At 49.3% G+C, this 69,655-nt stretch overlaps 2 protein-coding genes and 1 long non-coding RNA gene across 6 annotated transcripts; all 3 read left to right on the top strand.

Moving 5' to 3' along the window:
* Positions 1–16,846: 16,846 nt before the first annotated feature.
* On the top strand, positions 16,847–19,870 carry Eif4e1b (eukaryotic translation initiation factor 4E family member 1B). The gene is made up of 7 exons (XM_059262429.1): positions 16,847–16,864; positions 17,166–17,356; positions 17,800–17,895; positions 18,449–18,512; positions 19,098–19,211; positions 19,324–19,463; positions 19,756–19,870. Exons 1-7 carry the CDS (start codon positions 16,847–16,849, stop codon positions 19,868–19,870), a joined length of 738 nt encoding a protein of 245 aa, XP_059118412.1.
* Positions 19,871–21,729: 1,859 nt separating this feature from the next.
* On the top strand, positions 21,730–30,412 carry Tspan17 (tetraspanin 17). 3 transcript variants are annotated; one of them, XM_059262893.1, is made up of 9 exons: positions 21,730–21,929; positions 24,619–24,669; positions 24,742–24,888; positions 25,285–25,419; positions 27,322–27,447; positions 27,678–27,725; positions 28,260–28,376; positions 28,450–28,511; positions 29,001–30,412. In XM_059262893.1, the coding sequence occupies exons 1-9, from the start codon at positions 21,843–21,845 to the stop codon at positions 29,191–29,193; spliced, it is 966 nt and encodes a 321-aa protein (XP_059118876.1). In that variant the 5' UTR covers positions 21,730–21,842; the 3' UTR covers positions 29,194–30,412. The 3 variants fall into 3 exon arrangements, with proteins under 3 accessions (XP_059118876.1, XP_059118875.1, XP_059118877.1); XM_059262892.1 differs by having other exon boundaries at positions 25,249–25,419; XM_059262894.1 differs by lacking the exon at positions 28,260–28,376 and having other exon boundaries at positions 25,249–25,419.
* A 27,939-nt stretch (positions 30,413–58,351) lies between these two features.
* LOC131910294 (uncharacterized) lies at positions 58,352–67,056 on the top strand. Of its 2 annotated transcripts, none has more exons than XR_009379088.1 (3): positions 58,352–58,932; positions 63,378–63,550; positions 66,701–67,056. It is a non-coding gene; the product is annotated as an uncharacterized LOC131910294 (long non-coding RNA). The 2 variants fall into 2 exon arrangements; XR_009379089.1 differs by lacking the exon at positions 58,352–58,932 and adding an exon at positions 59,584–59,780.
* The last annotated feature ends 2,599 nt before the right edge of the window (positions 67,057–69,655 follow it).

The raw sequence follows: 69,655 nt of genomic DNA, 5'->3' as shown, positions 1-69,655 counted from the left end.
CCGCAGATGAAAAGGACCCCGCCACTTCAGGGAGTCGGGGAAAGAAGTAAGGAGGAGGTGGCACTTAATGTAGGTGAGACTTTCCCTTGGGAACAAGCTCGGAAGGGTGTTGTAAGCTGTGGATATAACACGGGCAAAGGCAGTGGGGACAGAAGCAGGGGTGTTGGAGAAGAACGGTGAGGTAAGGTGTGCCAGCAGCAGACAGCAAGGCATGGGCAAGAGACGCTCACGGCCATGGCAGGGCTGTAAGTTGGCAAAGGCTGTTTGGAGGCCGGTTTGGCAGCGTTTCTCAGCAGTATGAACGCACACTTCTTTTGGATCAACAGCTCCCCTTTCAGGAACTCACTCCATGGATCCCTACTCATGTGTGTGCTCATTGACATGTGTGCAGGGATGGTCATTGTGTAACACAGCTGACAATGTTCTAAAGTCCTCTTAGAGGTCTGGTTTCTTCCTTACAGCACATCCGCCCAGTGGCACACTGTGATGTGGCTAGGAGCCATGAGCCAGACCCCCATGTACCAACACACTAATGAAACAAGACATGGTGTTAGTGAGAAGCAGGGTGCAAAACTCGTAGGTGTTGAACAAGCTTATTTTGATACATAGAAAACTATATTACACACTTACATATTTAATAAGTTATATGTAAGAACAGTTTTCTATATTTCAGCATGTATTGATTATATACAAATATTAGCATATATCAATATACAAGTATATATATACACATATTATATGCATTTATCACATACTATATGTATTAAATACAGACATGTTCCATACAAATACACATACAGTTGACCTTCCCTACAAAGAGTTCTGCATCCATAGTGTCAACCAACAACTGATCAAGAAGACCAGCTGGAGAGACGGCTCAGTGATTGAGTGTATTGCTCTTCCAGAAGACCAGAGTTCAATTCCCAGCACCCACATAAGGCCACTCACCCTCATTTGTAATTTCAGCTTCAGGAGATCTTCTGGTCTCTACAGGCAGTGTGCTTATGTGTGCAACCCACACATATATGCATAATAATTTTTTTTTCGAGACAGGGTTTCTCTGTGTAGCTTTGTGCCTTTCCTGGAACTCACTTGGTAGCCCAGGCTGGCCTCAAACTCACAGAGATCCGCCTGGCTCTGCCTCCCGAGTGCAATTTTTTTAAATCAAATGTTAAATAAGAAGAAAATTTGTGAAAATAAATGATATCTATGCTGAACATATACAATTTTCTTGCCATTATATTTTAAGCGATAGTTACCTAGCACTGCACTGTATCAGGTCTTAGAAGTCCCCCAGGATGATAAGCCTGGGAAAGGTGGGATGAAGCCTGGATGCAGCGCCACACCATTGTACATGAGGTCCTGAGCATCCGCTGACTTCGGTACCTCTAGTGGGCCCTGGAATCAATCTCTGATACCGAGGGTTGTTTGTGTACATTCGTAGCCAGAGAAACATAGGACTCTATGATGATAGCCACAAAACTACTAACTGAATTGCCCCTGGGAAGTGGGGGTACAAAGGGAGCAGGCTCAGGGACAGGGGCTTTTGTTTCGTGTGTGTGTGTGTGTGTGTGTGTGTGTGTGTGTGTGTGTGTGTGTGCTGTTTGGTTATTTTCCCTATCTTGGAAGACTTTGTCCAGATTTCTGGTGTCTGGAAAGCCCTTATAGCCTGCTCAGTAGTGGGTTCAGCATCACTCCAGGCTGCACGGTCACCTTCCCAGTGACGGAGCTGTCTGGTGTTTAGTCATAGGTGACTTAGATGCTTACTTAGATGAGCTGCAGGATTTCTGTGGCCTGCACTCAGAATTCTGAATGTCAGTAAGATGAAGAGTAAGAAAGGGTGGGCCAAGAGGGAGAAGAAAAGAAGAAGAAGAAGAAGAAGAAGAAGAAGAAGAAGAAGAAGAAGAAGAAGAAGAAGAAGAAGGGAGACAGAGATGAGCAGTTTATACCTTACACTGCAGGAAACAGGAAGACATGGAACAATTTGTTTATAGCTAGGCTGGATCAGACTTGCAGAGATTCACCTGCTTCTGCCTCATGAGTGCTGGGATGCACTACCATGCCTGACTAAAATTCTACTTTTTTTTTTTTTTTTTTTTTTTTTTTTTTTTTTTTTTTTTGGTTTTTCGAGACAGGGTTTCTCTGTGTAGCTTTGCGCCTTTTCCTGGAACTCACTTGGTAGCCCAGGCTGGCCTCAAACTCACAGAGATCTGCCTGGCTCTGCCTCCTGAGTGCTGGGATTATAGGCGTGCGCCACCACCGCCCGGCTGAGATTCTACTTTTTAAGTTAATTTAAGCGTACAGTCCATCATGGTGGGAAGGCATGGCGATGGGACTTGAAGCAGCCGGTCACACTGTGTCCACAGCAAAGAGATGAATGTTGGTGCTCAGCTCTCTTTTTTTTAATCCAGTCCAGGACACCAGCCCATCAAATGGTGCTGCCTACATTTAAGGTATGTCTTTCTACCTCAATGAACCAAGTCTAGAAACTTCCTCACAGACACGCATGGAGGTTTGTCTCCTAGATCATTCCAGACTCTATTGTTGGTAATATTGCCCACAAAGATGTCACTGGCTTCTCTTCCTTTACCCAGTGTGTCCTGGGTGTCCATGAGCTAGGTACGGGAGCCTCAGCTGAGAACAAGATCAGTGGAGACCCTCCATCCTAGCATGCTAGAAGAGATCACAGCAAGTGAGCAGGGCTGCACATGGGACTGTGACTGTATTGTTCTTGTCAACATCAGCAGTGACAGCCATCTTGCTAAGTCTCAGGTCAACGGCTCCCATCTCGGAGATTTTCCTAGAAGCCAAGCACTCTTCTACTGGAAGAGTGCAGGCACTAAGAAAATTAAATTAACAAAACTGATAGTGCATTGGGGGTACGAACGCTTGTGTGTATGTGAAGAGAAAGAGACAGGACACTGTGGTGGCTGAGGAGTTTGCATCACCCAGGGAGAGATGACTGATCAAGCCTAGGAAGCAATGGGATGGGTCTGCGATGGGAAGCCTGGGTAGTAGAGAGACTGGCAGACTGTGGGTGGCCCAGCTGCAGGCCAGCATGGCTGGCACATAGCCAGAGAGGACCGACTAGAAGAGGGAGACCAGAAGGTGCTGGGACCACTGTGACGAACGCAGGAGACAGGAGCTCTTTTTCTCCTCTCTTCTTTTGTCCTTTTCTCCTCTGTAGATGTAACCAACCGTCTTATTAAATAAGAAACACAGAGCCGATTCAGAGAAGAAAGCCAAGAGGTCAGAACTAAGAGCCTTACCCTTCCTGCTTCAGCTATCCTGCTTCAGCCAAGAGAGCTCTCCGAAAAAGAGGCCTACTTCCTGTGTGTATGTCTTTAAATAGTCTAGATGTTCTGCCTTCTCATTGGTTGTAAACTAAACACGTGACTGCCTTGTCATTGCCTGTATGTACCGCCCTCCAGGTCCTTAAAGGCGTGCGCCACCACCACCACGCACTTGCTATGGCTCTATAACTCTGACCCCCAGGCAACTTTATTTATTAACATACAATTAAAATCACATTTCAGTACAAGTAAAATACCACCACATTTCCCCTTTTCTGTTTTAATAAAAAGGAAAAAAAAGAAAAAGGTTATAACTAACAAAAGAAAAACTATATACAAAAGTACAATAACTATATACAATATATACAAATAATAAATGTCTAAACAATGTCTAGTCCATTTGTATTTGACAAATTCAGAGATGATAATTTCATTATCCTATTTTGTTAAGTCCAAAATGTATCTAATTCACTTTCTATCCTAATTAATCTTCAACTAACTAACCTTCAACTATAACTAACTAATCTTCAACTCCCTCAGAGACCCAAGAAGGAAATAATATTAGCTAACAAAAATAAAAACAGAAAGTGCATGCAAGCAACTTCCAAAAAATTTGTGAGTTGACAGAAACAGCCAACTGCCTGGACAGTCACCTGAGGTTTCTCCGCAATGCTGGGGCATCATCTTCAGCCTATATAGGCTTAGCATATCTGACAGACTCATTTGTGAAGTAGGATGTACACAAGGTCAACAGTTCAACCTCACATTGGGTGAGAGCAGTCCATGCACCAGAAACACCTGAATTCCACTAATGTCATGTCATGATTCAGGATTTTAAATTCTGGAAAATGTTGATGGTTTTTTTAGTTCAGCTCTCCATTCTTCTTGGCTGTGTACATATGGCTTCATCTCAGCATCCCGTTCTTCTCCACATCTCTCTATCAAATGCCAGTCTACTATTGAGAGGCGTGAGCTTAGTTACTCTTCAAGAATAACTGTTTCAGCTGCTGTTCCACAGCACATCAGAAGCCATCGGCCCACTGCCTGTTCAGCTGCCTTCGAAGAAAAGGGCACTGTACCTTTTCCGAGTTGCGAAGGCCACGTCAGGGATGGTGCCATATTGTCCTGGCCTCAGAAGATGCCTTTTGATAAAGCCATAACCACGCTTGTTTAGGCAAGAATCAGTAGTCCTTTGTTTCATGTCCTGTCTGTCCATTTTGTCATCAGTTGATTCGAGGATACTTTGTTGTCCAGTGGCTAACTTTTGCCACAATGAAAGCTAACTCCATACGCAGTTTCTTCAATGCCCATATTTTCTCTGAAGTAGATTGGTACTGCCAGGAGCCGACATGTCTCATAGTCATAACAAAAAAGAAAAATTTTCTAAGTTATTAAAACATTTTAAATGCCATATTCTGTAGATCTCTGAAGGGTTTGAAGATGACCTATCTAAAATATATCTGCTCAATTTTTAAAACATATCTAATATGACTACAAGTTCTATTGTAATGTCTAACTACTAACTATCATTTCTTTATATCCTAATGGTAATAATAACATTCAAGGATCAGAAAATTGCATTGTTAAATGAACGATATAAGTACAATTAGAAATATACATATAGCATTTTCTAACAATATCAATTTCAATATATATAATTTGTATACAATATAAAACAATCCAATCCAATGTAAAGTATTTAAAACTAGTAATTGTCTTTTTCTTCTTCTTTCTTTCTCTCTCTCTTTTTTTTAATAAGAACCTTAAATCTAATCTGCTTAGTCTTTTTCCTAACCCTTGACAACAACTTGTAACCAACCCCCCTAAACAATGAAAATTATCCCAGACCCAAAACCCATTAAAAAGACCAAAAAACCACCCACCCCACACCACCTCTTTGGGAATGTGGGTGTCGTATTCTTAAAATTGCTTCCTGCTGGGTATGGGCGAAATTATCTTTATCCTGAAAGAAAAATTTTAGGTTAATTGTCAAATTCTAGGAAAGGTAACTATATCCTTCATTATCCATTCTGTGTATAATGCCAAAGTTTAGGGTTTATCTCAAGTCCTTATTCAAGTAATCTTTGAGACTGGATCATCTCAGCTAGTCATCTCAAAATTGCTCTGAGCACCTTGTAGTTCAAAGCTGATCTGTAGATGATGTTTGTCAGCTTAGTGATGTTATTATTGTAATCTTCTGACCCCCAGGCAACTCTGACCCCCAGGCAACTTTATTTATTAACATACAATTAAAATCACATTTCAGTACAAGTAAAATACCACCACACTCCTCCTCCTGTTTTGAGATGGGATCTTGCTATAGCCCATGCTTTCTTGAATCTAGTAATCCTCCCTCCTATCTGTTCCAAATTCTGGGCTCACAGGTCTGTACGGCTATGTCAGTCTTTGCTTTCATTTTATAATTGTTGTTGTGTTGGGAGAACACGGCTCTTGGGCATAGGTGACAGCTGGGGTCTGGTTCAGAGTCACCAGTAGACACCCAAGGCTTCGTCCCACAGACGGTTGGATATGGATTTTAGGTCAGGGTCAGAGATATCACCGTTTGTGTGGCACTGGTGCCCAGGCCTGGGGGGAAGCTGTGAAGGGATAAATGGAGATCAGCATGGAAAGGGTGCCTGCCTAAGGAACCTTCCAGAGCAAAGAGAGGTTTGAGGCTGTGCTTTCCAGAGAGTCTGCACAGCAGTTAGCACAGAAGAACTGTCACACTGTGGTGTGGGGCACAGTTCTGTTGGCAAGACGCGACCATTGCCATCTCAAAATCAGAGCAGTACTCAGAAGGCCCTCACAGCCTGTGCCTACTAACATTTCCTCATGTATGGGCAGGTGGGCAGGTCATCAGACATAGTCACTCTCTCCCCGCCATGTCCCCTGCTGCAGGTGGTCTCATAGTCTCCAGAGTCCTACGGTAATAGTGGGTGGAAGGTGGATGGGGAGGGGTGTCACCCATGCTAGGGTAGGACTCTTCCGTAATGTTTGGGAGCTCCCCACACTGCTGTTAAGCTAGCCTGATAAGGTCATTAGTTCATGAGCTGGGCTGGGCGGAATTGTTTTGGTCTGTCATTGGTGCTCTGTCTGTCAGGCTCTATTTGGGATGAACAAGTGTGTATTCTATTTGTTGAATTAATAGTTCAATGAGTGGTTCTCAGTGCTAAGAATGATATAAAAAGAGGGGTGAGTTTAAGAGTACCTGGGGACAGCAAGCCTCTTTAGATAGGGTGAGTGAGAAGTGACATTTGAACCCAGCTCTGAAGGACAAAAGGAGAAAATCAATGATCTAAAGAGACCAGGAGTTGGAGGTGTCAGTCAGTGGATAGAGGGCTGGCTTAGCATCCATGGGGTCCTGGGGTTTGTCTCCAGCACCTTATAAACTAGGGGTACACACCCAACATCCCAGCACTCGGGTGGAAGCAGGAAGATCAGAATTTGAGATAGCCTCAGCTGCGTATCAAGTTTGAATCTGAGGCCAGCATGGGCTATGAGACCGGGAGGGAGGGAGAGGGAGATTAGTAACTGCAAACGCAAAGGCTGACACAGGAGTGAACTTGGCCTGCTGGAGGAGCATGTGCACCCGACACTACGAAGCTGGATCATGCCAGCCTCCAGCCTGAACTTTGGATCACGTTCTGGTTGTCCAGGAAGGCCTTAAACAAAGAAGTTAAACTATCAGGTCAACGTTTCAGATGACCTCTCTGAGACACACAAAGAATGTTCTGTAAGGAGGCAGGATTGCAAGCAAGAAGAGTGTTTGGAAAGTCTCAGGCAGTGACCAGGGCAGAGCTGGTGGGGACAGCACGCAGGAGAAGGAGAAGTAGACAGGAAAGCTTCAGAACAGGAAGTGGGGTTCACAGAAGAGCGTCTCTCTGTGAGACCGGAATGAATAAAATAATGCGGACGACCCATCTCCAGAAAGACTATATTCCAGAACTGGCATGCTTTTTGTTTAGAATAGCAGTAAAAACAGAAAAGCATAAAATAAGTGGTGATGGAAGCCCAGATGCAGAGACTTCTTCGGCCTTTTCTGAAGAGGATGAGGCACAAGATGAAGAAAATAAACTGGCATCAGTTGTAAGGGAAAAAACACAGAGAAAGATCCACAAGTCACTTCTTTGGTCCACAGGGAAAAACTATCTGGCTGCAGGGCAGAGGCTACCTTCTGAGAAGACCACTCACATGAACACTAGGGGTGAAGATGAGCACTGGCCTCTTCAGGGAGCAACCAAAGCAGACACAGTCTGTGAGCTGGGCTGGGAGAGGGGGCTGGGGCTCCTGCAGTACCGCCCTGGCACAATGTATGAGGAAGAAAGCAAAGAGGAGGAGTCTTTCTTACTTCAGCGTGGTGCTCATATCAACACCCAAACAAAAGGCCTTCTGGCCTCCTTGGCCTCCTGGTGTTGGGAACAGAGACACCTTGGAACCCCTCCTGATGAATCTGAAGAGCAACCAGCAGAAACTGCATTCAGTATCGTCAGGAGCACAGACATCTTTGGAACTGTTGGAGGCTTGCAAACTCTTCCCTCTGTCTTAACAGTTCTAGTGATTTTCATAAGTTTCCAGGTTTCAGGTCCTCCTCTGTGTGAGGGTAAAATAGTCCCACAGTGCAGAGGCAACTGGGGCACCATGACAGACATCCCATCCGTGCTCATTGCAAAGCTCTTCCAAGTGATTTGTCTGACCTTGATGTCAGAATGTATTTGAGAGTTCTTCAGAATCATCTTTGCTGAGGTTTGTGGAGTTTGTGAACTTTGCCAGATATTTTAAAACTTATTTATACTTCAAAACTTGGAAAAGGGACCATGAATGGTTCACAGGGAAAGGTGCTTACAGCCAAGCCTGATGACTTGAGTTTGATCCTTAGCACCCACATGGTGGAAAGAGCGAGCTGACGGCCACAAAGCTGTCCTCTGACCTCCACACGTGTGTGGTGTGCTCATCCACTTACACTATTCCTCACCATAAATAAATAAATTAATAAAAAATGTAGGGCCAGTAAGATGGCTCAGGGGATAAAGGTGCTTGCTTGCCTGACAACTTGAATTCAGTCTCTGCAATCCACATGGTAGAAAGAACTGATTCCACCAAGTTGTGCTGTGACTGACCTACGCACATGTGTACACACACACACACACACACACACACACACACACACACACACACTGTGGTGGTTTGAATGAGAATGGCCTCCATCAGCTCATATATATTTGAATTGGTGAAATTGTTTGGAAAGGATTAGGAGGTGTGGCCTTGTTGGAGTGGGTGTGGCCTTATGGGAGGAGTTGTGTCACTGAGGGTGGGCTTTGAGGTTTGAAAAGTCCAGGCCATTCCAGTCAGCTCTCTCTCACTTCATGCTTGTGGATTAGGTGTAAGCTCTCAGCTACTGCTCCAGAACCATGCTGCCCTGCTCCCTGCCCCCTGTTATGATTACCATGGACTCACCCTCTGAAAGGATAAGCTCCCATTAAATGTTTCCTTCTATAAGTTGCCTTGGTCATAGTGTCTCTTCTCAGCAATTTAAAAGTAACTAAAACACACACACACAAAAAACAACAATGACAAAGACCAATCAATAAATGGTAAAAGAATTTAAGTAAGTGTAATGCAATGTTTTTGTTTGATTGTTTTTGAGACAGGGTTTTGTAACATGAATTGCTAAATGGTCTTTTACTAAAAAACCCAGAGCCAGATATTGGGGTAAATGCTAAAAGGTCAACGAGACAAAGGAACAAGCTACTGCCACATCTCACCTCACCAACTCCATGAATCCTCTGACTTAATGCCTCTGAGTCTTCAGCTGAAAAGGCTCTAGTTCCTGTTTCCTCACGCCTTATATACCTTTCTCCACCCAGCCATATCACTTCCTTCCTGGTGCTGGGATTAAAGGTGTGTGCCACCACTGCCTGACCTCTATGTTTAATCTAGTGGCTTGTTCTTTATCTTAAGGTAAATTTTATTAGGGTACACAATATATCACCACAGGGTTTCTCTGTGTAGCCCTGGCTTTCTGGAACTCCCTCTGTAGACCAGGCTGCCCTCAAACTCATAGAGATCTGCCTGCCTCTGCCTCCCAAGTGCTGGGATTAAAAGTGTGTCCCCCACCCCCACCCCGGTGTAATGTAATTTTTTAATTAAAAAAGCAGTTAAACATGTTTAAAAACATACTCGACATGTCTTTATAAAAAGATTTCTTTATTTATATCTTATGTTTATGAATGTTTTGCCTGTGTGTTTGTCTGGGCACCACAGTGGTGCCTGTGGAGGCCAGAGGAGGGCACTGGATCCCTTGGTACTGGAGCTACAGGTGGTTGTTTGCTATGTGGGCACTGAGAATCAAACCTGGGTCCTCCGCAAGCGCAGCCAGTGCTCTTACCGTGGAGCCGTCGCTCTAGTCCCTAACCCACCTCCCGTACACACTTCTCACAGTCCTGTAGACTATCCTTTCTCACCTCACAAGGTGCATGACCCTCCTGTGACAAGGGGTCAGTCACCCATCCAGACACACAGGACTGCATCTTGGTCCAGGTCGGGTTTTACCTGTCTCTTCCTGCTGGCTTGTGCACTACCATACAGACTCTTGATTCTAGGACATGCTGTCCCACCCCTGTGCATTGCCATACAGACTCTTGATTCTAGGACATGCTGTCCCACCCCTGTGCACTGCCATACAGACTCTTGATGCTAGGACATGCTGTCCCACCCTGCAAGGTCCTTATTTACAAACCATGACAAAGGCAAACTGACAGGTGATAAGGAACTCTAAGAGAGAGGGGTGGTTACCATAGAGCAGTGGTTCCCACCCTTCCTAGTGCTGTGACCCTTTGACATGGTTCCTCATGGTGTGGGGACCCCCAGCCATAAGATCATTTCGTTGCTACTTCATAGCTCTAATTTTGCTGCTGTTATGAGGGTAATGTAAATATCTGATATAAACCCCAAAGGGGTTGTGACCCACACAGGTTGAGAACTGCTATGACAGAGGGACTAGAATGCCAAATGGCTCAAGCTTTCTTTTCTTTCTTTCTTTCTTTCTTTCTTTCTTTCTTTCTTTCTTTCTTTCTTTCTTTCTTTTTTTTAAAGATTTATTTATTTATTATGTATACAGTGTTCTGTCTGCATGTATCCCTGCAGGCCAGAAGAGGGCACCAGATCTCATTACAGATGGTCGTGAGCCACCATGTGGTTGCTGGGAATTGAACTCAGGACCTCTAGAAGAGCAACCAGTGCTCTTAACCACTGAGCCATCTTTCTACCCCATCTGGCTCAAGCTTTCTAAACAAAAGCAGAAACAAAAAGCCCCATAGTATGGTACTGACTGACCAAATGTGTAGATACAAATAAAGTAAAAGTTTTAAAGAGAAACAAAGAAAAGAAAGATTTCAGAGCAGTGCTGAGATTCAAGAACTCCAGGTTGTCAACCTCACTCAGCTGCTCCCTAAAGATAGGCTGACCTTGGCAAAGAGCCAGCTTCCCAGCAGGCCCAGGGATTGTTTTTAGTGCCTTTCCCTCGACACTACAAGCCCTGAACTCCAGGAGCTGTAGAAGGTGCTGTCATGCTTGGAAGTCACCCTGTGCCAGGGAAGGGCCAGGGCTCTGATATAGCTGAGACCATGCCCACTCCTGGAGAGAGCTGATCCCTTAGTCCATCAGATACAGATCCACAGCATTGTCCCAGCCTGGGCCTCCTCCAGGGCTGCCTGGGCCTAGATCCACAGTGCCCTTGAAGAGCTCATCCCTGCCTTGAATTTTCGTCCTTGCAGTTGAGGGGAACACAGCAGGCCCGGGGGTGAGCCAGGTTTCAGACCTGAACCTGAAGGCTCTGGCAGCGTCTGCTTCCTGTCCTTGGGGATGTTTGCCCTGGGAACCCATGGGAACCAGCCACCACACTGTGAAAGCTGAGCAGCCACAGATAGAGAAGCCACACAGAGCTGAGGTTCCTGTTGACAGCTGCACTAGCTACCTCATGTGAGTGACAGATGCCCTCAGCCCCAAGCTGTGAGTCAGCCTCGCTTATCTTGCTTTGGAGTAGAGTTGAGCTGACCCCACAGGTACCCCGAGCATCTGTAAGCATAGTAAAGATTCTCACGGTTGCAGGTCACTAAGACCGACAGGCAATAGGGATATGGAACTTTGTCCTTCTCTGATCTTCCAATATTTCTAGACATATCACCTCTTCATCTTCTCTGCCACCTCTGCCAAATGGCACACTTCAACATCCTGGTGGGTGTCCTCCCAATTATTTTTATGGTTATAGTCTTGGGCAGTGGTCTGAGAACCTGGCTGTGGTGGTTAATGCCCCCCCCCCCCCCACACCAGACAGGGTTTCTCTGTGTAGCCCTGGCTGTCCTGGAACTCACTCTGTAGACCAGGCTGGCCTCAAACTCAGAGAACCTCCTTCCTTTGTCCAGTGCTGGGACTAAAGGTGTGCACCACCACACCCAGCTTTGTGGTGGTTAATTTTGATTAAAAAGCATTTAAAACATTTAGGCCTAGGGCTTTAGTTAGTTATACCTTCAGGTGTGTCTGTGAAGTCATTTTCAGAGGCCTGGCTGAGAGGGGGCGGCTGACTGGCTGTGGATAGCACCATTTTGTGGGTTAGCCTAGGGTCACAGACTGGAGAAAAAGGGAAAAGAGAGCCAGCTGAGAACCCATGTTCCCTGCCCTCTGCTTCCATGAAAATGTGGGCCATGCCTTCCCAGACACAAAGACGGAACCTGAGACCTGTGAGCCTGAATGAACTGATCAGAAATGCAAATCTTCAGGGTGAACTCAGACCTAAGCAACCAGAAACTTGAGGGCAGGGCCCAATAGTCTTTAAATAAAAGAGTTTTTAAAGTGTGTATGTGTGCACGTGGGTGTGCATGTGTGTACCATCGTGTGGAGATCACAAGACAGCCCAAGGGGGCTGATTTTCTCCTTCTACCATGTAGGCTGCAGGGACTGTCAGTCCTCAGGAGATTGGAGGCAAATGCCTTTACCTGCTGAGCCATGGTGTCAGCCCCCAGCAGCCAATTCTGATCTGTGTATACAAGACCTACAGCACTCTAAGGCCCAGGGCAGATCCTAGACTTTCTCCTCCCAGCCCTTGCTCCTTTCTGGCAGAAGCTTGTGCTGGTGTAGACTGGGGTCTGTGCTCAAGGTCATGGACGAGTCTTGTTCCCACCAGATCCTGGCACAGAGGGTGCAGCACTATTAACAGAAAAATGGTGCTGGGGTTGGAGCCCAGGGCTGTTCAGCTCCACCCACCCATTTGGTGCCATTATGGCATGCCACTGCCAAGCCTTGTGCCCCAAGTACCGTGGTGTGGTTAGAGATGTGGGTTGAGAACGGTGGCTTCTCAGCCTCTGGTTGATCATTCCACCCTGCCCCTTGCGAGAGGAGGTTGAGCAACCTTTTGAGAACATGGAGGCTGCAAAGCTTAGCTTCGTCTCTTCCTCTTCTCTGCCCAGGCGGAGCTTTCACCTGGCACCATCGAGCAGCGGGCCAGGCCTTATTCCCTGAACCTCATGTGCAGGTTCTGAGTCGTATGCTGACCTCCTGATCTGCAAGCTGGGGGCAATGAGGCTCCACGGGTTCAGGAACTTGGATCGGTGGAGGGAAGGACTTAGACACACGCTGGGTGACTGTGGCACTGTGCTTACCAGTGATGTCCAGGTGAAGAACATTCAGATGAGTGTCCTTGGCAGGAGACAAGGAGTGCAGCCCCATAGTGGATGGGGGCCCGACAAGGCAGAGGGCCTCAGGGTGCCAAGCCCTCCAAATTCTCAGGACACATCAGGAGTGTGGCTTTTAATAAAAAGCCTACCAGTCTTTAAACATTAGCAGATGGCTACCCTTTTGTTTTGTTGAGGTGGGCTCTCTTATAACTCAGGCAGCCTCAAACTCCCTCAGTACTTGAGAGACTGGCCTTGAACTCCTGATCCCCTTGCTTCTACCACCCAGGTGATAAGATTACAGGCATGTGCTACCTCCTTCAGTGACTGACTACTGTAGCATGAATCTTAAAAGTTCTTATTAATACAATCAAACCTGAAGCCAGTTATTGGGGTGAACACTGGATGATCAGAGAGACAGAACAAGCCACAGCTATCTCACCTTGCCAATTCCTCAGTTGGTCCTGTTTCCTCAGACTGGAAACTTCTGTGTCCTCATCCCAATGGCTCTTAGCTGAACTGCTGCTTGAAATCCTGAACGCTTAACCAGGCAAATGCTTAACCAGGCAAATGCTTAACCAGGCAAATGCTTAACCAGGCAAATGCTTAACCAGGCAAATGCTTCTAGTTTCTGGTCCTCATGCCTTATAAACCTTTCTGCTTTCTACCACCACTCCCTGGGATTAAAGGCTGCTTTCTGGAATTAAAGGCGTGAGTCACCATGCCTGGCTGTTTCCAATACAGCCTTGAACTCACAAAGATCCAGAGGGATTTCTGTCTCTGGAATGCTAGGATTAAAGGTGTGAGTGCCACCGTTTTCTAGCCTCTGTATCTAGTGGCTGTCTGTTCTCTGACCCCAGATAAGTTTATTAAGGTACACAATATTTTGGGGAACACAATACCACCACATTTCCTCTCTTTTTGTCTAAAATTAAAAAAAGGCTTATAACTAATACAAGAAAAACTATCCAATAAGTATATACAATATATACAGCCAAAAATTACATTAATGATGTCTAGTCCATTAACATTTGACAGATTCAGATAAAAACTCCATTATATAGGGCTGGAGAGATGGCTCAGAGGTTAAGAGCACTGACTGCTCTTCCAGAGGTCCTGAGTTCAATTCCCAGCAACCACATGGTGGCTCACAACCATCTGTAATGGGATCTGGTGCCCTCTTCTGGCCTGTAGTCATACATGCTGTATACATAATAAATAAATAAATCTTAAACAAACAAAAAAAAATTGTGGCATGCTTTAAAAAAAAAAACCTCCATTATATATACATTAACAATGTCCAGTGCAGTAACATCTGATAAACTCAGACCAAAAAATTTTCATTACTTATCTTATTTAAAACAAGTAGTTCCTTTTAAAAAGTAGATTCCATAATCTCCCTTTTTATCTTATCATATCTATATTCTCTCTTTTTTCTTTTCATAATACATTCAGTAGTCTGCTTTTTGTCATTTTTATATCTCCCCCTTTTTCTTCAGTGTAGATTCAGTGATCTACCTATTTATCCTATTATTTCTTTATCTTTTTTCTCAGAGTAGATTCAATGATCTATCTCATATCTTATTCTCTCTCTTTTTTTTTTTTTTTTTTTTTTTTTTTTGCTTTCTAGGGGTGAAGATATCTTTAGGGAATCTTGAGAAGAAAATTTTTGAAATTACTTGTCAAGTCCTGTATCATTTGTCCAGTCACTGATAGTAGGAAAGTTCAGGGCTTGTCACAAGTCCTTGCTCGAGTAGTCTGTCAGGCTGGATCATCTCAGCTAACCATCTTGAAATTGTCCTAAACAATTTGTAGTCCAAAGTCAATCTTTCCTTGGTGTTAACCAGCTTAACAGCTTTACCATAGTCCATGTGGATTGTCATTGCAGGATCCTGTCATCTTTTTGAAGATTTCAAAGTTACTGTTAGGCGTGGTCATGGTTCCCTGCAGACTCTTTTTTTTTTTTTTTTTTTTTTTTTTTGTGCCTCCTCTGTGGTTTGGAGTAAGCACAGTCTGATAAATGTCTGTCTCTCGGAACCATGAACGTTCTTCCCTAGAACAGAAAATCTTCACAGCAATTTCTCCCCATCATTTGTCTTGCCAAACTTTTCCAAACTGACCTTTGTCGATGCTTTCTTGTAACACGATGGTCCTGGCAATTCTTCTCTGAACCAGCAGCAGTAAGCCCTTTGTCCCAGGTAGCAGCATCACCGCAGTCACCAACACGATGAGAAGGAGCTGGCAACGTGGAGCAGTAGCCACTGCTTCCATGGTCCCACCACTGTTTGTGGCTCAGTCCCGGCTGAAGCTTCTCCCAAGCCTCCTAGGCCGGCCTCAAACTCGGGATCCTCCTGCCTCTTCCTCCTTCAGTAAATCCTACCGGCGTGCACCCACAACCGGCTGAGTGTAGCTCGGGCCGGAGCTGGGGCCCACAAGTCCAAAGGCAAGAGGCTTTTTCATGAATTCGTAACACGAACGTTGGGCACCAGATGGAGCATGAGTCTTAAAAGTTCTTATTAATAAAATCAAACCTGAAGCTAGTTATTGGGGTGAACACTGGATGATCAGAGAGACAGAACAAGCCACAGCTATCTCACCTTGCCAATTCCTCAGTTGGTCCTGTTTCCTCAGACTGGAAGCTTCTGTGTCCTCATCCCAATGGCTCTCAGCTGAACTGCTGCTTGAAATCCTGAACGCTTAACTAGGCAAATGCTTAACCAGGCAAATGCTTCTAGTTTCTGGTCCTCATGCCTTATAAACCTTTCTGCTTTCTACCACCACTCCCTGGGATTAAAGGCTGCTTTCTGGAATTAAAGGCGTGAGTCACCATGCCTGGCTGTTTCCAATACAGCCTTGAACTCACAAAGATCCAGAGGGATTTCTGTCTCTGGAATGCTAGGATTAAAGGTGTGAGTGCCACCGTTTTCTAGCCTCTGTATCTAGTGGCTGTCTGTTCTCTGACCCCAGATAAGTTTATTAAGGTACACAATATTTTGGGGAACACAATACCACCACAGACTACTTTAAAAACCTCAGCTGCTTCTGGAGCCAGATAAATGCCACTGGATGAAACTGAAGGTGTACATGGACGGTGTGTGGTGTGGTTGGCCCTGTGCGGTGCCATGGGTTCCACTGTAGAGAGAGCATGGGCAAGCTCAGCAGCCTTGTCATAGATACAAGACCTATGATGCTGTGCATATCAACTTCACGTGTGAAGAGTGGGCTTTGCTGGATCCTACCCAGAAGAGTCTCTACAAAGATGTGACGTGGGAGACCTACAGTAACCTTACTACTATAGGCATAAGAGAAGTCATACTGAAGGCAAACCCTATGAATGTAGTCAATGTGGTAAAGCCTTTTCACATCAGAGTCATCTCTACATTCATAAAAGAATCCATACTGGAGAGAAACCCTATGAATGTAATCAGTGTGGAAAAGCCTTTTCACAATGGAGTCAGCTCCACATTCATAAAAGAACCCACACTGGAGCGAATACTCACTACCGTGTGTGTGTGTGTGTGTGTGTGTGTGTGTGTGTGTGTGTGTGTGTTGCTTCCTCTGTCATCCGTAGAACAACCTGCTTCAAAGTCAGGTTTCCCTCAGTAGGTCTCAAATACCCTAAGAGCAAACCCCAAATGCTGACTCTTACTTTCAATTCTCTGAGTCCTCCCACTGCCTGAGGGTGGGCTTTTCTTGTCACAGCTGTGCAGGGTGATGAGCACTTACCTTCTAACTGAAGGAGTCTGGTAAATCCCTATCCCATCCCACCCCGCCCCCACCCCACAAACTCCTCTGCCCACCTGCTGGCCCAGGTGGGACTGGGTTCTCTGGGGGGTTAAAAGCAAGGCCCTGTGGGCCTCTCCTCTTAGTTGTTGGTGGAGCCTTGTCATGGCCACTGCGGACGCTGTGAGTCTACCTACCTACCTGCCTATCCCAGAGCCTTTGACTAGCTGGGGTGAAGAAAGTGGGGACAGGGGTCAGCTAGAACCAGGGCTTACAGATCACAATTTGTTTTTTGTTTTTGTTTAATTTTCCAGGCAGGGTTTCTCCATGCAGCCCTGGCTGTCCTGGAACTCACTCTGTAGACCAGGCTGTCCTGGAACTCACAGAGGTCCGCCTGTCTCTGCCTCCCAAGTGCTGGGATTAAAGGGGTGTGCCACCGCCGCCGCCCCAGCTCTGGCTCAGTCTTATTCTTTTCTCTGGTCAGACAGTCAAAGCTGAGGGTGGAGAGTACTGGAGGAAGGAGGTGGAGGAAGACAACTCACCAGAAGCGGCTGTGGCGGTCCTGCCGGGAGGAGAAGCCAGAGACCTTCCTGGACCCCTTCAGACTCAGAGGAGGAAGGCTGACGGAGAATGCCCACTCGAGGTCCTGAGAGAGCAGCACCCCCTGCAGTACAGGTAGGAAGGCCACAGTGACACAGCCCTGTATGAGGCCAGTGTCTGTGCCCCTTGAGCTGCCTGAGACCCTTGGATCGTGCCTCCTACTCGGTGGACTTTTAAAAAATGTATATATGTATGTATATGAGTGCTCTATCTTCCTGTATGTCTGCTTGACAGAAGAGGGCATCAGATCCCATTATAGATGGTTGTGAGCCACCATGTGGTTGCTGGGACTTGAGCTCAGGACCTCTGGAAGGGCAGCCAGTGCTCTTAACTACTGAGCCGCCTCTCCAGCTCTCGGTGGACTTAAATACCCTCTCACCCAGCCTGCAGGGATAACTGGCTTCCATACTTTGGGGGCTATGTCTCAAATCTCACCCCCTACTTTATAAGCATGTTAACCAGGTGTGCAGAGGTGTCCGTCATGTGGGTCTTGACCCTCCTCTCTCCTCGTTCCCCAGGTGGGCTCTGTGGTTCTTCAGGAATGACCGAAGCCGGGCCTGGCAGGACAACCTGCAGCTAGTCACCAAGTTGAACACTGTGGAGGACTTCTGGGCGTGAGTGTCTGCCCTCAGGGGCTCTGAGCTGTGGGTCAAAGGCATCATAACCTGCCACCTTCTCAGGGGTTTGTCAACATTTGCTGGGAGCTGGGGGTTGGTAGTTTCTGGTCACCCCCCCCACAACCCTCCCTCTCCTGCAAAGCTCCTCAGGCCAGGGAGAGGCAGGGGCGAACCCCACTACTCTGTGCCTTTGTGACCCTGACCGGGTTCCTTCCTCTCTGGAAAGCTGGCTCAGCCACAGTAAGGATTAGGCTGCTGCTTTAGCATTTATGTGCTAGAGAAGAGAGCTGAGAAAGGCCACACAAACCCAAGAAGGAGGCCCAGCTGGAATGCCCTACTGGTGTGGACTTGATCAGGCTTTCTTAGTTGGGTCAGGTTCTCAGAGAAGGGATTCCAGGCAGCAGGGCCCAGGTGGTGTGTGGAGCGGGTGGGGAGGCCCTGGGAGAAAGGAAGCAGGTGGTGGGAAGGTAGGTCTGGTGAGGATTTGGCAAATCAGGGTCAGGTGAACCACAGGCTGCAAAGCCTTGAACTCTGGGTGGGGTCTTTCCAGGACGTACAGCCACATCAAGTTGGCCAGTAAGCTCTCCTCTGGCTGCGACTACGCTATGTTCAAGGTAGGCTCTGCTCAAGGGACTGATTCCAGGGCTTTCCCCTCATGGATGGCTGGGTTGTGGGCAGCTATGGATGCTTGAGTCTGGAGGGAAGAGGGTCTCAAGGATGGAGCCCAGGCTCTTTTGGCCTGCCTTCTAAACTAGCATGAACATCAAAGTTGTGTGTGCCAGGGGTGTGGGGAGCATTCCTTATCATGTCCAGTCTCATCTTGGAGGTACTACCATCAGCATTTAGAGGTTTCTGGGTGTCTTTTGCCCAGTAAGGTTTGGGGACCACACAGCCAAGCCTGAGATGTCTACCCTAGCCCACAGAAATTCTGACCCAGAGGCACCCTGTTCAGTAAAGGTGACAAGCCCACAGATAAGTTTGCAAAAGGTGGCAGCTGTGAGGCTCAGTGCCTTGTGGGGTTTTGGAAGGGGCCCATGTTGGAGGCTGAGTGATTGGAGGCAGCCCCTGCTTGTGCAGAGGGCATGTAGGTAAGAAGCAGGCCTAGTTAAGGCCTGGGTACAGACAAGGCTGTGTGCAGAGGGGGCTTGGTGCCCACTTCCTTTTAAACCAAGGGAGGCCGTTGATCTGCCACTCCTCAGGATGGCATCCAGCCCATGTGGGAGGACAACAGGAACAAGCGGGGTGGCCGCTGGCTGCTCAGTCTTGCCAAACAACAGCGCCACATTGAACTGGACCGTCTGTGGCTGGAGACGGTGAGCGGCGGGAAAGGTGCAGGTGTGGGCCTTCAGGAGGGGGTGGTCTCCAAGCTGGTGGGGTGGACCCTGCATCCAGGCTGGACCACCTACCGTTCCCCTCTGGGCCCAGTTGCTGTGTCTGCTCGGGGAGAGTTTTGAGGAACACAGCAAGGAGGTGTGTGGGGCTGTGGTCAACATCCGCGCCAAGGGAGACAAGATCGCCGTGTGGACCAGCGAGGCGGAGAACCAGGCGGGAGTGATGCACATCGGGTGAGCCTCTCTGCATGGGTTTTGGGGGCTGGGTGGGTGGTGGCCTGGCCTGCAAGGGAGACCTCCGGAACCCTCCGTGCTGGCTCTCCCTTATTCCTTACCCACTTGGATAAAAGGAGTTGGAATGGAGATTCCAAACCACTTTAAGGAAGTTTTCATTTTCACGGGAGGGTTCTGTGGGTGCTGGTCTTATCTGTGAGTAAGACATGTAAAACAGGTGAGACTGTGGCATCTGAATGAAAGAGCTGGGGCTAGATTACATCTGCCATCTTTCCCCTGTCTCCTACTCCAGGCATGTGTACAAGGAGCGTCTGGGCCTCTCTACGAAGACTATCATTGGGTACCAGGCCCACACAGACACTGCTGCTAAGAGCAATTCCTTAGCCAAGAACAAGTTTGTGGTGTGAGGCAGACTTCAGCCACACTCATGGGACACCCTCTTACTGCTGTTTGGTGCACAGGGAAGACTAAACTGTGGGTCCTGGGCCCACAGCTTGGCTCTTTACCTGTCCTGGAACACACATAAGCACCCTCACCCCTTAGATAAGGTCTCACTATGTTGCCCAGGTTAACTTCGTATTTTTTGCCTTAAGACATCCTCCTGCTCCAGACTAAATAACTGGGATTACAGGAGCTCACCATTGTGTCTGGATTCATAATAAATTCTTCAACATTTGTTGGGCCCAGTCCTTGTGGCAGCTGGCCAATACTTATAAACCACACTCGATCCCTAGCTCTGTGTATGGCCATTTGGCAAAGACAGGGTGAAGCCAAGTCCTGGCTCAACCCCGCCAAATGAGGACAGGAGAATTCCGTGGCCAACACTTCCCTGTGCCTGCCTGGGAAGAGGACTGGGTGGCCCGAGGCAGGCTCTTCTGTCTTGGGAGATGTTAAGAGTAGTTCAGTCCTTTGTAAGCACAAACTTATGGGTTTGTAGTTTGGGTGCCCATCCTAAACCCTGTCCCTTCCCTAGACCAGCTGTGACTTGGTCCTAGAATCGACTGCCCTCCCTACCCACTATACCCCAAGTACTGGAGTAAGTTAGAGGGGAAACATTGAGATTTGTAAAGACAGGTGAGCTCTGGGGACCGAGAAAGCCTGCACAGTCCTATCCAGACAGGATGAGAGTCCAGTGGGTTCTGTGTCTCCTGCCTTAGGGCGGGCTGAAGTACATCAGTGGATACACCATAGCACCATGAAGAAATTACTGATGGTTGTACCTCACCATGATTTTGTTAGAAGGGGGTCTACTTGAGGCTAATGACACTTAGGCCCTTTTTGTATCTGTTCTAAAATACTTTGGAATAAACGTGGAGTCTAAATATTTAAGATCTAGGCTTCCCTAAACCTGGATCTGTCCTGTCCTGCTTCAAAAGGACTCCAGTGAGTCCCAGGTACCAAGGAAACCGGGGAAAGCCCTACTTGCTATGGGAAGGGGCTATGATAGAAATAGGCAAAATGGAACAGGTATGGCATTCCAGCCCCAGGTCTTGATGTGATTATATTCAACTCCACAGTTTTAGATGTTTGGCAATTTCCATTGGTCCCACCATCCCCAACCGCTCATCCCTGGGGATGGACTCCACTGTTCTGAGCCTTAGACTGGAGGTCCAGGGTCTTCACACTTGGCTCACCAGCGCTGATGGCTGGCTCATCTGGAGCCTCTGGAGGAATGGGGGCGCTTGCTGCAATGGCAGGTCGGAGGGAGGTGAAGAGTGAGGGCTCCTCAGAGGTGGGGTTGGTCTGGCTGAAGGTGTAGCCAGAGCTTGGCCCAGAAACGGTCTTGGGGAGGAGTGAGGGGGGCGGGGAGGGGGCGAAGTCTGGGGCGTGGCTCCAAGGAGGAGGAGCGTGGCTCAGAACTGAGGCTGACTAGGGTGGAGCTCCAGAAGGACCGAGGTCGATTGGGGGCGGAGTCTGGGCGGATCAGAGGCGGGACCCGGTTGAGAGGCGGGGCTCAGGGAGAGCAGCCGCTGGCTAGGGGCAGTCTTGGGCGGGGCATGGGCGGGGTTTCGGGAGGACAGTGGCTAGGCCTGGACAGAGCCTGGGAGCTTAAGCCCGGCTGTGGGGGCGGAGTCGTGGGCATGGGCGGGGCTCCGGGAGGACAGACCCTGGCTGGGACGGGGGCGTGGGCGGACTCCGTGGGCGGGCCCGGAACGCGGTGGGGAGGCGGGGTCGGGTGAGGGCTCCGCACTCCGGGTGTGGCGGTCCGAGCGCCGGGGGCGGCGCCACGGCGGGCGGGGCGGCCGGCGCGCTGTGTGGCCTTGGCCATGAAGCCGCAGCCGCCGGGCTAGGCCCGGGGCGGCTCCAGGCCTGGGCGGCCCGCAGAGGGCTGGGCCGGTCCCCAGCTCCGGTTCCCGGGGCGGCGGGTGGCCACTCACCATGCCAGGCAAGCACCAGCATTTCCAGGACCCCGAAGTCGGCTGCTGCGGGAAATATTTCCTGTTTGGCTTCAACATTGTCTTCTGGGTGAGCGCGGGGTCCGCTTCGTGCCCTGCGCTGGGGAGGGGGGCGAGACAGCCTCTGTTTCTGGGCGGGGGGAGTCCCTCCCCAGGAACTTGCGACCAGGGACTGTTTCTGACTCCTTCCACCCCATTCCCAGTCCTTAAGAACTACTCTGAGGGAGCTACTGGGATTACTGGGGGGGCGGGACCCAGTCCCAGCAGGGTAGGTTTGGGAGTCTTGCGTTGCAGCCCCAAGTTTGGGCGAAAAAGGGGGCGGCGTTTGTCGGAAGACTGCAGGGGCGCGGTAGTTGCGGGATGAGCCCCGCCCCACCTCCTGGCCACGCCAGCTCCCGGCATGGTGCGTGAGGATCCTGCAGTTGGGTCCTAGCCCTAGTCTACCCCAAGGAAGAGAAGCTTGTGAGCCAGGAGGGCAGGAAGTGACAAAAGCCTAGGCCTCTGTGGCCCAGGGAGAAAGAGCTCGGGTTGAGAGCAGGGAGCTGTCCCTCGGGAACAGAATTCAGCATTCCATAGCTGACAGAAGAGAGGCTTCCCTCCCAGGGTGGCGTCTGTGTCCTGGCCCTGCCAAGTCATCTTTCTTTTCTTCCTCCCCCATCCTATCGCCAAAGCGGGCTCCACATGCTCCCTTTCATGCCAGGCCTTTCCAACTTGTTCTCAGCAGGATTCAAGGACTCTGTTCTCCACCCACGTGCTGCCGGGGTTGCCTTGTGGTGGGTGCCCTTGGATCTCAGCAGCCTTCTGCTTTGGAGGGTATGGGCAGCTGCAGGGAGCACTGCCCTGGAAGTGTAGCAGGCCTTGTCCGGAGGCTTTTGGGCCAGCTACCTTTACTCTCTGGGCCTCAGCTTTCCAGCCTAGGAGTGGGGGCTATTGGAGTTTGTCCTTCCTGGTTGTTGGATTAAATAATGGTTTTTGTTGTGGAGACAGGGCTACTCTGTAGCCACTCCTGGCTTGGAAGTTGCTGTCTGAGCGTCCTGAGTGCTGGGATTACAGGTGTGAGCCACCACACCGAGTTTCCTATTAAAGGAGTTCTAATGAGGCACATTCTCCCAACTACCTTATTATTATCTATAGTTTACAGATAGGGGACTGAATGAATAGACACCAAGAGATTAAGTCATTTGCTGAGAGTGACAGATGCTTATCAGTGGCTGGAGGTAAGGCAGAGGAGCAAGCTGACGTAACTCAGTGTGTGTTGGGGGTTGGGGGAGGCAGATCTATCTGATAGTCCTGGCTTTGTTCCAGGGTCTGGGCAGGGGTGTGAAGGTGGGCAGAACATTGAGGTCCTGAGTTTGGGCAGCATGGAGCAGTCAGGGCTTCAGAGCAGAACTAGGTCAGCTCTAGCTGGCTGCAGGTATATGGAAGGGTGACAGAGGATCTGGAAGTGGGGAGGGGTCTGGGACCTTGAACTCCTGATGTTCCACCCCCAAGTGTGGGGATTATAGGTCTGTACCACTCTTCCTGGCTCTACCCATGCCATCTGGACAGCCTGTGTTCCCTAAATCACCTCAATCTTGCTCATTATCCTGCCTCAGTTCCTTGCGTGGAGAGCCATGATTGTCAAGGCCAACCACCCTCTCATCCCTGACCCCGGGCAGCTCCCTAGACATGCAGTCTTTGAGGGACACACCATTGGAGTAGAGAGACACTATCCACTTTTTACCTCCACCTACCCTTTCCTTCCCTGGTCCTGGGTTCTCCCTGGAAATGCCTTCCCTGTGCTGGGGATGGGGGCGTGCAACCAAACATCACTTCTCCAGCCCCATCCCATCTGATCTATCTCATCTTTGGACAAGAGACCAGCTAATGTTTTATTTTTCCCAAACCTCTCCTTGTTCAACCCAACCCCATCCCCCCTCTTCCTCCTCCTCCTCCTCCTCCTCCTCCTCCTCCTCCTCCTCCTCTTCCTCCTCTTCCTCCTCCTCCTTTTCTCGCTTTCCCAGCCTCCTGCTCGGACCCCTCTGCCCCGTCTTTGCCCTTCATCCTGGGTTCCAGCCTTAACCTCCTTCCTTTCCACAGTCATTTTCAGCTTGTTAGGACACTGGCATCTCCCTGGCTCCAGACCCTCACATCTCTCCTGTTTCAGACACCTCAGTGTCCCAGGCACACCAGAGAACAGGCCAGACCTACTCTTGGCCCCATATTGCTTATCCATACGTAGAGGAAATACTGAGCAAATGAACAGATATCCAGATGGCTGGAGAGGGTGGTGGGCTTCAGCTGGGGTTTGAGTGGCAAGGAGGCATGAGAGGGAAAGAAGAGTTCTGGGTAGAGCACCCAGAAAAGGCTAAGATCCCATGGTCATCTTCAGCTACATCATGAATTAGAGGCTAGCCAGCCTTGGCTACACTGAGACCCTGTCTTAAACCAAACCAAACCAAACCAAAACAAAGGCAGAAGTATACCTGAGGCCAGATGCTTTCTGAGTCTGGGGGGTCTTTCAGCAGGATTCTGCTCTATATGGAGAGTCCTTGGAGAGTCCAGGAAGGGGCTGATGTCCAGTCTGAGGCATGAGGTGGCTTCAGTTCCTCTAGCTAGCCTAGGGGAAAGACTCCTGAAAGGTATCCTAGGTCGGTGCTCCACCAGGTCCCATTCACAGCCTGGGCCCTTTCCCCCAGCTTCCTAACGGTCTTCAGGGAAGGGGTGTGAGGAAGAGTCTGTGTGCCGGTGTCCAGCTCGGAACTCTTGCCGCTTTGCAGGTGCTGGGAGCCCTGTTCCTGGCCATCGGCTTCTGGGCTTGGGGCGAGAAGGTAAGAGAGTGTTGCCCAGGGGTGAGGTGGGAGCACAGTCACTCCCTCATGCTGTCCACTCCCCTGTTGCAGGGTGTTCTCTCCAACATCTCGGCGCTGACAGATCTAGGAGGTCTAGACCCTGTGTGGCTGTTTGTGGTGGTTGGGGCTGTCATGTCGGTGCTGGGCTTCGCTGGCTGCATTGGTGCCCTCCGGGAAAACACCTTCCTGCTGAAGTTTGTAAGTGTCTCTCTACCCCAGATACACTGGAGACCCCTGACCTCTTTCCAGTCAGTTCTTGCCTAGGTCTGGTGACCAGACAGGGAACAGGTAAAACCACGCTGTCTTTTGTCAACACAAGACAGCATTAAAGAGCAGGGAGCGAGCTCAGTGGTAGAGCACTTGCCTAGCACACACGGGGCTATGGGTTCCATACTGCAGGGCTGGGAGGGGGCAGCACTCAAGTAATAGTGGGTAGACACTGGAGACTGCGGCTCCCTTGGGTCTTGGCAGAGGTAGTGGGAAGCTCTTGCCTGTGGAGCCCCCAGAGCTATGCCTCTCCATTGCCTACCATCTACCATCTGTATGCCTCCAACCCAGTTCTCTGTGTTCCTCGGCCTCATCTTCTTCCTGGAGCTGGCGACAGGGATCCTGGCCTTTGTCTTCAAGGACTGGATTCGAGACCAACTCAATCTCTTCATCAACAGTAATGTCAAAGCCTACCGGGATGATATTGACCTTCAGAACCTTATCGACTTTGCTCAGGAATATGTGAGTGTGATATCCATCGTGGGCCCCATGCAAGCAATCCCCAATGGCACTCGAGAGAAACAGCAAATTTTCTGTGTGCATGCATCACTTCCTCACTCACCCAGGCCAGCAAATGCCAGGGAAGGCACTTAGGAGAGCCCTGTGCCAGGAGAAGCCAGCTCCTGCTTATACCCCAGGCTTCCTTGTGCATAGGGACCCAGGTGTGTGAAGCTGTGGCCAGAGGAGAAAATGGCATGTACAAAGCACATTTCTCTTTCTCCTCAGTCTGGGCCCAGAGTATCTGCAGGGCCTATGTTGCTGATGCCCCAGTACTGTGCCTCAAATTTTGTACAATAGTACAGCTTCCAGCTCAGCCACTTAGGTTTGGTGACAGGCACTCTTTGAGAAATGCATCGCTGGATGATTTTGTCCTTGTGCAGACCATCAGAACAAAATGTAGCAACATAGTTGCTTAGCTTCTTTTTTCAATTTTATTTATTTTGTGTGTATGGGTGTTTTGCCTGCACACAATATGTGTGTCTGGTACCTGAAGAGGCCAGGAGAGGGCATTGGATCCTTGGATCTGGAGTTACAGATAGTTGTGAGCCACCATATTGGTGCTGGGAATTGAACCTGGGTCCTCAAAAAAAGCAGCCAGTGTTCTTAACCAGTGATCTGCCTCTCCAGCTGGAGCATAGTTGCTTATTTTCATCAAGTATTGTGCACTGTCTATAATTAAAAGCTCTGCACTTACAGCCATGAAGCCATTCCCACCTGTACATTCCAATCCTGACAATTCCTTAGGGCCACACCCTGCCACACCCAGTCACCTTATCAAGATTTGACGCTGGGACTCTGCAGTGCTTTGGAGATGCCCAGGGCAGAAGCAGTCATGTAGCCTGAAGTTCCCTGTGCTTTCTTTCTCTCTTCAGTATGGAACTGGGACAGGCCCTGAGCCAGGTGCGGGGAGATTCAGTGTTTTTAAAATGTGCAGGCTGTTCTCTTCGTGATGGCAGTGTCGTGGGGGACGGTGATGCACATACAAAACGGGGATACGGGGGGCGGGGAGACAGGGTAAGCGGGGAGAAGAGAGCACACCGTGGCAAGGGCTGAAATGGAGAACTAGTGAGGGGGAGCCCCTGAACGGTGACCTTGACACCTCCCTGAGGAGGGGAAGGAATCAGTGGGCGGTGTGAAGAACAGGACTGTTCCCCAGCAGGGACAGCAGGTCTTAGCAGGTAATGGGCAGACGCTGGCTCAGTGGTGTCTGAGACCTGCACACAGCGCATGGCCAGGCGTCCTGCCCCTGGCTCTGTCACAGGGCCTGTGTCTGACACCGGAGCCATCGCATGCTCATCCTGGAGCTTCCCCAGCCCTCACAGCCATCTTTTCCGGGGCTGGGATAGTCCGACCAGGGCTCTGCACTGTCACACGTTATGCCCCTTGCACTGTGAACTTGGGCTTGCCATGGCAACATCTGGGAAGGTTAGCAAGGTTATTCTGGGAGGGGCGCTGTGACTTCAGCATGATGCCAGCAGGCATTTGCAGAGTGGATTGGGATGGGAAAGCTGGCCGGGCTCCTCTCCTGTCCCTGCAGTGAAGGTGTTGCAAAATCTGGGCAAGTGTGCAGACACCGTGCAGATATGAGGATCTGCATTGCCTCTGTCCCCTCAGGGTTCGGTCTTGCTCCTGCCCCTCAGTCCACGAGGAGGCCACAGCCTTCAAGCAGTGTCTCCCCTCTCAGTCACCTACCCACTCGGATTCCTGGGGGCTCAGGCCTGTCTGCTGGGAGGGACTGGAGTTGCCCCTTCCAGCCAGCCCGCGCTCTCCTTTGGGTTTGCCCAAACAGGGAGGGTGAGGCTCTAGGTTTAGGCCTGGTTGCCAGCTGTGTACCCCTAAACCGCAGGCTCTTCTCTCCCCCAGTGGTCTTGCTGTGGTGCCCGAGGGCCCAATGACTGGAACCTCAATATCTACTTCAACTGCACTGACTTGAACCCAAGCCGCGAGCGCTGTGGGGTGCCCTTTTCCTGCTGTGTTAGGGACCCTGCGGTAAGTGGGGCCCTGGGAGGAGGCAGGATCCCTAAGCAGTAGGAGGTGCATGTCAGTGTGCTCTGGTGTCCATGAGAGAGCTAAGAAGTCTGGAGTGTTGCTGCAGATGAGTGGGTATGGCAAAACCCAAGCTTCCATTTGCTTTTCTGTGAAAGGAGCATTTTAGTTCAGGATCCAGCGAGACCATGGGTGTTCCCTTAGCATATTGCTAATGGTCTGTCTCCCCTCAGGAAGATGTCCTCAACACCCAGTGTGGCTATGACATCCGACTCAAACTGGTAAGAGGGGCGGGGACAGGGTTGAGGGTACCTTGGATACAGGGGTGGCATGAGGGCCTCTCATAAGCTCCTTTGGTAGGTCTCAGGGCTTCTGTGGGGTGGAACTGGCCCCGGTGGGTCTGAGGTCTTAGATTGTTCATCCCATCTCTGTGCACCTGCTGTGGTTGACATTGCTCAGTTAGCGCTAATGGATTGTCTTGGTGATCCAGTGCTAATGGATTGTTTCTGAACTCAAGGAAAGGAGAGGAAACAGTAAACGTGTAGACACATTAATATGAACAGTTATGAGAACTTGGGAGGTTGATAAGCCAGGGTCTGTGTGCTCAGGGAAAGCCTCTTCAGAGCAGAGAGTCTGGCTAAGACCCTAGGAGAAGGAGCCGTCTGTGCAAAGGCCCTGTGGCAGAATTCCAGGGAACAGACATTGTTGGGGAGGACACTGGAGTGGGGATGGGCTTGGGAAGAGGGAAGAGGTATAGATCTGAGCTGAGGCCCACAGCAGCAGGAAGGCTGAGTCTTGGTCCTGTGTGTCCTCAGGAGCTTGAACAGCAGGGCTCCATCTACACCAAAGGCTGTGTGGGCCAGTTTGAGAAATGGCTGCAGGACAACCTGATTGTGGTGGCCGGGGTCTTGGTGGGCATTGCCCTCCTCCAGGTACAGCCTTGGCTTGCTTGCCCTCCCCTGCCCAGAGCCTTCTGCTCTTCCTTACCCACTCTCTGTCTTCCAGATATTCGGCATCTGCTTGGCCCAGAACCTCGTGAGTGACATCAAGGCAGTGAAGGCCAACTGGTGAGGCTGCCAGGGGTGATGGCCACACATCTGGCCTGATGGGCCTCTGGTGGGGGCCTCTTAGGACGCTCTGCTTCGCTCACAATGGCGAGGTCCATGGGGCATCTGCCATGACCCGAGCCCCGAGGCTTTGTGATAGGGCGTGCGTTGCCCACTGGGGAGCCACAGGACTGTTTGCCACAGAGCTCTGTGTGTGGGGTGTGTGTATGTGTGCGTGCATACTCGTAAGTGCTCCCGGAGTCGCCATCCTGCTGCTGTGAGGTAATGGCCCTTCCAGGGCTCTACAGGAAGATGTAGTAGGGAATGCACCTCTGTCCCCTGGTCTACCGTGGGGTGTATCTGTGTGTGGTTGTGGGGTGGGCTTATGAGCTTGCTGTTTCCCCTCCCCTTAGTCGATGTGACCTTGAGCCTGCCCGGAAGTCTGCCTTGGTCTCAGTGTCACAGCCTCTGAAATGAGTCCAAGAATTTTCTCTCTCCCTTGCCTCTCAGGATCAGTCATGGTGATGGCTACAAGCTACTCAATAAACAGCACTTTGAAAACAGTGGCTTATACTCACCGTCTTCGAAGGTTCTGTTGGCAGCATGGCCTCAGAGCTCTCCAGTGAGGGCCCCGGCCTGCACCCAACCGCCTAACAAGGTCTCACAGGTCTGGGTGACTTACGCACCTGAGGTAGCCTTTTAAGTGGGTGTTTTGCCTTAAAGCCCACATCTCCTGCTTCTCCTGAAGAATGACTGTGTGGCCACACCAGCTTCTCGGTGTCAGCGTCATCTACAGCAGGACATAGAGACACCTCAGCTGGCCTGTTCTGTGTACCTGACCCCCAGCATCTGGGAGTTGACCTTTCCAACCCCTGTGGATTACTCCTGGAAAACACCTCAGGGCTTCTGTGTTTCAGCCTCAAGAAAGGCAAAAGGATCTGAAGAGTGGGGTACTGGAGTTCACCCCTGAGAGGGTGTAGCCTGCTGGATCCTAGTTGTGCTGGGCACTGAGGTGGCTGAGTGGTGGGGGGAGGGCAAGAAGGTCGTGCAGAGGGAGTGCCCGGAAGCCCACGGCTTGGCGTCTATGAGGGTGAAGTGAGTCTATTTTGGGGTCCACCAGCTGTTGGTTTAAAAACCTCCATGACCTGCAGTGGTGCCTTGAGGCCACCAGAGGGCACATCAACACCACAGTCTCTGCATCTGGCTTTCCTCACACCCTCACCATGTACCTACCCTGCTTACACTGAGTGGCTTGCGAACTTCTAAAGAAGAAAACCAGCTCAGGCTTAGGGCGATCTGGCTGCCCAAAGGGCTGGTATGTGTGAAATGACCCTTCTCTCCCCTTTCCCTGTGCTGGTTCAAAGGTCGCAGCTCTGGTGCCCTCTGTTCCCTCGGTGAGTTACAGTGAATGTAACAGAGTAGTGGGACCTGATCTGCCTTGGTCTTGATTAGCACTGGAGACCAGACAGGGAGACGGAGGTTCTGTGATGATGAGATATCTATGTGCAATCTGGATGATGATAATGACCTGCTTGGGAGTACAGGGGAATACAGTGGGCACTGTGTCGAGACAGGTCCTCACCCTCAGGTGCTGACTGCTGTTCAGTTGTAGCAAATTGCTGTGGTGTGGGAATGTAGGGCTGACAGCAGAAATCTCAGAGAAGCTGGGAATCTGCGGCTCTTTAAGATAGCCAGATTTTAACTCAAACCTGCAGGCGTCACTGAGAGCCTGGAGCCCAGCCTCAGCTCCTGTGTCAGCGTCACGCACAGTGGCCCTGACTACTAAGCCCTGTGAGGGTGCTGGGAGCTGCAGCCACGGAGGCTGACCAGGCAGTGTGCCCCTGGTTGCCTTGTCCCCTGGCATGGGCTGCACAGAGCTCTTGATGGCACTGGCTACAGTGGTGTGTACATGGCAATAAATACAGCTCAAAAAGCATTGTTTTTCTCATTTCAGATGGTTTCATTTCTCCCTCAAAGCTCGCAACGCCCTTGTGAATTGCAGTTTCTTTTTCTGATGAGGAAACAGAGGGGAGGGGGGCTGCCTAGAGCCTACAAGGCACCAGATCCTACCGCCCCCTAGTGCCGAAGTTTGGCATTGCATGTGTCTTCTTGATGGGTCTGGTGAGACTTGTACACTGAACTAGCAACCAGTGAAGGGTGTAAAGTTATCTTTATCCCCAAAGGCGAGATCTGAATCTACTTAGGTACTAGTGGCACAGGAGGGGGAGAGGCAAAGTCCCTACCCCGTGCTGCCTCCTCATGGGGGAGACAGACGGTGAGGAGGCAGCATTTTTGTTGGTAATGTGTGCTATGAAGATGAGTGACAGCTGGGGAGCCTGGGTGGAGGGTTGGGAAGGATGCCATCTCTGGGGAACAGTGATCTCGGTTTTGGCGACAGCTTCTATAAGGCCGTGGTGGGCTTGGTGTGAGGGGGCTGGGATGGTAGGAGGTGGGACTGGGTGAAGAGCAGGAGCACAGGCACAGGAAATGAAGGTGCCAGGGTATCTAGAACCAAATTGACGAGATGGTATACAAGTGGGGACCTGGGCCAGACCCAGAGTTCTCCAGAGCTCATCCTGTTACAAGATCTCCAGTTCTCCATCCACTCATCTGGCTATCCATCCTTCCATGCACCCTCCACTGCTTATCCTAAACACACCATCACCCACACAGGAGGCCCTAGCCAGAGACTGGGGCTTCTGCGGCAGAGGCAGGCAGGGAGCAGTCGCTGGCGGTGTGAGGATGTGCTGAGAAGCATGTGATTGTCACTGAGTCAACTTCTTGCTCTGACAAGATGCCTCAGAAAAATCAAAGGAAGAACGGTTTCTTTTGGCTCACAGGTTCAGAGAATCTGGTCCATCGTGGCTTGGTCCCATCCTGTGGGCCTGTGGTGTGGTGGAACATGGTGCTGGGGAGGGCATGGTAGAACAGAGCTGCTCCACCCAGGACAGCCAGAAAGCACAAGGGGAGGGACCTGGGACAAGGCATAACTCCCAAGGACATGCGCCAGGACCCCCTCCCTCCAGCTAGCCCCTCCTATCACCTCTCCTCAGGTTATGAAGCCATCAATGGGTTAATCCATCAATGAAGCCAGAGTTCTCATGAGCCTGTCATTCCCAAAGGTCTTGCCTCTATATACTGCTGTGTAAGAACCAAGCCTTCAAATGCAAGCCTTCAATGCCTTTGGGAGGATATTTCAGATACAAAGCATAAGCCACTTCTCAGTGGATTTTGGGGTTGATTAGAGACCCACTTCCCACTCCCGCAGCAGTTCATGGAAGCAGTTCTCTGTACCAAGTGGTCCTCACCCACAGAGGGGTCTTTCCAGATATGCAGAAAACACAGGAGCAGACAAGGCTCCCATTGTGCATGCCTCTAGATGGGCCCCTGGTCAGTAGGGAGCAAGGCCACCTTCCAACTCTTAGGATGGAGTGCACACTGGTAATGCCAAGCCGGATGTCCTCCAGAGCCCTGGGAGAGGTAGCTGGGATCTCGGATTAGCCAGAGGACTTGCTGTGACTCCCTATTCCCCCAGGGGAGGATGCGCGTGGGGAGCGGCGGCGAGGGACAGCCTAGGCTGACAAGTTCCTGCATTTCTGGTAAGTCGGTCAGATGGGTTTGAAGGAAGGTGTCCTGGGGAACTAAATCATGTTTCTTGGTGACAGCCTCTCCAAATGACCACCAGAGAGCAGCAAAGTGTAACCCACACAGTATAGCCCATCAACCCTGGCCAACAGCAGGTGACAATGATCCCTTAGAATCAGCCAGCTAGGCCACTGTCCCAGAGACAGAGGCCCACCCTACTGGTGCCAAGTTCAGGTCTTGCCACTCTCTTCATTATGTCCTCCAGGGACTTTGAGTAAGTGACACCTCCAGGGATGCCCCTCCTAGTGCTCAAGGAGACTATGTAGTGCCATATGCCAGACAGAGTTGGAGAATGGGATGGTAATGGTGGTGGTGGTGGGGTCATTGTTCACATTCTTTAGGAGGCTGAAGCAACAGGCTCCACATGCACCTCCATTCATTCAGGTAGGTTTGCTAAGCACCTACTGTGTGCTGCCAGTGTTCCCAGTACTTAGAATACAAAAGGGAAGCGATCCCCTACACTCCCATGGAGATGTCCAGACCTCGGGGGGTCAGCGGACTTGGTTTGCAAGGAGCCAAATATTCTGAGCCAGAGCGACATAGCCATGTAGCCACTCAGTTCTGCCTTCATGGCAGAACGCAGCCCGAGACAGGATGTAAACAAGTATCCATGGCCGGGTTCCAGGGACATGATCTGCGGATGCAGAAGCTGGGATGTGATCTAATTTTCAGCTGTCATAAATCTTTGCTTCCTTTTGATTTCTCTGCCATTAAAACATGGAAAAGTTTATCTTTAGCTCTGGAGCTGGGTTAAAACAGGCTACAGATTGGATTTGCCTCACAGGCTGGAGTTTTCTGTCCCCTGGTCCGAGGATGGGGACAAAGCATCACCACCAGAACCAAACTGTGGGGGTTACAGATGCAACTGGTGGGTGGGAGTGTCGGGGCTAGCCTCAGTGTCGAATGGGGTGTTGGGGGAGTGCGGGGCGGGGGGACTAGCCTCAGTGTTGAATGGGGTGTCAGGGGGAGTGTGGGGGCTAGCCTCAGTGCCAAATGAGGTGTCAGGGGAGTGTGTGTGGGGGCTAGCCTCAGTGCCAAATGAGGTGTCAGGGGAGTGTGTGTGGGGGCTAGCCTCAGTGTTGAATGGGGTGTCGGGGAGTGTGGGGGGTTAGCCTCAGTGTTGAATGGGGTGTCAGGGGGAGTGTGGTTGGTGATTAATCAATTGTGCAGCATGCATGAGGCCTTGGGTTTCCTCCCCAGCACCGATAAAGAAACGGAGTGGTCAGAGTGGGCCTCTCTGTGAAGGCAAGGTGTAGCAAAGACTTTTAATTTTAAGGTATTTTTGATTGCACAGGTCAAACAGGACTCATTTTAGCTACAAACAAGCAAACAGATGGAACTAAAGTCTCTTTAGGTCCCCTCTGTTCTCCAACCCCTGAGGCTGTGCAGCCACCCCTCAGTGTCTGCGCAATACCCACGGTGCTCAAGGCCGTGTATATGGCAGTATCTGCACAGAACCTACACATGTCCTCCAGTGCTTTCTCTTCTTTTTAAATGTGTGTGTGTGTGTATGTGTGTGTGTGTGTGTGTGTGTGTGTGTGTGTGTGTGTGTGTGTGTACCATGTGCATTCCTGGTGCCTGCAGAGGCCAGAAGAGTGTGTCAGATTCCCCTGGGACTGGAGTTACAGATGGTTGTGAGCCACCACATGAGTGTTGGGAATTGAACCCAGGGATCCTACAAGAGCAGCCAGATGTTCTTAACTGCTGACCCACCTCTCTAACACAGTTTATTTTAACTAACACGTAAAGGCATAAAATTGCATACATTAGTGGAGTGCTATGTAATATTTAAATTTTTATTAGATTTCTAATTTTATTTTATGTGTGAGTATCTTGCCTGTGTGTATGTATGTACACCATGTGTGTGCTTGGTGCCTGTGTGTATGTATGTACACCATGTGTGTGCTTGGTGCCTGTGGCAGTCAGAAGAGAATGTTTGATCCCCAGGAACTGGAGTTATGGATGGTTGTGAGCCGTCATGTGGGTGCTATGAATCGAACCCAGGTCCTGTGCAAAACCAACAAGTGCTCTTAACCCAGCCATCTCTCCAACACCCACAGTGCATTGATTCATGTGTACACTACATTGAATGTTTGAGGATTGGCATACTTATTTCTTCAAATATTTGCCATTTCTTTGTGGTGAAAAATTTCAAAATCCTTTTTTCTAAGTTTAAAAAAGATTTATTATTTTAATGTGTGTGTGTGTGTGTATTTGTGTGTGCACACATGCCTCTGAGTACCCACAAGGGCCAGAAGAGAGTAGCAGATTCTGTGAAGTTGGAGTTATAGGTGGTGAGCTACCCAGAGTAGAAACTGGGAACTGAACTCAGGTCCTCTGAGCAGAGTCCTAGTGAGGTTTCTGTTGTTGACATAAAACTATGAACAAAACATCTTGGGGGAAGAAAAGGCTTCTTTGGCTTACAAGTTACAGTCCATCGCTGAGGGAAGTCAGGGCAGGAACTCAAGGCAGGAACCTGGAGGCAGAACTGAAGCAGCGACCTCAGAGGAGCGCTGCTTCCTGGCTTCATAGCTGTGGAGTGCTCAGCCTGTTTTCTTCTCTTTCCTTTCCCTCCCTCCTTCCTTTATTCCTTTTCTTTCCTTCTTTCTTTTTTAAGACAGGGTTTCTCTTTGTAGCCCTGGCTGTCCTGGAACTTGCTCTGTAGACCAGGCTGGCTTCTGCCTCCCGAGTTCTGGGATAGCTTTTCTTTTCTTTTCTTTTCTTTTCTTTTCTTTTCTTTTCTTTTCTTTCCTTTTCTTTTCTTTCCTTTTCTCTTTTCTTCTTCTTCTTCTTCTTCTTCTTCTTCTTCTTCTTCTTCTTCTTCTTCTTCTTCTTCTTCTTCTTCTTCTTCTTCTTCTTCTTCTGTAGCTAGAGTTTTCCTGCCTTGCTCACAGTCAGGACAAATCTCTCTCACCCGCCATCCCACTGCCACTCAAACCCAACCAAGTAAACACAGAGACTTATATTGTTTACAAACTGTATGGCCGTGGCAGGCTTCTTGCTAACTGTTCTTATATCTTAAACTAATTCATTTCTATAAATCTGTACCTTGCCACGTGGCTTGTGGCTTACTGGCATCTTCACATGCTGCTTGTCATGATGGCGGCTGGCAGTGTCTCTCTGACTCAGCCTTCCACTTCCCAGAATTCTCTTCTCTGCTTGTCCCACCTATCCTTCCTGCCTGGCTACTGACCAATCAGTGTTTTATTTACTAACCAATCAGAGCAACATATTTGACATACAGAACATCCCACAGCACTCTTCTTCTTCTTCTTCTTCTTCTTCTTCTTCTTCTTCTTCTTCTTCTTCTTCTTCTTCTCCTTCTCCTTCTCCTTCTCCTTCTCCTTCTCCTTCTCCTTCTCCTTCTCCTCTTCCTCTTCCTCCTTCTTTCTGTTTTTTTTGTTTTTGTTTTTTTTTGTTTTTGTTTTTGTTTTTTTTTGAATAGGATTTCTCTGTGTAGCCCTGGCTGTCCTGGAACTCACTCTGAAAACCAGGCTGGCTTTGAACTCACTGAGCTCTGCCTCCTAAGTGCTGGCAGTAGCTTATTTTCTTATACAGCCTAGGACCACCTGTCCAGGGGTGTCATGCCCCACAGTGAGCTGGGCCCTCCCAGATCAATCAATAATCAGGAAAATTCTCCATAGATATGCCCATAGGCCAATCTAATGCAGGCATTTTCTCAGTTGAGGTTCCCTCCTTCCCAAGAATGTTCAGGTTGTGTCAAGATGACAAAAAACTAACTGGCGGGGCTGGAGAGATGGCTCAGAGGTTAAGAGCACCAGCTGCTGTTCCAGAGGTCCTGAGTTCAATTCCCAGCAACCACATGGTGGCTCACAACCATCTAGAATGAGATTTAGTGCCCTCTTCTGGCATGTAGGCATATATGCTGGAACACTGTATATATACATAATAAATAAATCTTTAAAACAAACAAATAAACAAACAAACAAAAACCTAACCAGCATAAACAGCAAGCACTCTAAACCACTGAGCAGTCTCTCTAGCTCCTTCTAAGGCTTTTGAAATGTACATCATCAGCAGCCTCATGACCTTGCTGGGGAGAACTTCCTGCTCCTATGTACCTGTAACTTAATACCATTGATCAGCTTTTCCCATCATCCACTTCTGACTCTCCCAGCCTCTGGGAATCACCTATCCACTCTCAACACCCAGGAAATGAACTTTTTAAATTTCCACATAGGAGTAAGATCGTGTGGTGCTTGTCTTTCTGATTCTAACGTATTTCACTTAACACCCATGTTGCTGCAAACAAAAAGGTTTCATTCTCTTTCCCCCTGCTAGATTGGTAAATAGTCTAAATTTTATTCTTTTAAATGATTTGTTTACTTTTAAAAATATGTATTGGTGTTTTACATGTATGTATGTATGTATGTATGTATGTATGTATGTATGTATGTATGTGCACTGTGTGCATGCAGTGCCCATAGAGGCCAGAAGAGGGCATCAGATTCCCTGGAACTGGAGTTACCCTGTGGGTGCTGGGAATTGAACCTAGGTCCTCTGCAAGAGCAGCAAGTGCTCTTAACAGCTGAGCCATCTCTCCAGTTCCTCTCTTACATTTTAAACTACCATCTCTACATTACTTATGATATAAAATAGATGCAGATGCTACGCAGATGGTTGCTTTGCTTGGGGAATTGTAAGAAGGAAAAAAGTCTGCAAAATGGCTCAGTAGATAAGGGTGCTTGCCATCAAGCCCGATGACCTGAGTTCAATTCCTGGAGCTCACATGGTGAGAGGAGCAAATCAGCTCCCACAGATTGTACTCTGACCTCCACACAAGTGCACACGGCCCCTCTCCCACCCAAATAAATAAACATTTTTAAAAAGAGGAAAGAGTGACTTTAGGGTAGACCCAGCCACCACAGGCCTGATTTTGGATCACATGTTGACAACAGGGTAGTAATCATCCTTCAGCATTTTCACCTTGGTTGGCTGAATCCTTGAATGCAGAACCTAAGGGTACAGGTGCACGGGGCCAGCTGTTGCTCTTGCTGGACCTTTCACATACTTTAAATTTTCCATTCATTCTATGCATCCATAGAGAATGTGTGATATCACTCCCCATGTGTCATGAATGCCAGGACACTGTCCCCAACTCACTGCCACCTGCTTTCTGTCCCAAGCCCTCACCACATGGTGTGTGGCAGGCCGTTGGTGGCTTGTCTGCAGGCTTTGCCTCTCAGCAAATGGCAGCACTGGGCTCTTCCAGCCTGGCCACAGGTTAGTCTGGAGGGAGGTGTGGCCAAACCTTCTCATCTGGGGCCCATGCCTGGAGCAAGTACTGCCTCACTGGGTAGGAGGATAAGGGACAGGGGACAGAGGTGGCCCTAAGTCTTTGCTGATGGCAGAGGTGATTCCGGCAAAGACCAGCTACGGTCTCATTTCTGCTTCTCTCTGACATCTGCCCCCCATTACTAGATCTGCATCCTGAAGAATGTACATAAGCCATACAGTTAACCCAAAGGCCATCGCCACAACAATGTCTCCTGTCTCCTTTGTAGATATACAGAGATGGGGACATCACTACCCTGCGTGCAGAGGGACCTATGCTGTGGCCCATTGTCACTGGTGGCTTCCTTAGGTTCTGGAGGCTTGGGCACATCTGTATGCCTGGGTCTTGCTGCAGCGGTTGTGCTGTGTGGGGATTAGCTGTCCAGGATGACTTGCTGTCTGGAGAAGGCAGCTGACAGTGAGCCCAGCCTTTCCCAGCCCGTGCCAGCACACCCATCTTCCTCCGAGGGAAATGTGCTGGAATTCAGGTGTGGTTCTCGCCACCTTGGGGCTCACAGTCAAGTGGGACACAGACTCATCACCAGTCTTTAGAAGTGATTTATGGTTTACATGTTCAAACAAATGGTGTTCAGGTCACCAAAACCCCAAAACTGCATGGAAAGCACCCCTCTCCCTTCTGTCTCCTAATCTTCCTGTGGTGGGTGGGACTACTGTCCCCCCATCCCCACCCCACCCCCCAAGATGGCATATTTACTAAAAAGCAAACTCAAGAAGTGAAGCAAGGCAGACCCAGACCACCACTGCTGATTTTGCACTGCCCAGCAACTCTGGGAGATAATTGCCCATCAGTACGTGGAGATGTTCCTGATCCCTTCAGCAACAGCACACCGATGACAGAGAACTTGCCTGTACTGTGCACTGGCCGCTCCTCACGGCATTTTCTTTATGATAACTGGCGCACTTGGTGGAACTCAAGAAGATCATTCTGTCGGCCCAGTGTGCAGGCTTCCACAGAACCCGGTTGCCTGCTGGGTTCCTTTAGGTTGCGTGTAAAGGCAGCCATGATCCTTGCACACTCATATGCCTATAGAATGAATGCTTAGAAGTGAATTGCTGGGTTAAAGGGCATGGGTAGCTTTGTTTACATAACATCACTGCCTTGCCCTGTGAAGAAGTCATGGCCATTTACAGTCCCACAGATAATGCAAGGTGACACCTTGCCCTGTCGCTAGTGACCTTATGTCCTTCCCATCTTTGCCAGTGTGATGGGAGAATGCTACCTTTCTTATAGCTTTCCCCCCAATGACTGTGGCTGAGTGTCTTTTGCATTCAGATCCGCGGAATGTGACACAGACACATTCTGCAGTGGACGGCCCCAGGGCAGGGGAGCCCGACCCTGCGGTAGTGTTCCTGCCTAGAGGAAAGTTTAAGAGTGCCGAGGTCCTTGTTGTAGGGGATAGACCAGGGAGGGCGCTGCTGGCAGAGGAAGGGCCTGAGCCAAGGCACACAGGGGTGAGGGATGGGGTGCCGGAACGTGCCTTCTTCCCACGATTTGCTCCTGGGTCCCTGTCACCCAGCTCCAGCCAGGCTGTGTCCTCTGTGCCCCCCACACCTCAGAGAAGGCATCTTGTAGAGGGATCCTACCCCAAAGCCTCCAGTGAGGAAGGCTGCCCGCCCCCCTGACCTTCCTGCCCCGCCCACCCTGCTCTGCCAGCCAGGAGCGTACATCCTCATTAACACGGTTCAGTGGCCAGCCTGGTAATTGATCTCCCTCTGGCCCAGTGTGGACGTCGGCTAATGGGGATGAATGGGGCGGGAGGTGCTGTGAGGGATGATCACTTGGAGGCCCACACAGGGCGCAGAGGCAGGCAGGAGATGGAGATGCTGAGTTGTTGGTCTGAAAGTCTGGTGTCCATGGCTGCCTCTGCCCACCCTGTCCTCACCCTGGCCCTGCAGCAGGACAAGCTGACAGGTGGGCGGAGTGGCCCTGGAATTCAGCTATCGCTGGCCCCAGGGACGGAGGCCGGTCCTGGAAGTGAGACGCGCTGGGGAGACGGTGAGCACTGCAGCCTCGAGGTTAGGCAGGTGATGTCTCCAGTTACTCTCTGTGGGGATCCTCCAGGATAGGGCAGCTATGGAGGCAGACCTGAAACAAGGATTCATGGTACGATTCTTTTGTTTAGTCAGCCAACAAGTATTTATCAGGTGCTTACTGTGAGTCAGGCAGAAGGTTGGGGAGAAAGGTAATAAGGAATATTCAGAAGAACATAGGAGGTTTGGTGCTGGGTACTACTTAAGAAGGGATCCGGCCGGGCGGTGGTGGCGCACGCCTTTAATCCCAGCACTCGGGAGGCAGAGCCAGGCGGATCTCTGTGAGTTCCAGGAAAGGCGCAAAGCTACACAGAGAAACTCTGTCTCGAACAACAACAACAACAACAACAACAACAACAACAACAACAACTAAAAGGAAGGGATCTGAGAGGTGCATGTGCTGAGACCTGAATGATGACCAAGAAAACATTCTGAGCAAAGACGACAGGCCTGAGGTGGTAATGGGCTGGGTACATCTGAGGAAACAAAAGGGGGCACTGCAGCTGAGATTTGGCCCTTGAGGAAGAGATAAGGGCAGAAGTTGGTTGAAATAAAGCAAGGAGATTCATGGTCAAGGCCAAAAGCCCAGTTGCCAGGTCTAAAGGGTCACATCCTTCTGATATGATGCTGGCCAATCACAAAGGCAGAAGAAGATGTCATGGGGTCTGCTGTGCCTGAAAAGCCCAGGGAAGTCAGGCTTAGGTGATAGCCGCTGTGCCAGCAATGATGAAAAAGAGACACGCAGGGTCATTTGGGCTAGCCTCAGACAGCTTTAGCGGTATAAAGGAGTCTTCTCTGCTGCTGCAGGTGGAAGTCATGCACAGCACAGGCTTCCTGCCTTGTCCAGCCTCTGGCTGACGTGTAAGCCTGACTCAGGCAATCCTTCCAACAGCCAGAGTGCTATAAATGTGTGTTAAAGAGGCATCTGAAGGCTCACAGTGGAGCAGGGTGCAGTCAGCCTGGCAGGCAAGCAGGAGCGGTCTAGAATTCTTTCAGGATCTCAGACATTAAACCCACGTATGCTTTTTATGGGCAATTTAAACAATTTTCAAGGGTAATGTTGACTGTTCTCTTGATTTTTGCCATATGTACTGATTTTGCTGTTGAATACCCAAGTTGGATGCTGTTGTCATGGTTCTTGTGGGGCTAAGAGGTTTCGCAGACCTGTTGTGAGCCAATGTTGGAAACCCAGGGGGAGGCCTCATATGAAAGGATCATAGTGACTTCTCCCCTACTCTCACAGTATGCTGGCACCCCCACATCCTTGCTTAGTTTGACCCTTACCCCATGATGCTGCATGACTGACGCTTGGTCAGTCCCTCTTTGTAGGGGAATTGGCAGAGGAAGGGCCTGAGCAAAGGCACACAGAGGTGGGAGATGGGGATGCCGGGATGTGCCTTCTGTCCAGCACTTTCTCCTGGGTCCCTGTTACCCAGCTCCAGCCAGGCTGTGTCCTCTGTGCTGCCCACAGCTAGACTTGTAATGCACTCCCTCCCTTCCTCCTCCCCCTCTCTCCCTCTCTTCTGCCCTTCCTTTCTCCCCTCTCATTTTCTCTCTGAGACATTCTTACTATGTAGCCCAGGCTGGCCCAGAACTTGGGATCCTCTCGCTACAATTACAGGTGTGTGTCACCATGCCCAGCTTACTCTCAAAGGTCCTGGTGTTTGCAGTGCTCTGCTGCTGTAGCAGAGAATCAACCCAGAGGGGTAAATGATGTGGGGTGTCTTTCTGTATGCGGTGAATATGTGATGCTCCCATTGGTTAATAATAAAGCTACTTTGGCCTATGACAGGGGAGGATGGAGCCAGGCAGGAGATCCGAGCAGAGATACAGGGAGAAGAGGTCCTGACAGAGTCGGGGCAGATGCCCATCTAGCTGCCCAAGGAGCAAGATGCCAGCAGACTAGTAATGCCATGGCTATGTGGCAAAAAATAGATTAATAGAAATGGGTTAACTTAAGTTGTAAGAGCTAGTTAGTAATCAGCCTGAACACTAGGCCAAATTTATAAGTAATACCATTTATAAGTAATATTAAGCCTCTGAGTGATTATTTTATAATCGTCTTCAGGACCAGGCAGGGCACAGAAAAGCCAATGACTACATAGTAAAGCTAATTTGGCCCATAGTTTCAGAGATTTCAGGATAAAGTCTCCTGGTTCCATCGTTGCTAGCCTGAGATGAGACAGAATATCTTGATCAGTGGGCACAAGTGATCGAGGAAGCTGTTCACTTCACGGCATCCAGGAAGTAGAGAAGGAGAGGAAGAGTCCAGAGACAAGACATACTCTTCGAAGGCACACCCCTAGTGACCTCCTTCATCCAATGGATTAATCCTTTGATGTGGCCATCACACTCCTGGTCCAAGCAGCTCTAAGTAGTGCCACCAGCTGGGGGTGCCTGTGTGGACATTTTACAACTAGATTGTAACCATCCTACTCAAATGTTCCCTCCTGTCCCTTCCTGACCTTCCTTTAGGATTCTCCATACCCTCATCTAGAGAAAATGACAGTCCAATTGGCCCTCTGTATCGGTGGGCTCTGCAGCTCTTAATTCTACCAGTCATGGCTCAAACATTTTGAAAATTGTCTGTACTGAGCATGGGCAGATTCCCCCTGTCATTATTCTCCAAACAATAGAGTGTAATAACTATCCACATAGTGTTTGTTAAGTATAATAACTAATCTAGAGATGATTTAAAACACATCTCTGGATGTTGTCATTGGAATGTGAAATGCCTCCCACATGCTCCTGTGTGCGAACGCTTGGCCCCCAGCTGGTGGTGCTGAATTGAATTGAATTTTGAGCACCTACCTGATGGGCATAGGTCGCTGAGGCAGCCTTGACTGTGCTATCTACCTCCTGTTCTGGCCTGAGCGTCCTGCTTCCTGGTCTGCTGAGATGGACGGTCTTCTCACACGGTCACCACTCCTGTAGCCATGCCTTCCAATCATCATGGACTGATGCTTGCTGAAATGATGAGCCAGAATACATCTTTTCTACCCTTTAACCATAGCACTTGGGAAGTAGAGGCAGATGGACCAGGAGTTTGAGGCCAGAATTGGCTGCATAGGGAATGCAAGGCCAGCCTGAGCCACATGAAACCCCATTTCAAAAAAAGAAATAGCAATATCAAAAATCCTTCCCCTCCTTAAGGTATATATATATATTTTGTCACAGTGATGGGAAAAGCCATACAATGGAGGTTCTGGACCAACTCCCTAGAGGCACTCAGGGATAAGAGGCATTTTCAGATTTCAGATCTTAGCAGATTTTGATCTAGGAAAAGCATTTGTTAAGTTTCATCAAGTTATGATCTTTAGAAATAATAATTTCTTAGTAATCAAAAATAAAAAGGATGCTTTTAACCTGATGAAAGCCATCTAAGACACATGTGGAAGAGAAATCTGGCACTAAGAAAAAAGGCAACTAATAGACATCTAGAACAAAACTTTATTTACTTATTTATTTTGAGACAGGGTCTCACTATGTAGTTCTGGATGTCTGGGAACTCACTATGTAGACCAGGCTGGCCTCAAACTCACAGAGATCCACCTGCCTCTGCCTCCCGAGTGCTGGGATTAAAGGTGTGCGCCACTCCACCTGGCTAACCTTTATTCTTAACATTGATGCATTAGTAGAGGATGGGGATATTGACTTTAGTTCTTCATTGCCAATGGAATAACACAAGAAAATAAACAAGCATGAAGATTAGAAGGGAGAGACAAGGGCAGGGACCATCCTTCCTTTCATTTCCAACTTAACAGATACTCAATGTTGATTAAATTGAGTAAAAATTCAGCAACTCCATAAAGAACATTCTTTTTATTTATTTTTATTTTTATTTTCATTTTTTTTGGTTTTCCGAGACAGGGTTTCTCTGTGTAATTTTGCGCCTTTCCTGGAACTCGCTTTGGAGACCAGGCTGGACTCAAAGTCACAGAGATCCGCCTGTCTCTGCCTCCCAAGTGCTGGGACTAAAGGCTTGCGCCACCACCGCCTGGCGAATATTCTTTTTAAAGAAAGATTTATTTATTTACTTATTTAATATGCACTGGTGTTTTGCCTGTATATATTCTGTGTGAGGGTGTTGGATCCCCTGGAATTGGAGTTACAGACAGTTGTGGTTGTGAGCTGCCTGCCCTGTGGGTGCTAGGAATTGAACCCAGGTCCTCTGGGAGAACAGCCAGTGCTCTTAACCACTGAGCCATCTCTCCAGCCCCATAAAGAACATTTTAAAGGGCTTAAGGAAACCCTTTACTACCAAGAGCCTGAGAAAGTTCATGTATTTGACAGGTTCAAATGGGTTTGCCAGAGTGATGGGTGACAGTTTCCTTAAGACCAGAAGGGAATCGGTGTTGGTCTAGAAGGCAGATGAGATGTTTCCATCGGTGTGATCTCTGTGAGGGAAGAGATGACACCTGGGCTCCAGACTGGGAGCACAGAGCTGGGGACATGCTAGAAGGTGTGCTCTAGCCAGGAGGAGCCACAGTAGTTAGAGGCTTCAGTTCAAGAGACTTCTTACTCCTTTTCCTGAGTCATACGGAGTCAGAATAGTCTGCTGTTTTCTACAGGGCTCAAAAATAGAGTCAGTTTCCTGTCTCTATCCATTTCCTGCCAGGCTTGGGTTCTGAGGATATCTGTGATACGCTCAGCAAAGTACCAGTGGCTCATGGACGACTGAGTGTCAGGCATCTGCTGTTTCTGCCTGGTACCCACCTCTTCCTCATCATCTGGGTGTTCCTTTGTGGCCATCTCACCAATGTTGTCTCAGGGGAGGATGCACAGAAGCCGGGCTTGCAGCAGCATGTTCCAGTTTTCTGCCCATGGAGAGCAGGCAAATGGCTGTTGCTCCAGGGTCTTTGCTGAGAAACATAAGCTCCTCCTTGAAGCTCCAGATCTACCCATGACTGCTTGTCTGCCCCTGGTCCTCTGCAAGAATGACATAGAGAAACACAAGGTCAGTAAAACATGGCCAACTGTGGCAACCACACTTGGGGCCTAGATCTAGCCATGTCTAGGGCAGAGCTGTTTCTTTCTCTTTTTTCTGTTTTTCTTTCTTTTTTTTTTCTTCTCCTTTCTGGTTTTTGTTTTCTGCCACCTGCAATCAGGTGTCTTGATTAAGGGCCAAGAAGATGGCTCAGAGGGTAAAGGCATTTGCAACCAAGCCTGATGACCAGAGTTTGATTCCCAGAATCTACATGCTGGAAGGAGATAGCCCACGCTGGAACATTATCCTCCAACCTTTATATACGTACTGTAGTAATCCTCCCCCTCCCAATAAATACATACACAAATGTAATAAAAATAAAAAAGAGTCTTGATTGATGAAAATGGGAGATGTCGAGGACTGGCTTGAACCTTTCCTCTCATATGGAGACAGGTGCAAACAGAGCTTCTGAACGGATTCCAAGCTGGCAATCCCTGCCTCTTCCTCTATATCAGAGGAATAAAGACATGGCCAAAGTTTGGACTAAGTGCTAATTTTTGTAAAGTAAGCTTGAGACATGACTCACAAATGATAAAATGTACCGATTTTAAGTATGTATTTCAATGCATTTTATAAATGCATTTGTCTCTCTGTTAGCTACCACCGCAATCAGGATCGAGATCCTCCCATCATCCAGGATAGAGAAGCTCCTGTTACCCAGAAGGTGCCCTGTGGTGCCTCGGCAGAACCCCTGTTCTTCCTCACTTGCCACACGCCATCAGGTTGCTTTTTGTCACCGGGGGTTGATCTTGTTTTCTTTAGAATTTAATATGCAATTGACTCTCTGTATCTGCCAGTTTCTCAACCTCAGATTCAGCCAACTTCTCATCAAAGATGTTTAAAAAATTACACCTATCTTGAACATGTACACACATTTTTCATTGCCATTATTCTCGGAAAGATCCAACTATTTACATAACATGTACATCAACTATTTACATAACATGTACATCAACTATTTACATAACGTGTACATTGTATCAGGGACTGTGAGTCATCTAGAGGTGCCTGAAGCACAGGGGAGGATGTGAGTCAGGTCTATGCAAATCCAGACCATTGTATAGGATGCTAGAGCACCCTCTGATGTTGGTGTCTGTTGTGGGGCAGGGGTTGGAACCAATCTGCCTTGGTGGTGGAGGGTCAACTGCACAATTAATCCTCTGAATTTTGGGGGTTCCACATTTGGGGGTTCCATATTTTCAAATTTGCCTACCAGCAATAGGTATTTGTAACTCCAAATCAGTGTTTGCAGTGCTTCTGTGGTCCTCTGTGGACCTTAGTGGATGACAATGTCAGTTGCCCTCATGTGGATGTGTCCAGCTGTGGTTGAACCACACAATGTTCGACCCCTAAACAACAACTCTAGGAGCTGGGGAGATGGCTCCAGATGGTTAACAGCACTTAAAGCTCTTGCAAAAGACCTGGGTTCAGTTCCCTGCACTCACATCAGATGGGTCACAACCTTCTGTAACTCTCGTTCCAGGGGAGGACAGCCTCTGGTTTCCTGAGGCACCTTGCCTGCATGTGGGACACACAAACTCATGCAAGCAGACCTAGACACATAAATATAAACAAATCTGTAAAAAACAAGGAGTAACTTGCAAGTGAGTGGTGACTTTCCAATGAAACATGAATGCTTAAACAATTCAAACCAATGCTCACACTAAACAAGTGGCTCTTTCACAATTTAAAAATCTTTTTTGTTTTGTTTTGTTTTGTTTTTCAAGACAGGATTTCTCTGTGTAGTTTTGGTGCCTGTCCTGGATCTCGCTCTGTAGACCAGGCTGGCCTCAAACTCACAGAGATCCACCTGGCTCTGCCTCCCGAGTGCTGGGATTAAAGGCGGCTCTTTCACAATTTACTTAGCTTACTTTTGTAGCCATTTGGTACCCTTTCTTGGCATTTTCCTTGTTTTAAATAGCTCAAAATATAAGGCAGAAATGCTGGTAGGAAATCCTAATCACAAGAAGAAGGTTGCTTTGTATCTCACAGAGAAGCATACATGTTAAATAAACCTCATTCAGATGTGACCACAGGTCTTTGGGACACAAGTTCAGTGCTAAGTCTCTCTCTCTCTGTCTCTCTGTCTCTCTGTCTCTCTGTCTGTCTCTCTGTCTCTCTGTCTCTCTCTCTGTCTCTCTGTCTCTCTCTGTCTCTGTCTCTCTCTTTCTCTCACACACACACACCCACACCCACACCCCCCCACACACACATGAAAGTGTTGTACCTTTCAATAGAAAACACACATCACCAAGTTACATGCTGATTAATTGATAAAAGTGTAACCAGAGGCCTGCAGGAGCCTAACCCCATTTTCTGTAGAAGCAATGGATCCGTTGTACCTGCGATTTGGGTCTCCGGGACTTCAAAGGCCATTATTACAAAAAGCGAGACATGACTGTTCATGAATCCACCACCTTTGAGCTTTTGTGTTCTCGTGATGTTTGGAGGTCGGCTCATGCTCCTTGGAGCCCCCGAGGTGTTTTCTCTTTATTGGTAGCAATGGCTCCGTGGCTGCAACGTTGCTTGTTCATCCACCGTTGATGCGGCATTTGGGTTGTTTGAGCAATTACCAAAAGCTGCTATTAACCTTTGTGTACAAATCGTTATGTGGACATATGTTTTCACTTCTAGTCTGTGTATTTTCATATGAGTAAATACGGTATTGGTTTAATCCCTATAACCGGGTGAAGTAGCCTGATACGATGTACAAGATGGAACTCAGAGCTGTGGGGACGTGCAGGATGTCTCACGGCTCACAACTGTTCCTGAGTGTCCTTGTTCAGTCAGCCCTGTAGTGGCAGAGCCTTGGCTATGTCAGTGTGCCTTGGCTGGTACTATGGTTTGAATGTGTCAAAAGTTCTTGTGCTGGGAGCTTGGCTGCCAGCGCCATGGTGTTGAAAAATGGGGCCTTTAAGAGATGATTGGGATATGGCGACTGTCCTTCTGAGTGGATTAGCACATCAGAGACTGGTGGGGTCTCTGCAGAGTGGCTGTTTTAATCAGAGTGAGCTCTGTCCCGCTGTGTGATGCCTCCACTACATTATGTTGGAACAAGGCTCCTGCCAGATGCCCGCGCTGTGCTCCAGCACTTCCGGCTCTCAGAACTGAACTAAATGCTCTTCTTTATGAAACCCCTAGTCTACAGCATTCACTGACGGATAGGACAATTGTCTTTAAGTTCCCCAGATGCAAACTGTGCCATTTCAGTCTCTCTTAAGAACCATTCAGCTGTCCAGGTCTGTGACTCCAGGCCTGCTGCATGCCTGAGCAGGAGGGGCAGGCAGGTTGCACCCACAGCCTCTGGAAGCTGGCTATAGAGTCTCTTCCAATTCATCTCCCCGCCAGGGGTCAGCATGAATGCTCATGCTTACTTTGGGCCCCTCCTCCTCCATCATCCACTGTAGTGGGACTGTCCCTCAAGGCTTCCCAAGGCCCCTTAAAGGACCACATGCCAGTTCTGCTAACTGACACATCTCTGCTGGGGAGCCTTGGGTTCTGAGCTCACAGAGAGTGAAAAATGGCTGGAGCAGGCTCTGAAAGCCCCCCCCCCCCCTTCCCGCCGGCTGTCTTCCCAGGCCTGGAGTCCTAGCAGGCTCTCAGACATTCTGTCAATCAATCTGGAAGTCTCTGTGACTTAGTTAGCTGACTCTCCCAGCACATCCAAAGGTTTCTGTGGCTTGTAGTCGGTTACCCTATACACTGTAGTTTACACTCACTTGTAGTCGGTTACCCTATACACTGTAGTTTACATTCACTTCCCTCATGGACTGGAGTCTTTCTTTAGTGATAGCTTGTCCCGTGGGAATTCCCTCTGACCTCTGCTTCCTGTCTATTTCTTGGCCTCAGGAAACTCTGGGAGAAGAAACGGGGAGCCTGGTACCCGTGCTCAGAATGAGCCCCAGGTATGGGGAACCAGGGTAAGGATCTGGCCTCTGACTTGCCATTAGTTCTCAGAGGTTCACCTTATTCACCTCTAAAATGGGAGCCACTGCCACTGTCTCAGTGACTGCTGCGTGTCCCTGTGCTGGAGAGAAGAGAGAGAGACTGTGAGTGTCTCATTTCAGCAGCTGACAAGAGAAGTCCCAATGCCTTGGGGCCAGCTTGGGTACTATCCATACCTCGGTCAGTCTCTGGCCAGGAACTTGGCCACCTTAATTAAGCAAAGTACCTGGAAGAAAGCTGCAAAAGTTAGGCCAGAATGGGGACTCTAAGTCTGGGACTTGCCTTTAGACCCATTGTAAGTTGAAAATATGGTTAAGCAGAAAACACAGTAACTCCCCCAGACCCGCGGAGCATCATGGCTCACTCCGCCTAGGGTGCTGTCCTCAGAAGCGTTCATTAGCATCATTGGGCAAATCATTAACACGAGCCTATTTAAAATAAAGTGCTGAACATCGCAGGTAATTTATTGAACATCACGCTGAAAGTGAGAAATAGCACGGTTGTCTGCATAGGCTCTCCACCATTGTAAAACTGAAAAATTGTAAGCTAAACCATCGAAATAAAGGACCATCTGCCGTGACAAGTTAAAAGACAGTCTCTTTAGAGTGTTGCCACAAGGGTGAGGAATTCTGCTGAGGACTGAAAGAGCAGAGAGGGTTCAGCCTACTTCCCTGCCAGGGTTAGTACCATCGGGCGGAGGGTGAGGCTGCAGGGTTAACATCAGCCAAAGTGGCCTGCAGCAGGAAAGGGGTCCTGAGGTGTTACTCCCTGATGAGGTGGAGGGAGCTAATGAAAGACAAAAGCCCTAAATGTCCCCTCATTGGTTGAGGGCGGGGGTTGGCATCAGGCAAGCTCACAGGAGGCACCTGAAGCAAATGGGAAGCTGCACTGTAGCCTCTGAGGCAGAAGCAATGGAAGGCTTGGGTATGTCAGGCTCAGAGGGGAGGTGGTCTCGTTCCCACCAGGACCTACTGAGGACAGCTTTGCACCTGTTCGTCTGTGGGTAGGAGGGCTGTATGTCTGCTCTCAAAATGTACATGGATGGACTGAAACAGCATGGGCACCCTGCGTGGCACCAGCCCGCGTGGCACCAGCCCGCCAGGAATTTAGAGTTGAGTGGCCCACATGGAATAAGCACAGGCTATGCCCTATAATGGATAGGGCTTGTGGCACTGCCTAGGTTGGGTCATAGGCCTAGACAGGCAGATAGCCAGGTACTTTCTGAGGAGGCCATTGGGATGGCTGAGACCCTAAGTGACAGGCTGTGACAGAGAGAAGGGTGTTCTCCGTTAACTCTGGCTTTTGATTTGACCCTGTGGACCTTGGAGGGTGCTGGGGGTTGAGCAGATAGGTGTGTGACAGTCCAGTGTCATGCAGTTTCAGGGCAGGAAAGGGAGGGAAGGAGGGGCGCGTGTGAAGAGGGGATTCCTTGTTGGGGGAGGTGGAGACTGGAGGGATGGAGCCGAATGCTGGCCTCTGCGGAGGACACCCCAAGGTTACCTTGGCCTGTGGCTCGCCACCGGAGCTGCTAGCAGTGTGACAACAGCGAACAGCAGCCTCTCCGAGTTTTATTATCATTCAAATGAGGATGTGGAGAGGTATTTCATTTGATTGGTAGAATAATAGGAGCCATTTATCTACCTTCTCTCAACCTTTCATATCTGTTTCACTATTTTATGGGATCACATACATCATAGTAAAGGCAAAAATGTATTTTTTTCCCTTGACTTGGGGGCTGGGGAGGGGTGAGGCGGGGATGGGAAGGAAGCTCTGGCAGTGGCTGGCAGGAGCTGAAGGAAATGAAATCGAAAGAGACTATTACTGCTGACAGACAGCTACATCTGAAAGGGAATAAGAAACTCCCCAGTGTGGCAAGCTTGAGGAGTTTTAAATGGAAGACCTAACAGCCTTCAGCTCTGGGTCCGCAGAGAGGCAGAGGACAGAGGGAGGGCTGGAGGGGGGTGAGAGGGAATGGAGGGGGCAGTGCGGGGCAGCCGGGGGTCCTTGAGAGGGTCAGCAGCTGGAATTCTGTCTTTTGTTTGATTGTGATGAATCACACACGTCATACAAGGATCCACGCTCCTTTTGAAAAAGTTACAACACAGGCGAAGCTCACGGTGCCCATTTGCCCCAGCCCCAGCCCCTCTGCTCCAGCCCAGGGGCAACTTCTTTTTCCTCTTGATTTTACAATCACACAGACACTTTAAAAATGGCAGTCCTGGTTTTGTGGGTTTTCCCCCCTTTCTCATGCTATGCCACTCAATATGTTTCCAAGTTCTTCGTAGGTGCCTGTGGTTCTAGGCTGTTCCCAGAACTGTCGTGCACGGTTCCTGTCTGTGGATATCCTGTCCCCTCAACGCACACTTGGGTCGTTTCCAACCACAACTACAGATGTGATTCAAGGCACATCCTTTGTCCTCCTTCCAGATACAAGGACAGGATTTTCTCCTTAGGGGATGAGTAGTAGACCTGCTGACTTGTGTGTGTGTCTGTGTGAGTGTGTGTGTGTGTGTGCGTGTCTCTGTGTGTGTGTCTGTGTGAGTGTGTGAGTGTGCATGTCTCTGTGTGTGTGTGAGTATGTATGTCTGTGTTTGTGTCTGTGTGAGTGTGTGTCTGTGTGTATGTCCGTGTGTGAGAGTGTGTGTGTATGTGTGTGTGTGTGTGTATGTGTGTGTGTGTGTGTGTGAGAGAGAGAGAGAGAGAGAGAGAGAGAGAGAGACAGAGTGTGTGCTCTACTTGCTCTCACTGACCAAAGTATCTCCCACTGGCCAGTGGAAGCAGTTCTGGAGTATCATGCCTGGGGCCTCGTGGGCAGGAAATGGGTGGCTAAAAGGAAGCCCAAAAGCTGTCAGAACTTCATGGCCTTGAGAACTACTCAGGAGGGGTGAGCCTTTTCCATTCACCTGGGTTGGCTTTATCTCTGATGGATTCTGCTTATTCTAGCAGCTTCCAGCCACCTCCTGATATAACCTTAGGTCTTAGTCCCTCCTGAAAAGCTCTGAACGGCCAAGGTTCTTGACCTTCAGCTGTGAGTCAGTATATTTCTTCTGAGAAAAGACAGTCATGGGGGCTTTGGTCATTTGGAACTGAAACAATGGTTGGCCGATGCCAGTGCTACACCCGAGGCTTTAGACACCGGGAGCCTGCCAGGTGACGGCATAATGAGCCCAGGGTTTGGAATCTGCCAGCCCTTCTTCTGAGGTGAGAGCCCTGTGAGGGACTCCTGCTCTCACTGACAGCCTGGATGCTGCTTCAGCGTTTCGTTCCCTGGGGGTCCGTCCTTCTGATTCCATACTCACCCATCCTTCAGGGACCTGCTCCAAAGGCGGCCCCCACCTCTGCAGCCCCTCCCTTCAGTCTGGGGCTGGGTCACACTCTGACTCTACCCTACCACAGTGGCTAGTCCTTGCTCCCCCCCCCCCCTCCTCCAGCAACCAGAGCTGAGGTTTGAGGTAGAGACTGAGTGGAGAAGCAGAAAAAGCAACACCGTCATGTTCACCAATACCATCACATCCAGTGCCCAGATTCCATCATAGGTGGCAGGTCTGGGTGCGATCTGGCCATTTCTAAACTTGTCACAGAGACTTAAAAAACAGGGTCAAAACTCTGGCAGGAGTGAGAAAGCATGCCGGTGACCAATCGCTCTACTTGGAGCTCTCCCAAGTTACAGGGAGACGGTGGGGTTGGTCACTGTGCACTTTAGGCCCAGTCTCCAGAACTGGGCTTGGGGAGGGTAAGCCCCTCATGTACAGCTGTGGATCTGGTTGAAGCGAATCTCCCTTTGGGGGTAGGGTGAGGGTCCATGTGACCTGATCCTGTGACCTGTACTGTGACAGCTGGTGGCATGGAGGGGGGAGCCTGGTGAGCTTCCCAGCCCCTCAGGCCCTTGGGAGAGCAGCCCAGTTTCCAGGGAGGGCCTTCAGGGGTCTCTAGGTTGTTGCTGAGGTGAGGCCACAGCCAAACTGCCTTGGCCCTTACGGAAACCAGCTGGGTTCACAGATTCCTCATTGGCTGCCAATGCAGAAGGTAGATGGTGTCCGGGAGCCAGCATGTCTTTAGGGAGCCAGTGGGAGACAACACTGACTGACCCATCTGCCACTCCACCTATGTTCTCTGGGGATCTAGGGGCAAAGAGATTGGATAAAAGGATCTTGATCAACCGAATCTAAACCAGAAGTGTTCTGATGACCTTTAAACTGAGTCTCTGCTGCAGGCACACAGGCAGTGAGAAGCTAAGGCTGCCGTGGGCCCAGGCCCGTGTGCATAGCTGGACTCCTCCAGGGATTGGAGCCTCCCGGATCCTCAAGGCTCTTTGCCCCTCCCCCTCCTAGCACTGTGATGGGTGCTGGACACACCCGCCCCGTGCTCCAGCTTCAGGGTCCTTCTCTCTGGTAGCATACTGGTTGAGGACTTGGTGAAATAGAGAGCAAGCTCATTGGTGAGCAGAGTTGTCCTCTTCCTGTGTCCTGGGCCTTCCCTCCTTGGTGAGTGGCAGGGGCAGAAGGATATGGAAGGGAAGGTATTGATGAGGTGAGAGAGAGCCAGGGGACCCAATGGTCACAAGCAGCCGGAGGAAGGGAGGCACTAGGCACACAGCAGCAGGCCCAAGGGGAAATCCGCTCTGGGGGTCCAGGTCAAATGCCTGGGCCTCTGATCCTCACATCAGACAAGATGGGATCCGCTGTGCGCTTTGGTGTTCTCATCTGGGAAAAGCCAAGAGCCAGCTCTACCTCCCAGATTCAGGTTTGGCGCTGTGGTTTAGGTCAGTGTCCACAAAGGTGCCCATGTTAAAGGTAAGGTCCCTAAGATGAACCTTTCAGGAAGAGATCTGTGAGAGGAAGGAAGTGCCTCCTGGGAAGGCTGTCGGTCAGTGGGGTGTTCCCCCAAAGGAGACTGTGGGGCCCTTGGCTGGTCTTCTCTTTGCTTCCTAGCTCACGACGTGTGTGATTTCACACTACAAACCCCTGTCCAGATGAGTTCGCCACACAAGACTCAGGGTTAGACTTGTCCTATCTTGAGCGGAAGCTCCAGAGTTGGGAACTACGCAGCCTTACACACGCATTGCCTCGGGTCTTTGGTTGTAGGGACACTAAAGTGACCAGCACACGTGGCTGTGTGAGGAGGCCCAGCCAACGATGGATTCTTGCACTTTTGTTGGACTCATTGGCCAAGAGAGCTCGCTGGCCCTGCATCGCGGTGGCCGTATGGTGAGCTGGACCCTCTGGGCTTCCTCCTTGCTGCTAACGCCAAACCGAGGCCCACCTCAGGCCCTTTGCACCCACGCCTCCTTCTTCTAGAATGCTTTCTTCTCTGAGCTTTTCCTTCGTCTACGCTTGAGACAGGCCAGTGGTCCCCCATGGAGGGTGTTTCTGGCTCTTCTGAAGCATCCCAAAGTGCTCTCCTGAGCGGCAGGATACTTTTTCTCTATTTTCTCTAGGTTGTTCCCAGGGCCTGAAACATGCTAGGCAAGTGCTCGCTCACTGAGCAACATTCCTCAGACCTTTTTCCACTTTTTATTTTGAGACAGGATCTTGCCTTAGACTGGCCTTGAACTTGCTCTGTAGCTCAAGCAGGCCTAAAACTGTCAAACCTCCCACCCTAGTGTCCAGGATGGCTGGGATTACAGATCCGTACCTCAACTCTGGTTCTTGCCTGTTATTTCTCTCTCTCTCTCTCCCTCCTTTCCTCCCTCCCTTTCCCTTTCTCTCCCTTCCTCCTCTGTGTGTGTGTGTGTGTGTGTGTATATATGTGTGTGTGTGTGTATATGTGTGTGTGTGTGTATGCTAGTGCTCAGGCAGAAGGCCTCTGTCATCCCTCCAATTACAAGTGATCCACCACCACACTTTGTCTTTAAATTAATTAATTAATTTTAAATTTTTATTAGATGTATTTGTTTATGTGTATTTCGTGTATGTATGTGTGCCACGTGCATGCCTGGTGCCTATGAAGTCAGAGGAGGGTGTCGGACCCTCTAGAACTGCAGTTTTAGATCCTTGTGAGCTGCCATGGGGTGCCAGCAGCCAGTGCTCTTAACCACTGAGCCACCTCTCCAGCCCCCATGCCTAGTTATTTTTGGGGAAGCCCTGGTGGTTGAACTCAGGTCCTCAAGCTTAGAAACACTGAGTTCTTTCCCCAGCTCCTCTGGCCTGCGGTTTTCACAGCCCTTACCACCGTCTAAACCAACTTCTAAACATCGAGTCACCTGTCCCCCTCTCCCTCCTCCTCCGTCCATGCCCAAGGGCAGTTGGAGGGGCCAGTCTGCTGACTCTGGGGCCCTCAGTCTCAGGGTCCAGCCAGCACAGACGTTAGGGAGTCTGAGAGTGGGGGGCCTTGGGGCGTCACCTCGAGGTGAGAAGAGTCAGGAAGGTTCACACCTGTAATTCTGGTATCCAGGAGCCTGAGCCAGGAAGGTCACCATGAGGTGGGGGCTAGTCTGGCCTATAATAGTGGGTTCCAGGCCAGCTTGGGTCCAGAGTGAGACTCTCTCACTTCCCTACCCCAAGATGGAAGCACAGGACCAATAGACTCCTGGTTTAGACCCATGGGGCAGTGTGGCCGTCATGCTTCAAGCGTGGCAGCTTGTGCTTGGGTACCAGACCTAGCCCTAGCCCCGCTGCCTTGCGCTTCACTGAAGCTCTGTGAATTTACCTGCTGCTCTGCACTCACGCTTTCCCGGCTCTACACCGCTTCTTCCCAGCTCGCCAGCAGTTTATTAAAGTCGGTAGAGACAGTGTTCCTGGGAGGCCCATTTGCCTTGGCCTCTGGCAGCCCCACAGCAAGCTCACTGGGTCCTGCAGGACCCTCAGACATTCTGCTGGCTCTGGAGCCCCAGGCTGGGATGTCCAAGGGAGATTGCTGTGCCAAGCTGGCTCCAGGGACAGGCCATCTGGTCACAGCATCTCCCATCAAGAGTGACTCCAGCTCCATGTTCTTGGAGGGCTTGAGACTTACCAGAAGCAGAGGGTGCCAGGTTGGGGATGAGGATGGGATTGGGAGGGGGAGGGGTGTGGCCTCCTGGGAGGGTGGAGTCAAAGCACACTGCAAGACAGAGATGCTTTTTAAAAAACAGCAGAGTCAGCGTTAAGAACATTGGCTGCTCTTCCAGAGGACCCAGGTTCAATTCCCAGCATCCACATGGCAGCTCACAACTGTCTGTAACTCCAGTTCCAGGGGATCCAACATCCTCACACAGGCATGCATGCAGGCAAAACACCAATCAATGCTCATAAAAATAAATAAATTATATTTTTAAAAAAGGAACAGAGAAGTGTGTGTGTAGGGGTGGGAGAGGGGAGTAGGGTGGGGGCAGGGTGGGGGGTGACGGTGGCTGGGGACGGGGGTGGGGTGGGCAGTGGGGATAGTGGTTGTAGGGGTCATAGAGACACATGAACTTTTTGGCTTTTGAAGGCTACCTATCTATGCGATGGCATTCTACAAGGCAAACTTGCGCATTAAAAAATGCAAGCCACAGCCTTGTCTATTTCCCCTTTCATCTAAGCGTGCTGGATTCTAGGGAATTTGTGGGGTTGAGACCCTTGCTCTGTGTGCCACAGCGGTGGTGAAGTCTGTGGGTCAGTTGTTCTTCAGGGAGGGATTCTCCTCCTTTTCTCTCTGCATTTGGTCATTGCTTATTGAATGCCGGGCCAGCGCCTGGCACCCAAAGGTGTGAATGTACACCCATCCAACAAATCACCGAATGAATGAATGGTAATGACTGCCCACTGAACTTTGCTTCTGCAGGGAGCTTGAGCTCCAGGCAGGCCCAGGAAGCAGAGGCCAGCATCTGGGAGGTGCTGGAAGTCATCCTGGTGACAGGGAGGGTGGGCTGAGGAGGCAAGGTTGGATCCTGATTGCTGCTGCTATTCAACCACCTACCAGCCTGGGGATCCCGTTCAGCTCCCAGAACCAGACTCCAAAGGGGGCTGGACATCTGAAGAAATGTTCCCCAGGTGATTTTGGAGTTCATATCTGCACCAGCACAGCCCCCTGCCCCCCACTCCCCACTTTTGGGGCCATGCAGCTCTCTAAAGTTACTTATGACCATGGTGGTCAGGCCTGTGGTCTAGCTCAGCCACTCAGCATGTTTCAAGTAAGCTAAGAAAGAAGTGTGGGAAATGACTGTTGGTTTTGCCCAAGCAAAATCCATTTATTAAGCGCGGCACTTGCTTAAGAAAAAACAACGGCTATTGACAAAATATAAGAAAATAAATGAAAGCAGCGACTCCTTAAAAGGACCCTGTCCAATAATTTGATTTTTTTCCCTTTCTTCCCTTAAAGGCCACAGTGACACAATCAATCTTGCTGTTCCATGGGCTTGTTTCATTACAGCTTTTTCCTAAGTGGGAAAAAAGGAAGAAAGGAAAGGAAAGGGGAAACAGGGAAGTTGTGTGCTGTCTGAATGTTGTCACATCCCCTGAGAGCCACCCTGCCCCTGTGTGGCCCACCGCCTCCTCTGGTCAGCTGCTCCCAGCAGCAGTTGCACGGACTGTGCTCCGTGTCTCTGGTCCCAGGCATTCCCCAGATGTGCCCTCTGGATAGGACCACAAGGTCTGGTTCCCTCCGGCCTTCTCCTTCCAACCCTCATGATCTCAGATCCTGCGACCCTATCTTAGGCCCTAGGCACAGCTGGCTAGGTGTTTCAACAGGATTCTTGAAAAACAGTTGATATTCTTCATATAAAAAAAAAAAGTGCAGCAAGGTACATGTGTGCTAAGAGCAGACACACTTTGCACACCCAAGGAGACCCACTCTGTGTACAGTACTTGCTTCAACATATGGAGGATCTCAGATGGAGGAGGCCCCCATATCCTTCTTTTTACAAAATCCTTTACCCCCAAGCCTGTTCTATTCTGGTCGGCTGCTCATGCTGAGTGCCTCCCCCAACAGTAGGGCACCCTCACTACCGTCTGCACCTTAATAATGGGTCAGGCTTGTGAGGAAGCAGATGACCTTTGGAGTAGTCTCTGTGTTTGGAACTGCGACCCTGTTGTGTCCTTGGCTAAATCAATGAGTCCCTGTAAGTTTCTCTATCTGGAGAGCAAGGTCAATAATGCCCTGGGGTGGGTGTGAGGACTGAAGGAGCAGCCATGTGTAGCAGTAATGATAATAATGATGATGATGATGATGATGATAATAAATATATTTTATAGTCGGGCACTAGCTCGATTTATATTTATATTTATATTTCTTTCTTTACATTATTGCCTGAAGTCTTCAATCTTGGCCACTCGTGGCTTTAATTTAAAGCTGAAAAGACTGAGGTGCTGAGAGAGTGTGTTAACTGCTTATGGTCGTAACTGTAAGACCAAAGACATTTTATCTGGGAGTGGGGACTTTGCAGAATCCTCACCTCGTCCCTCCCTCCATTTCCTTCTGGAAAGACCCCTCCCCCAATGGGTGTGGTCTTGACGAGAGGGAGCCTGCTTCCCCTGACAGAAGTCCAAGAGTAGCTTGTCTCATGCTGCAGGGCGGGGAGTGGCCTCAATGAGAACTTCACTCCAGCCTTCAGCCCCTAGTGTTGTCCTACCTGATCCGCCAGTTGCCAGGGAGGCTGAGGGCTCCAAATAGAATCTTCCCATTTCCTTTAATGTGAGCAGAATCCGAACTCTGTAGCTGTCGGCTCAGAACTCTGCAACTGAGGAGCGTAATTGATCATGATAGTGTCAAGGGTAGCTATCGGTTCTTCTTCTTTTTTTTTTTTTAATTTCATTTATTTTTTATTGCATTGTTGTTCTGAATGCATGTATGTCTGTGTGAGGGTGTCAGATTCCCTGGAACTGGAATTACAGACAGCTGTGAGCTACCATGTGTCTGCTGGGAATTGAACCCAGGTCCTCCAGAAGAGCAGGCAATGCTCCTAACTGCTGAGCCATCTCCCCAGGCCTCACAACTATAGCTTCCTGAGCATGTGCCATGTGCTTCACCCCAAGATAAAGAACTCTATAGACACGGTTGCACCTCATCCCCGCCACACTCCTATAAGGGTCTCTTTCTCACAGGCAAGCAAAGCTGGGGTCATAGACATGGAGATTTTCGCCTTTATCAGGCAGCCAGAAAGCGAGCCAGCAGGTTTAAGCCAGCTGCTTGAACACAAAACACCCTCTCCTTGGTGCACACGATGGAGCAGAAGTGAGAGGTCATTTCAAAGCCCCTGCTGCACTATGGCTCAGCAGCCAGAGATCCTCTGGAGCACTCTTGGGAAACCCAGAGCAAGTGCCATGGGACCATGTGCTGAAGCCTGGCCAGCAGGATACTGGTAGACTGTGGGAAAGAAAGTTTGACCTAAGGATGCACAGTATTCAGCCAGCTGGAAACCAGGTAGGAAGCAAAGCCTTCAAGGGAACTGTCTTAGGAACTCCAGGCAGCACAGGGTGGGGCCAGCATTTGCCACTAGGTTGCTAATGGAAACTGGAACCTTGAAGGGACAGCTGGGCCAGCGTCAGTAATCTGATCATCCAAAGGAAGACCTGCAGAAGAGAACAGGGTCACCCATCGCCCATCATGGAGGGATGCCCGGGGGTAAGGCAGGCTTCTAGGGGCAGGGGAAGGAATGCCAAGAGATGTGAGACTGAATCCTAGCAACCAGTCAGTTTCTACATCCTGTATCTCTGTCTTTCCACTCTCTACATCAATTCCTTCTTTATTGAATACTCAGTGTCAAGATGGGATGCCAACCCTGTCCTGCCCTGTAATGCTTTGGTTTTTTGTTCCTTATTCTCCCAAAGAACAGAGATTGGCCTGGTTTTCAGGGTCTCGGAGAGATGAGACTGCTCTACATTCTCTGATTGTGTATCTTCACCCCTCTCTGTTCCGTCCGTCTATCTTTAGCCCAGACTCCCCACTCCCCCTGCCCCCACCCCGTTCATCCATACAGCTTTCCCTTTGATTTTCCTTTCCCTCCTCCACTTTCTGTCTCTTTGAAAAGCTTTTAAAAATAGATTTATTTTATTTGATGTGTATGAGTATTTTGTTTGTATTTATATGTGTGTGCCACGTGTGTACCTGGTGCCATGGAGGTCAGAAGAGGGCACTGGAGTCCTGAAACTGGAGTTACAGATGGAGAACTGGAACTGTGTGGGTGCTGGGAACCAAACCTAGGTCCTCTGGGAGAGCAGCCAGTGCTCTTAACCACTGAGCAGTTAAGAGCATCCACCTCTCCAGCCCCTGGAATAACATTCAAGTGCCAAAGGAAAAGAACTGTGAACTCACAGGGAGGGTACGAAGGTTTTCAGGTGGAGGAAGGCCACGAGGACCTGCTGCTGAGACACCTGCCCTGGGGCTTCTGGAAGGAGTTGCTTAGGTAGCAAGTGCGTGAAGTTAGCCTGAGAAAACCCGAAGCCAGAGCAGCAGAAATGGCAATTATCTGGGTAAGTAACACAGGCTGCTTCTCCTCTGTTATTATGTATCTGATGGTTGAAAATATAACATTCTCTTCAGGAGTTTTCAATGGTAACAGTGTTGTCTAGAAGACAGACACAGTGTAAAGCCGGCAGGGTGAAGGGAAATGCGCAGACAGGAACTTTAAACTAAGAAAAGTTAGTATGTCTGTTGTAAAACTCAAAACTCTTCAAAGAGATACAGTAAAAATTTATAAGCCAAACTTGGTGACCTGAGTTTAGTTTGATCCTTAGAACCCACACAGTGGAAGGAGAGAATGTTTTTTTCTTTTGGGCCACCTACCAGCTCCCAAATCATGACACGGAGACTTAATATTAGTTTTGAATGCTCAGCCTAGCTTAGGCTCGTTCCTGGCTAGCTCTTTTAACTTAAATTAACCTATTTCTCCTTATCTACCTTTTGCCTCGGGGCTTTTTACTTTTCTTTCCTTCTGTATATCTTACTCTCATTGCTTGTGTCTGCCTGGCTTCTGGCCCCGAGTGTCTCCCTCGTTCTCTCCTCCTCCTTTTTCTGTTGTTCCTCTCCAGAGCCTAGATTCTCATCCTACTTATTCTCTCTGCCTGCCAGCCCCACCTATCCCTCTCCTGACTAGCTATTGGCCGTTCAGCTTTTTATTAGACCAACAGGTGCCTTACATAGGCAAGGTGAAACAGCAACACATCTTTACATAATTAAACACACATCCTTACATTGTTAAACAAATGCAGAATTAACAAATGTAACACACCTTTACACAGTTAAAGTAATATTCCACAGCATAAACAAACGTAACACATCTTTGCCTAGTTAAAATAATATTCCAAAATGGAAGGGACTCTTGCAAGTTGTCCTCTGACCTCCACACATGCATTGTGGCATGTGCATGCAGACACACACACAGACAAATAAATAAATACAAAAAGAAAAAAAACAGAGCCAGGAGTGGTGACTCGTGGCCCAAATCCCAGCAACTTGGGAGGAAGAGGCAGGAGGATTGCTGGTAGAGTCTTTGCCTAGTATGCGTAAAGCCCTGGGTTCAATCCCTAGCACCACACAAACCAAGTGTGACTGTGCACATACGCAACCTAGCACTTGGGAGATAGAAACAGAGAGATTAGAAGTTGAAGGCCATCTTTGATTGCACAGTGACTATGAGGCCAGCCTGGCACACAAAAGACCTTGTCTCAAAATAAACAAACCCAAAGTAGATAAAATGCATTGATAGGCAAAAAGGATCTTGCATTAAACCTTTATAAAAATGGACTCTAAGTAGATTATAAGCTAAAAAAAATATTTGGATAACATAGGAGAAAACCTTCATGACTAGGGAGTGGTCACAGAGTTCTCAGACAACATTCAAAGCACAATTCACACAGGATAACTGGACTTTATCACAATGAAACTTCGGCCTGAGGTGGAAGACAAGCTCTGGATTTGAAAATGTGTGTGAACTCCATATCCAGTGGATGGATAATTAGAGTTATAAAGAACCCTCAAAACATAACGGGAGCCTGGTGGTGGTGGCACACACCTTTAATCCCAGCACTAGGGAGGCAGAGGCAAGTGGATCTCTGTGAGTTCAAGGCCAGCCTGGTCTACAGAGCTAGTTCCAAGAAAGCCAAGGCTACACAAAGAAACTTGTTTCAAATCCATCCCCCCCCAAAAAAAAAACCACAACAGGAAGGAAGCAATAAAACCTAACAAGAAACTGAGCAAAAGTGTTGGAGGTTGGAGAGATGCTCAGTGGTTAAGAGCACATACTGCTCTTGTAGATGGGTCAGAATCTGGTTCCCAGGACTGAAGACGGCAGCTCACAAGCATCTGTAACTCCAGCTCTAAGGTATGTGATGCCCCCTCCAGGCCTCCACAGGCACCTGCACTCATGTGCACATACCTACACACAAACACAGAAACATACACATTATTAAAAATAAGATAAATCCTAAAAAATAAAAACAATAAGGCTGGGCATGGTGGCTTGCATCTTTAATCCCAGCACTCGGGAGGCAGAAGCAGGTGGATCACTGAATTGGAGACTAACTTGGTCTATTGAGTGAGTTCTAGGACAGCCAGGGGTACACAGAAAAATCAATCTAAATTAATCAATCAAATAAAAACTGTGCAAAAGGTTTGAGCAGACACTTCATCAAAAAGGATCTGTAGGTCTGCTAATAAGCACACAAAAGATGCTTAATGCCATCAGCCTCTAGGGAGATAAGTTATGATCACACACCATAGAATAGAATGAATAAAACAAAAATCTTGCCAGTACTAAGTGCTGACAAGGATACAGAGCAACTGGGCTGCTTATATATTGTTGGTGGGAATTCAGGACAATTCTCAAGCTTCCTGTACAGTAACCATATAGTACCCATGTGACCTGGCAACCCCAAAGCTGAAGAAATTAAATTGTAGGTTCTTGTGAAAACTAGAATTGCAAATATCTGGAAGAGCCTAAATATCCATTCAATTAACTGAACACTACTTTAATGAAAAGCAAGAAACTATTAATTCAGAGAATCTCAATGGATTTTCAGTGTCATTGTGCAGAGAGAAGTCAGTCTCTCAGGCTCCCTGGCTCATTGCATCTGAGGGGCATTCTTTTCAAAGCAAAGCTCTGGTGTCAGGTCAGGGGTGGGGGAAGCCCATGGACACTGGCACTCTTCTCTCTCTCTCCTGTATCTACCACAGTGGTAGCCACACATCCACGTGTGTACGGAGTTCAAAGAACACATATCACAGAAAGACAAGTATGCTTTAGTTTTTTTTATTTAATTTAATTTTTATTTCACATATTGGGTATTTTGCCTGCTTGTATCTGTGCACCATGTGCATGCAGTGCCCACAGAGTCCAGAGGAAGGCATCAGACCCTCTGGAACTGTAATTAAATCTGGTTTTGAGCAGCCTTGTGGGTCCTCTGGGAGATGGGGAGAGCAGCTAGTGTGAATAACTGCTGAGCCATCTCTCCAGCCCCATACTCTAGTTTTTAAGTAAAACAAACACTGTCTCTGGAAGAAAGTCGCTCAGGACCTCCCTCCTAGGTCTTTGGTGAGTTTTAGTTGCAATAGTTAAAGTTTATGCTTCTGAGGGTCTTAGAGCCAGAGCCAGCGACAATGTGACTTCTGAGGCATGGGGAGGGACTCGTTTATCATCTTTGTTGCCTTTGCACAGGCCTTCCTTGACCCTTTCTTGATGAAATAATCCCTTCTATCTATTCCCCACTGAAAAACAAACAAAACCTACCACAGCGGCCAGCGAGATGCTTTGTGATGTAGGCACACACACTAAGTAAGTGAAAAATTAAAACCTGAAACCACCACACACTTAGTTTACACAGTTTGTTCTGGAGGTCAGGGGCTTAGTGTGGCTCCTCTCAGGCTAAAATTGAGATGTTGAGATCTGTGTTCCTCGTGGAGGCCTGGGAACCTTCCAGCTTCTCAAAGTTACATGCCTCCAGCCTTATGGCCCCTCAAAGCCAGCATCCTGGGGCTGAGTCCTTCTCATAGTATCTGGGTCTTTCTCTTTGCCACCCTCCTACAGACTCCTTCTCCACCCTCTTCCTTTTTCCCTTCCTCTCCTATTCCAGTGCTGGGTTACTGCTAACGAACTGGGTGTTGCCATGTGAGGTGTGCAGCTTTCCATTCTGATGGAGCCCGTGGGAATGGTGACATGGCAGAGCACTCGGGGTCATCTCTTTGACCCAAAGGCAGCCGATTAGCAAACTACAATAACTTCTGACATCAATGACCCAGAATCAAGGTAAGACTGCACCAATTAAAGCTAAGCCCTCCTCGCAGCCGGCGATGGTGGCACACACCTTTAATCCCAGAACTCAGGAGGCAGAGGCAGGAGGATCTCTGTGAGTTCGAGGCCAGCCTGGTCTACAGAGTGAGTTCCAGGACAGCCTACACAGAGAAACCCTGTCTTGAAAAAAATCAGACAAACAAACAAGCAAAGCTAAGCCCTCCTCTTCAGATGCCCATCACATGTCCAAGTGTCTCAGTACCACCCTCATCCTTGACAGGCCAGCTATAAATAAATTCAGGAGTTGCCCACCCAAGTTTGATGATTATTGTGAAGACCTGTAGAGCTCCGGCAAGGGTTGTACTTACAAATGCAAAAAGATACGAATCAGAACCAAGAAAAGAGAGCCACGCGGGAGGCCTGTGGGGTCCTCAGCTCGAAGCTTTCATTGTCTTCTGAACAGCAAGAAGGAGTTCCTGGGTGTCCACACAGGTGGCGGGACAGAGCTCTGCTAGCTGAGGAGAGTTTCTTGAGTTTGTGTTAGGGTTTCCTTTTTTTTTCTTTTTCTTTTCTTTTTTGTTTTGTTTTTTGTTTTTTGAGACAGGGTTTCTCTGTGCATGTAGCTTTTGGACCCTATACTAGAACTTAGGGTTTCTTTTTATGGGGATCAATTGTCCCACTGGTCATTCCATCTTCAGCCTCTCTTCCCCTCTGGAGGTGGACTTAAACCTCCAACTTCCCAATCACACAATTGGTTTTCCCCACACCTCCAGCCCTGGCCCTGACCTCATTAGCATAAAATATGGGCATCCCAGCACAGCCCACAGAGATGCTGCCTGCAGATCCCTAGCCTTTTAGATAGGAACCCAGCAAGAGGCCAGCCCAATTTTCTGTACACACCCTTAATTCCAGCTTCAACTCATTCCACTTTGGCCAGGTAACACACCTAGAATTTGGGGAGCAGAATGTGAACAACTTTTTTTTTTTTTTTGGTTTTGTTTTTTGTGTAACTTTGGAGCCTTTCCTGGAACTCACTCTGTAGACCAGGCTGGCCTCGAACTCATGGAGATCCACCTGCCTCTGCCTCCTGAGTGCTGGGATTAAAGGCGTGCGCCACCACCGCCCTGCTGAATGTGAATATTTTTAGGGGGAACCATTCTGTCACCACAAGCCCATAGCCAGATTCACCTGAAGGTAGCCTGTTGCTTTTGATCACAGCATCGATCCTGCTGTGTGTGGTCCGATTTCTTTGATTGTTTCTATATTGTCTTTCTCCACCTCAGGAGTGTGAACTCTGCAAGGGCAGGACCTTACCTTGTCCTGGGCACACTGATGGTGTCACATGACTGGGGGACAAAGACAGTTAGAGGATGTGGTCTCTAGGTTGGGCTCAGAGAGTGAGCAGAATGGTGCAGGGTGAGCAGGGACTCTGAGCAAAGAAGAGCCAGCACATATGGGCAGAGGAGGGCGAATGGGTGGGTTCAGGTCCCCAGCGGACTGCTATGCCCAGAGTGTGGGCTAGCTGCCCGTGGGAGGAAGGGCCAGAGAGATGAGCAGGCAAGGCCAGTGTAGATGCAACCGAACATGCAGGATCTGCACCCACTGGCTTGCTACACCTGAATGACTTGCCTTTCCTCTCCAGTTGGGGGCTACGGTGCCAGCACCAGGGTGTGGCAGATGGGGACAGACTCATCCTGGAATCAGACAGACAGGGGAGTCATGGCCATGAGTAAGACACCTCACCTCTCTGGGGCCATCACTGTGGTTGTTTACTCAACAATGTTGTCCAACCCACATCTTTCTTTCACCTGTGTGGAGCCTGAGACCTTGGTCACCGGTCTGCCCTGCAGCAGGTGGCACAGATCTGGCTAATGAGCCAGAGCCAGAGTCTCTGTGAATGATGCCCCAGTAATAGAAAAGGCCCTATAAAAAAGGGAGGGGGGGCAAGCTCAGATAGAAAGAATTTGATTTTTGCTTTTCTCCTCTCCTTCTTGCTTTGAATGCCAAATGATCACAAGAGAAGAAGCAGCCACCTCGTGTACGTGACAATCTCCGAGTAATCCCAAGGAAAGCCTGGGAGGTTACCACAGAGAAGGGGTCTGTAGCCAATCACTCTTGGGGTAGTAGATGGCATTTTGTGGGTATTTGGATACATTCTCTGAGCCTCACTCTCTACTATTAACTGGGCCAGGCATTTTTATCAAGGTTGTGTGCCAAGAATTCCTTTGCCAAGAACAAAAAGTGAGGCCCCTGTTCCTATTGCATTTACATTTTGAGGGGAGAGAGACAACGGATGCACAAGCAGACAGGGCATTTCTGCATGGAGATGCTGTGAGGTGCAGGTGATGTGGTGGAGACTGTTGGCATGTATGACATGGATCTTCATGCTAGAACTCTGAGAACGTGGCTCCCGGTTGAGACCGGACTGTGTAGATACAAACAGGGTAGAGGGTGGGAACAGCATGGGCAGAGGGAACAGTGGCAATAAAGAAAGGCCTTGGCACAGAGGCAAATGGGCAGGTCAGGAAACGGGCAGTGAATGAAGGGGGAATGGGAGGTGAACCAGATGGTGCCTGCAGAGTGGATCTGTTTTAGATGCAGACAGGAAGCCACTGGAAGGCTGGGGGAGGGGGGGCAGCAACAATGACTGAGTACTTGGCATACCACAGACACCTGATAAATGCCTCATAGCCATAAGAGAGGGTGCACTGAACCTTCCCCTTCTCAGATTCCAGCAGCCCTTCCACACCCCAGCTCCAGATCAGGAGACCCCTTGGGCTGCCTTTTAAGTCTTCTCCCGGGGCCATTGGCTCCCTCCAGAGCAGACGACTATAATTGCTGCTTTCCACAATGACATAAAAATCTAAAAGGCACAATCAATACAGCGGCACACACATCATGGTTTTCATTGCAAACGATAAAAGTGTAAACAGCAGGGGTGTCGGGGCTCCTGAGGCTGCAGTGGGGGTGGGGTACTGCGCTGGTCTCTCCCTGCCCATCGTTTTCCTTCAGGGGCACGGGATCCTCCCCAGCCTGGGGATGGCTCCTGCCTTTAAAGCCTGCTGGAACACCGGCTTTTCTCCCTTCCACTTCAGCAACCTCTGTTTCTAACCCTGATTTCTGAATTCTGTTCCTTGCTTGCCTGCCTCTTTTATGTCTTCCCAGATACGAAGTTCCAAGTGGCTTCCTAGATGCAGGTCTTGGGACAAGGGTGTCTCCAGAGCTGATGAATCGACCTTGACCCTGTTTCCAGCCCAGCCCTTGGCAACCAACTTCTTTCCCTCCACGTCCAGCCTGCCACCCACAGCTTGTGCAGCAACGTGCACAGAAACATTTATGTCTCCAGCTTTCACATCCTCGCGGCGACGACTTCCTCAAACTGGTTACTTAATGAACGTCATCCAATTCCGCTTCTGTCTTGCCACAGCCTCATTTGCGAAAGCCAATCTGCTTTATGATTTTAACCTCTGGCTAGAAACTGCTCCCAATTTCATGTCATCCATAAACTTGATGAACGATTAGCTTGCTTCTCCGCAGTCATTCATTTATCCCACCAGCATTTAGTGAGCGCCTACTGGATGTTAGGTGCCGGCTACACAATGGCGGGAGAAGCTGGCTTTCGGCCTCGTGTGCAGGTGGTGCACCAACCTGTTACGGCTCCTGTCATGAGGTCTGGGCTTCTTCGGAGAGGAGGGAGTTTCAATTTACTTGAAGATGATTCACAGGGTTTTACCGTGTGAGAAGAAATGGCTTTCCCACACATGTTCATATTCAGGCGCTCAGGGCCTTGCAGTGTCGGGCCTGTAGCCGTCTAGAGCCGGAGGCTTTGCTGTGTTCCGGCATGCTCGTTTCCACCTCAGTTTCATCCTGAGGCTTGTGTGGTAGCAGACGGGAGGAAGAAAGTCTGCCTCTTTCTCAACAAATGCAGCAAAAGTCTGTGTGAGTCTCGATGGTGGACCACTTGCTGGGTCACTGTGTCCGACCATGCTCCATCAACATACCAGGATGAACACAAACCCTCTGATTGGCCGTGCCTGAGTCACATGGCGCGGATCCCTGGCATTGGGGTGGAGTCAGCTGCATTTCCATAAAGCTACAGACTGAAAGAGATTCTCAGAGGTAGACATCCTTAGTGCTGAGAAGGGTGAATGGATGCTGGTCTTTGTCAAATACGCTGCGTCTTCCCGCCTGCTTGGGTACAAGGAAACGGTCCCAATCCTCTGGAGATGTGCGTCAGCCCTGAGCCCTCCCCTACCCCATCACGCCTTCTTGTGCTGGTTGACGTTGGCTTGCTGTCTTCCTAGACACCAGCAAGTCATTCTAGTCATTTCTCTCACGCTTGGCTTTTCGATCCTTGTACTCTTCCTGTCCCCAAATCCTGCTTTCTAGCCTTTCCAGAATTTGCTAGGCCCCCCACAGCACCTTCCAGTTGACTTCAGCTTACTGGGCTATGGTAGCCTCCACCCATTGTCCCCTTCCTTGGAGACATGGAACAGTGGATCACAGAGGGTGGGTCTGTGCTTCTGTGACAGACAGATCAGGTGTTTGGGTTTTTTTCTTTTTTCTTACCAGGGCTGGGGTTTGAACCCAGGGCCTCACACGTGCTCTAGGGTTAGGTTTGGCTGTGAATGACAGAAACCACCTGAACCGGAGTTAATTTTATCACTCATATGGTCAGGAGCCTGGAGCTGCGAGCCAGGGACAGAATAACACTTCCCTCAGCAACATCGATGGTCTGGCTGTGTTCCTTACATGCCTCCTCTTCATGGCTATTATTGGCTATCAACTGACTGTATCTGGAATCTACTAAAAGGCAAGCCTCAGTGTTCCTGTGAGGGGCTTTCTTACTCAGATTATTATATCCATACTATGATTCCATTTTATAATATGAATAATAATATTCATTTATTACTATATTTCATACTCAGACATTATTATACTCAGAAGCAGAAGACTCAATCCTAAATGTAGGTACCACCTTCTGCTTCCAGCCCAGATGAAATGACACAGAAGGAATGTTACTCTTTGCCTGCGTGTTCTCATCCTCTCTGCCGAGTTCATCTACCCTGCTGCTAAGATGTTCCTTCACTAGTGTAGAACCAAGACTTCCAATGCAGACTGAAGATCAGCAGCTGTGGTGGTTTGTAAATGAAAATGAGGATGTGACCACTCCTAGGTGTGGTCAAGGAGAAGGTTTTATTGTGTATATGAGAGAAAGCCAGAGGCGTCTGGGAGAGTCCACGGTAAGGAGAGAAAGAAGTAGATTGAATGTGACCAGCGGACTGAACCAGGCCAGGAGAGGAGTGGGGAAGAGGGGAGTGAGAGAGGAAGGGAAGAGAGGGGACTAGGAGCCAGGAGCGGAGGACCTAGAGAGCAGTGGCTGGATGGCAGGTTCTACAGGAAAGAGGAGCTGGAGGAGAAGTTGAGGGTAGGAGGCAGGTGAGTGTTGTGCCCAGATCGCGACCCCCAGAGAGACCACTGAAGACGAGCATGCCAGAGTGCAAAAGCAAGGTTTAATTCTGGATATCCAAAAGCAATACAAGCCTAGGCAGGGACTTTGTCCAACAGATTCAACGCAGTGGAGGCTGGAGGAAGTGCCCGCCTCTCTGCAAGCTCAGTTTTTAAAGGCAAAAACCACAAGTTTACATCATTTAGGGGTGCTAGTATGGGTACAATTCTGATTGGCTTGCTTCTAGAGATTTTCTAGAAATCATGGCTTAATCTTATTTCTAAGGGGGTGGTTGCCCGCCACCATTTCTCATTGGCTGCCCTCAGGTGGGGACATTTTTATGGTCAGTTACCCTGGAAACCAGGGTTGGAATATTCTTTGGTCAAACAGTTACCTAGGGAACCAGGGAGAGGACATTCCATAGTTCGGCAGTCATTACCTTGTGACTACCTTGTGACTCTGTACTTTTACACTTCCTGGTTTCTGGAATCTGGACTGACTGGTTTCAGTAACTCATGGCCAATTCCAGTAACTCATGGCCTGTACCTAAAAGGAGAAATCTTAGGCCTTAGTTTTAGGATGAAAGTATTTTGGTCTTATTTCTAAGATGGCTCATTTTGGTCTCACAGTGAGAAGACTGGGAAGAGCCAGGATTCTGTAACAGTTTGAAT

This window comes from Peromyscus eremicus, chromosome 5 (assembly GCF_949786415.1).
Source record: "Peromyscus eremicus chromosome 5, PerEre_H2_v1, whole genome shotgun sequence".
NCBI classification, from domain to species: domain Eukaryota; kingdom Metazoa; phylum Chordata; class Mammalia; order Rodentia; family Cricetidae; genus Peromyscus; species Peromyscus eremicus.
This window is presented reverse-complemented; position numbering and strand designations above follow the sequence as displayed.

Excerpts from the sequence above, each read along its gene's own strand:
- Eif4e1b (XM_059262429.1), top strand. Across the intron at positions 17,896-18,448 it reads ACTGTGGAGGACTTCTGGGC|GACGTACAGCCACATCAAGT; the intron begins GTGAGTGTCTGC and ends GGGTCTTTCCAG. Across the intron at positions 19,464-19,755 it reads GCGGGAGTGATGCACATCGG|GCATGTGTACAAGGAGCGTC; the intron begins GTGAGCCTCTCT and ends CTCCTACTCCAG.
- Tspan17 (XM_059262892.1), top strand. The coding sequence starts at position 21,843 with ATGCCAGGCAAGCACCAGCATTTCCAGGACCCCGAAGTCGGCTGCTGC. Across the intron at positions 21,930-24,618 it reads GCTTCAACATTGTCTTCTGG|GTGCTGGGAGCCCTGTTCCT; the intron begins GTGAGCGCGGGG and ends GCCGCTTTGCAG. Across the intron at positions 24,889-25,248 it reads ACACCTTCCTGCTGAAGTTT|TTCTCTGTGTTCCTCGGCCT; the intron begins GTAAGTGTCTCT and ends CCTCCAACCCAG.